This window comes from Nelumbo lutea, chromosome 8, assembly GCF_056320005.1.
Source record: "Nelumbo lutea isolate HS-2025 chromosome 8, American lotus-T2T, whole genome shotgun sequence".
NCBI classification, from domain to species: domain Eukaryota; kingdom Viridiplantae; phylum Streptophyta; class Magnoliopsida; order Proteales; family Nelumbonaceae; genus Nelumbo; species Nelumbo lutea.
In genome coordinates, this window is record NC_142691.1 from 52,800,006 (window position 1) to 52,860,953 (window position 60,948).

Below are 60,948 nucleotides of genomic sequence, written 5' to 3' on the forward strand. Positions count from 1 at the left end.
CGAGGCAGAATACGAAGCGCTAATCGCCGGGCTGGACCTAGCGCGAAAGTTTAAGGCAAAACACTTGGTCATCTGCAGCGATTCTCAGCTCATGGTAAACCAAGTTACCGGCGAGTATGAAGCACGCGATCTCTCCATGATCGCATATTTGGCCAAAGTAAAAGAAGCCCTGCTCAACGAATGACCGAAAAAGCAGCCACGGGAGAAACCTCCTTCAACCTCACCTACGGCACTGAAGCGGTGATCCCGACGGAAATCAAAATACCAACGTTGTGATTAGAAACATACGATGATCGGACGAACGGAGACGAGTTACGCACCAACCTCGACCTACTGGACGAGGTAAGGGACCTCGCGCACATCCGAACAGCGGCATACCAGCAGCAGGTAGCTTGCTACTACAATAGCAGAGTAAAGCGACAAAGCTTCCGAGTCGGTGACCTGGTCCTCCGGAAGATTATGGTGCCCGAACCCGGCGTCGGCAAGCTTGGACCTAATTGGGAAGGGCCCTATAAAGTAAAAATAGCACTCGGGGGCGCATATGAACTCGAAACCTTGGAAGGCAAACGAGTACCCCGAACGTGGAACATCGTGAACTTGAGGCGATACTACCTATCAACCACCTAGCGAAGTGGACGAAATCAGGCCATGTGCCACAAGGCAAGCCGAGGAACTTCATCACATTATCAGCTCGGCAAAAAATCAGTTTGCGACATAAAAGACCACGGAAATTTAAAAACCAGGCAATATAAACAGCTCGGGGAAGATGAGCAAGGGGAAAAAGACACTCCATTGCAAGAAAAAGTACACTGGCAAAAAAAAAAATTACATGCCTGGAGCCACTTCTTCGCCATCGGAAGGCACTTCAACAACACCCGAAGGCCCTGCCTCTCCTTCAGAGTCTGGCTCGCCATTGGCAGCATTGGCCATCTCCTGAGTTATGCGCGAAGTGGTTATGGCACTTACATCGAGGTCGGGGTATGTATTCCGGATCATCCACCGGCTCAACTTGAACCCCCTCCTGTAAGAGTCCACTGTCAGATCGTCAAAACGCGGGGAGGCAATGTAGTCTTCAACTACCTTCTGTTTGGCATCTTCAATGCCTTGGGAGAAAATCTGTGTTCTCTCCCTAATGTCCTCCTGAAGATACTCGACTTGATGCTGCAAATCCAACTTCAAGTCCGCCATGTGCTTGACAACTACCCCCATGGCCTCGGCGTCACGCTGAGACCTCGCCTGTCTGGCCATCGCGACGCGAGCAGCCTTTTCAGCAGCCCGGGTATTTGCCTCTACAGCACGGAAGACTTCTTCAGCAGCATGAGCTGCAGCCTCAGCAGCTCGCGCCTGTCGCGAGCTCCTCTCCACTTGGGCCGCCAAGGCATGAATCGAAGAATTCACCTACCAAAAGAAACAAGTGAGCAAAAAGACAACAGAAGCAACGGAATTAAAAAAAAAAAAGACAATCTCACTTACCACCATGGCATGTGTTACGGCGCGGCAAGCGACCTGATTCAAGGGAAGATCGGTCCACGCCGCGACCTCCTCGGGGAAAGTAGCATCCCTACTCTTTTGAAGAGCGTAGTTCGGCATCAACACGCTCCTAAACTCCCCTTGAGCTCCCGAGCCTGAGGGCCCAGCCCGCGTATGAGCAGACCCGGAGTGAGGAGCACTTGAGTACGCAGGAGCGCCCGTATGAGTGGTTTCAGTGAAAGGCGCCCCGGCAGTCTCGTGCACCAGTGGAGTCACTTCGGGCTCCCTGGGCAGATCCTCTGTCATATAGTATGGGGCTTGGGGCTCCTCATCCAGGGGCAGCTCGTTACGAGTTCGCTTGGCGACCCGCTTCCTCCTCTTCATACCTTGGAACAAACGCCCGCCGCGAGTTCTCTCCGCATCCATCACACATGCAGAACGAGTTCGATATCAGAAAAAATGAAGGAACAGAGCAAGCAAGAAACCGCATAGCCAGAAACCTACCCGAACTCAGGTCGGCTGCAAAAAGCTTAGCCTCCGTTAAGTAGTGGTGGCACTTTAAGCCTTACCGTGCCCACTGCCGGAGACCCTTCACCGTCTCTTTATCAAGAGTTACGCCCGAGTCGGGAGCGGCCTCACCCTACCCGGTCTGAAAGGGCCATCCTTGTGCACTTCGCACGCCGAAGTAGTCCCGCTTCCACGCCGGGACCTTGTTAGGGAGATCGTGAAGAAGCTTAAAACCCTGGCGAGGAGTAAGGTAATACGCCCGTCTCCCCCCAGGAAGAGGACCCGTCTGTCTCTTGAGCATCAAGATAGAGGAGAATATCTCTAAGTCCAAGGGGAAGTTCTGCTCGCAAAAAAGGGATATCATCCCCACCAGGTTCCGAATAGAGTTCGGATGAAGCTGGCCAATGGTGACACCGAAGTGGTTTATGACTTCGACGAGAAGGGGATGGAAAGGAAGTCGCAACCCTGCGGCGAGCTGCTCTCGAAAAATCACGATCTCGTCGGGACCGTGTTCCCAAGGAAAGCTACCCGAAGGAATGAAATATGTGTACCCCCTAGGAAGATTGTAGGATAGAAGTATGGATTGAAGCCCCTCAGGCGTCGTGGTCGAAGGACCAAACCTGTCTTGCATCCAACCTCGGCGGGAGGTAGACGCCAAACTGCCCGAAGCAACTCGGCCCACTAGTTCATAGTCTTCAAGCTCCACCTCAGGATCACTGAGGCAGTCTGGGGACACGGCTCGGTTGGTGGAACCTACGTCGGCCCTACTCGAAGAATTGTCTGAGTTATCAAAGCTAGACATTGGGAAAAAGATAGATTCAAGAAAGTACTCACTGGAAAGTTTGAAGAACAAGCTAAAGAACCGTGAAGACTGTATAACCAGCCTTGACGCGAGCTGGAAGAGACTCAGACGCGAGTTGGAAGGTTGGACGCGTACTCGATAGACAACCGCAGAAGTGACAAACCAACCGGGGTCCCCCACTATTTATAGCTACAGTAACCAAGAATCGACTGTGCAGACTGAAGATGATCCGATGGCCCACGTTCTTACCAACCGCGCAACCCTTAAAGTCGAGATGTGATTGCCGCACGTCTTTCCGAAAAAAGCGAAACGTCAGCACGTCTTTTTGAAACCGACGTCACTTCGACACGCGTCTTTTCGAATCTGACGCGCCGCAGGTCTCCCTGACAGTCGACGGCGTACGTACAGCAGTGGCGTGCCTTTTTGAAATGACCCGCTGTCACGTCCCAGCAGCGCGAGTTGGTTTGAAATTTAAAACGCACGGTCACAACCACCAGCGTTCTTGAGTAAGGCACGTTTCCAGCCTTCTCGAAAACCGAAAAAACCCTAGCAAGAGCGTCTCATACAGTGAAGGTTTGAAGGACGGAACAAATCTACAACCACCTCGTGAAAACTCCCTGCACCATGGCAAGGCCCTCGGCGCAAGGAGTGGGTGGCAATTGATGAAGGAAGATTTAGCCCGACCTCTTTATTATGAGACACGTGGCAGAAACGACAATTCGGCAAAAGGGGTCAAGCCTAGGCGGGAACAAGGGGACACACTTCGCCGAACTAACCCACCTTGTAACAGCTCGGGATAGACTTCGCCGAACTGCACCTTGTAACAGCTCGGGATAGACTTCGCCGAACTGACCACCTTGTAACAGCTCGGGATAGACTTCGCCGAACTGCACCTTGTAACAGCTCGGGATAGACTTCGCCGAACTGACCACCTTGTAACAGCTCGGGATAGACTTCGCCGAACTAACCCACCTTGTAATAGCTCGGGATAGACTTCGCCGAGCTGACCTTGTAACAGCTCGGGATAGACTTCGCCGAACTGACCACCTTGTAACAGCTCGGGATAGACTTCGCCGAACTGACCACCTTGTAACAGCTCGGGATAGACTTCGCCGAACTGACCACCTTGTAACAGCTCGGGATAGACTTCGCCGAACTAACCCACCTTGTAATAGCTCGGGATAGACTTCGCCGAGCTGACCTTGTAACAGCTCGGGATAGACTTCGCCGAACTGACCACCTTGTAACAGCTCGGGATAGACTTCGCCGAACTGACCACCTTGTAATAGCTCGGGGTAGACTTCGCCGAACTGCCTTGTAACAGCTCGGGACACACTTCGCCGAACTGACCCACCTTGTTACAGTTCGGGATACCTCCGAGCTCAAGACCGCCTCGCTCAGCACTTCGCATCATCTTCTAGGCACCAAAGCCAAACAAGTCGTACCATGCCTGACACCAGGGAAGTCCGTGCCCGAGGGCGCCAGGCCTGGATGACTTGGGATCTGACGTTTTGACAGCAGCACTCTAAACAGCCACCTGCCACCGCCACTGACGCCGCCATCTCCAGTTAGACGGTTAGGCAGTGACGGTTCTGTCTCAGCAGAAGGGACGACGGCCGAGTTGACAAGCGCAAAGATAATCATACCCGATCTGACAAGGGCCTCGGGACGAGTACGCGAAGTGACTATAAGAGCCCCCTGCCCCCCGACAACGGAGGTATGCAAACTTTGCGCTACCTGGTATTACCTTGCTTTTGAAGGATTCTAACTTGAGCTTCGGAGCATCTACACCGGGTTCCCCCCGAAGCTTTCCCATCTCTTTCGTTTCAGGTTCCCTGCTACCCCGAATTCAGAAGCAAGGCAGCAGACAGTTAAGACCAGCCGGATCGCGCTTCATCAGAAGAGGAGGAAGATAAACTCATTTGGGCTTATTCAAAGGATGGTCAGTACTCGGCGAAATCTGGTTACCAAATTGCTTGTAAGTTAAATGAAGAAACAAGAAGGGCAACCAATAATCGTATCGCAACACAAGCACCTCTATCTCTATGGAAGAAAGTTTGGCAGCTGAAAGTTCCTCTTAAAATAAAAAATTTCATTTGGCAGGTGTGCTAGCCGGCCATTGGTGTTGGTAAGGGGTTGAAGCAGAGGTGAATTAAGGTTGATGGGATATGCCTAAGGTGTGGGCAAGAGGAGAATGTGAAACACCTCCTTATAAGTTGTTCATTTGCGAAGGCAGTTTGGTTCCAATCCTCATTACACTTTATTTTTGAGAGTGTGGAATCCAGGAGCATAGGTATTTGGATCATGTCTTGGTTTCAAAAGACCAACTACCCTGGTGAAGACCCAAATACTTGGGCATCTCTGCAAGCGATCCTGACAAAACCCGCTATCAATAGTAAGGAAGAGCACTAGTATGTGGAATGAACTCTTACAACTTACAGAACATTTGGAGCAAAAAACCAAAGCAAATAATGGATGAAGGTGAATTGTGATGCTAGCTTAGACGCATCCTATGGGTGGAAGGGATTCCCTTATGTCATAAGAAATGAGGAAGGGAAAGTCGTTGGTGCTCGAGGAGATTGAGTTTGTTGCCAATCAATTGTTGATGCTGAAGGAAGAGCCATTCCGGTTGGGTTGCTGGGAAGCTCTAAAAAAAGGGATAGATGAAATTTTGGTGAATCTAATTCTCTAAAAACTATTTTAGTGTCAACTCTAATAAATAATCTGACTTTAACCCCTCAAAAAATGTATGACCAGATATTTGTACCGTCTCAAGGCGTTTTACCCAATTTAAAGTCCTCCACGGTGGAAAGAAGACGAATAGGGTAGCTCACCGTTTGTGCAGCCCTTGCCACCGGTTTTAATCTTTTGATGGCAAACCACTACTCTACTTGGTTTGGTCCATCTGAGTTCCTCTGTTTTGAAGATTTGTACCCGCTTAATGTTATTTTAATAAAAATTTTTCAATCTCGTGGAGAACTGGAGACCTCTCTTCTGTCCTGTCGCAGAAAAATCCATTTGTTTGTTTAGAAAGCTCTGTTGTCGCACCTCACCTCAATCCTTCCCAAGTCCCAAGTTCAGAACTCATCCAAAGCGGAGTCCTTGGAGTGTCTCGTCCAGACCTACTATCAAGGCCCCTGTTCACCGTGGACCCTTTTGATATCCGATAATAACAAGGAAAGAACGAGCTCCCATCTCTGCTCTTGCTTCAGCAAATCCCACAGAGAGAATTTCAACGTTGGTAAGTTCAAAGCTCTTTGCTTCTTCTGGGTTGTTTAGTTTTTTTGGTGGCCATTGTTTTACTGGTTGTGAATTCAATTGATTCCACAAATTGCATTAACAAGAATATTTGCCCCCATTATACTCTCTCTATATGTGCGTTTACCTGTGCAGATATGCGCAAGTATCATGTCTTTCGGGTTATTCTGCTTACGGTCAGACACTATTCTAGGGTATCGCCGCCCTCTCCTGCCCGTGCTACTTCAGTGATACGAGTGTCCAATAACATTGCACATTTGGGATGCCCGAAGGAGGACCCAAAGCCCCGTCAACTCCTTTCCTTGCCTCCGTTCCCCGGTCATCCCTTGCCTGGGAAGAGCTCAGTCAGTATTGCTGGGCAATCTGCTGCTCATGTCACCGCCATTAGTTGGGTCAAATACTACTTTGATGATATCCCTGGCCCTGTAATCCAGTCACATTTTAACAAAGGTCTGGTGAGTATTTGTATTTTTGGATGTTTTGTGTATCAAGATTTCTTCCTAACATTACTTGGATATCATTCTGGATTAAATAGGATGTATTAGATCAGCAGAAATAAAGATTAATATCTAAGTTTCTATGAGAATAGCAAAGAATGGTGTAAACTCTATCTTACTTGGTTACTTGAGGCATTTTATTGTCTTTTTTTTTTGAGTTCATTACATATCTGGTGCTTGCTTTCTTGGTTCTTGAAGAAGTTATAATTTGGCATGCTTTTTATTTAATCATAAATATACTTCATAGATAAACGCATAACCATGCCAATACAGATAGCCATCAAACAATAGACACATAAGAAAACATCCTAATGTGTTTGCACACAGAACAAATGTATTTTTACATTTGGGGGAGACGGGGAATTAAATGGTAAAAGAAAGCGGGAGAGATGAAACTCTTAGCACTATGCTTTGGACTTCATTTTTTATCTGATTTATTATGATTTTTACTGAGCCCTCTTTGAAGTGCCAAGTGTCATCATTATAAACCATTCTCCATGTTTTTAAGTTAATAACACCATTTTTATTTTGGATGCTGCTCTTTCTGAAACTCAATCATCTTTGGTCAATATTTTTGATTTGATTACTTAGTTGTTTCTTAACTCGTATTTAGTATTATCCATAAAAAATGTTTCTTATTTAATATCCTGTATATTTCCCCATGATTTACTTTTAAAAGCCTTAATTTTTAGGAGTTTTTCCTTAAGGAAAAGTGTATATCCTACTAGGGGAACATTTGAAAGATTTTTTTTTTTCAACTATGTTCATCTTTTAGGTTAAGATGGCATGCCCAAATCCAGGTGATTTATTGATGGAAGAGCAAGGCCAAATGCAATCCTTGAAAAAGGTACTCATACTTGTGTTTGGTATTTTGGAGCCTTAGTTTTAAGACTCATTGAACAAATCAATCAATCAATCAATATATTTGGTTTTCCTTATCCTCTTTGTCCATTCATATTGTGTTCAATTGTACTTCGGGTGATTTGTCTACAGTATTCCAGGCTTTTTGCAGATTAGTCCTAATAAGGTCATGGAAGTTGGTTCAAGAATATTTGTACCTGTTTCGGTTATTGAGACTAAAATTTCCAAGAGATTTGACACTATACCAAGTGGAACTCTTTATCCAAATGCTGATGAAATAGAGTACTTGCAAAGGCTTGTGATGTACAAGGCATGTTTTTCTTTGTATCCCCATTTAGACCATTTTTTTGTTGTCTTTGTGTTAATAAAGTTATCTGTGGGTGTGTTCTAGATGTTGGACTTGTGTTTTTTTGATCGGCAACTTAAAGAGATTTATTAGAACGTAAAAAGAGAATAGTACAACAAGAATTGTTAGAGATAACACCCAATACAGCAGAGAGCCCCACTACCCAACTAACATTGAGCCCAAAACAAATAATGTCTATTCACTCCTTGTTTAGCTAAGCCATCCACCAAACCATTAGCAAACCTCCTAACCCATCTTCACTGGATTTGCATATGTCTTGACAGCATCTTGAACCGCCTGAGATCATTTCTCAATTGCCATCACACCCATTTCTTTCAGCCAGCCAATGACTATTTTAGAATCTCCTTCTACTATTAATCTTGTAATCCCCATTTCTTTGGCTTTTTGCACGCCAACAATAGCTGCCAAGAGCTCAGCTCTCACTAAATCACACTGCCCAATAGGCACCGAAAACAAACCACAAATGATCCCACTTCCATCCCTAATTACTCCAATTCCGGAGGGACCTGGATTACCAAAGCTACTTCCATTGAAGTTATGTTTCATCCAACCTTCACTTGAGGGAGACCAAATCTGCAAGACCTTTTGATTCCTAGAGGAAGAAAAGGCAATTGATCTCCAGTTTCGGAGAAAGTCCTCTGTTGAAAAATCAGAGAATAGTTTCAAAGTCCTCATCCAATGAGCAACTCTAACAATAATAGTCTCCAAGATAACTTCCTTGTTTCTTTCTTTATCCTAAAAATTTCTTAACTTCCTTTCTTCCCACACAGTCCATACGACCACTGCTCTCACACACTTCCACAAAATTCTGCCTCTTCTTTTTGTGCATCTCAAGAAGGATGGGCTAAAGAGACTTTCCAAACTAATAGGAGGGCTCCACCTACAACCAAAGAGAGAGTAGAACCATTCCCAAAAACATAAAGCAAAAGGGCAGGAAATAAAGAGATTGAAAACAATCTCACCATTCAACTTACACAAAATGTACCAATAGGGAGACAAACACCAATTTGGCCTTTTCTTTTGCAACAGATCACCTGTATTGATGCTCTCATGATAAGCTTCCCAACAAAAGGCACTAACTTTTGCAACAGATCACCCAGTTGCTGTTCACTCCACCATTCCTTCACTCTTTGAATATAGGAAGGGTCAGCTACAAGTTCTCAAACCTAAAAGGGGTAGGGCCACCAACGACTCCTTGTTGGAAGGCACAGATTGGCCAATGGTTAGAGGAAAGTCTCGGCAAAGCTCTCCCTAATAAACCACTCCAGTGCTCTTCCCAATGAACTAAAACCAAGAACCTGTCCAATTTAGAGAAGATCGGATTGGCTTGAAGGTTGGACCAAGTAAATCTAGATTGCTCCAGAGGTATGTCTCTCAAGTCATAGGAATCAATAAAAGCACTGAAATTCCTCATGCTGGTTGTTACTCTCTACCTGGTATTGCCCATTTCTTCTACAAATCTTACCACATTAAAGTCTCCGCCAATAAACCAAGGCCCTTCCCATAAACCCCTGATATCAGCCAACTCTTCCCACATTAGGTTTCTTTCTTTATATGAATTGGGACCATAAACATTTGTTAACACCCATTCAAGCCCATCATGGACATTTTTCAATTTAACCGACACAGTGAAGTTCCCTATTAGTTCTTCAGAGCACTGAACTAATCCTTCCAAACAGTTATTATACCTCCGGAGGCACTAGCTTAATTTTCCTTCACCCTAAAAGCTTCTAACCCAACTCCTATCCAGCTCATGAATCTTAGACTCTTGGATTAGAAGAATATCCGACTTTTCTTTTCTTAGAAGTTCCTTAATTGTTCTCTTTGTGGCACTCCCTAACCCCCTTACATTCCTGTGAACTAAATTCAGAGCAAGAAGAAAACAGATCTAGGGTGGTCATTGTTTAACCTGGCGGGGAAATGGGAGAGGAGAGGAAGTTCAAGCTGGCGGGGAAATGGAGACTGGATTTGTCCATTGAAGCAAAATCTTTCCTCTTTGAGCAGGGAAGGACAAAGGGGAAGGCTTTATTGAAAATCAGAGAAGGGAGCAGGGCGTCGGTTCTCCTACCAGAGGAGGCCTGTGTGTGGCTGAAAGGTTTTGTAGATGGAGTTGTAAATTTCTTTCGAGAAGAAGGTTGGAGAAACTCGTTGACCTGTGAGAACAAGAGGTTCGAAGCTGTGCTAAAAAGGAATGGAAAAGGGTGGTTCATTATGGTCACCGAATTCTTTGGTTTTAACAAAAAGCAAGTGTTGTGTATTCCAGAAGGTCTAAAGCGAAGAGGGTGGGCTTCTTTCGCTTCTAATCTTCAGGCTTTTCTCTTGGAGGTCGAAGGTAGAGTAGAAGAAGCCCTTGGCTCTAAGGATTGTTCTGTGCTCCGCCCAAAGCTTTACCTTGAAGTTTTGGTGTCCAGCTCGTCTGTCCTTCGACGAGTAGCAGTGGAAGAAGGGAGAGGGAGCTGGGAGAAGAGGGTGGTTTTAGTGGCAGAAAGGGTGATAGAAGACTGGACGAAAGTTATAGAAGTTTTAACAGAGAGATTGGGATTAGAGGAAGATGTATTGTTGCTACCTTTTGCTGAAAAGAAAGCCCTACTAGATATTGGAAATAAGACTTTGTTCTTCAATTCTTTCCTTGTAGAAGGAAGCCTGATTAAGGTCCTGAATTGGGCTCCAAATTGCAACGAAGTTGAACCCAGAGCCGGCAGTTTTTGGATTAAACTTCTCGGTCTTCCCTTCAACCTTTGGAATGACCTTATTCTGTGGAAAATTACTAGAGCGATGGGTGGAGTTTTGTTGGAGGCTAACTTAAGTAACTTGAGAGCGGTGGAACTCAAGGTTGCTGGGATCAATTCGGAGAACTTTCCGAGGATCTTCGAAGTTCTCTCAGAAGAAGCTTGGCACAAGGTCTGGTTAGTTTTAGAAGTTAAAGCTTTGCTTTGGGGAAGACGACCAGAGGTTGAAGAATCTGACAAGCTCGCAGGGGGGTGTACACGTGGCCTTCAGGGGCTGGTGGGTAAGTCTGTTGAGTGTGGGTGTTTTATAGAGGAAGGGGAATAGTGGCAGGGGTGTCCCAAGTCTTGAAGCCTTCCTATTTTGGCTTCTTTTTCAATTTTTTTTGAAGAAGGGTTGTGTAAAGAAGGTGGCCTGTCCTATGCTGACGTGGCTAAGTTGGGAAAGAACGGTTTGCGCGCTAAGTCTCTCTCCTAACCGGCTCCAAGAATGGTCGAGCCGGTCGGGCCAGTGGGTGAACTTCCTATCGGTTTTAAAAGCCCACGTGACAACTTAAGTCATCACGTGGGGCGGGGCAGGCATGGGACGATGATAGATGACTTCTTTCATCTATCATCGTCTAAGTCTCGCCCTCTCGACTGTGGAGGGGCGAAGTCTGCAAACAAAGCTGGAGAGCGCCGGCCTCTGTGCTGGGTTCGACAGGCAGCCGGCGACGAGCTAAATCTCAGCCTTTCTGATCGCCTGAACCCGTGCTATTCGAGAGGCAGACCAGAAGAGAAAGAAGAGGCTGATCAAGGCTGGTTGAGCTGCGGTTTAGATTCTGATCATGTTGATAGTTCAGATGATTGTGAGAGTTTAGGCAGTGTGGCAGTTGAAGCTCTTTCTAAAGGTCAGAACAACGATTATTTTAGCCTAGACTGTTTGTTCTTAGGGGATTCAATGGGGGAAGGAAAGGTGGAGGGGGAGGAGCGGGTGTTTGAATTTAACCCATTACTGGCTGAGCCACCCCTCAGTTCTAGTGCTTTGCAAGAGGCCGAAAAGGAGGTTGCTCGGGTTTTCTCAGAGCAGAACAAGGGTATCACAGAGAGGTACATACTTGGGTACAGAAAGGGGTCTTTGTGTTGATACAACGACAAGGATTTCCTTCCCCCATCTCTGGGAGACAGAGTACTCTGTTTTCCCAAAAAAGGGTCTAAATAGTTCTTGGAGGACTTAGGGTTAAAGCCTTTAGTTTTCAATGAGAATCCTAAGTTGGAATGTGAGGGGGTTAGGTAGCTTTAGGAAGAGAGCAACAATCAAAGAGGTGATTAAGAAGTTCAATCCGGATGTGGTTATGCTTCAGGAGTCCAAAAGAATGGGTTTTGATTGCAGCTGGGCAAGGAGTGTGTGGAGTTCTAGAGGTATTAAGTGGGTGGCTGCTCTTTCTTGGGGTTCCTTGGGAGGGATTGTGACCCTGTGGAAAGAAGAGATTCTCTTAGGTGTGGAGGAGCTAATTGGAGATCACTCTGTCTCCCTGAAGTTCAAACAGGTGGCCGATGGGTATGAGTGGGTACTAACAAATGTGTATGGTCCCAATGACTATAGGTAAAGGGAGAAATTATGGGAAGAATTGAGTGACATTAGAGGCCTTTGGGATGGACCCTGGTGTGTGGGAGGGGACTTTAATGTAGTGAGATTTATGGAGGAAACCAACAACTCCAGACAGAGAGTGACAACAAGTATGAGGAAGTTCAACCAATTTGTGGACTCTTTTAATCTCAAAGAACTTCCTTTCCTAAATAATAACTTCACTTGGTCTAACCTTCAATCTCAGCCAATTTGCTCTAAGTTGGACAGATTTTTGTTCTCAACAGATTGGGAGGATCATTGGGGCAACCGTACTTCTAGGGCTCTCCCTAGACTCACTTCAGACCACTGGCCAATAGTTTTGGTAAAAGAGGAATTAAGAGGAGTAGGGCCTACCCCTTTCAAGTTTGAAAATATGTGGTTGTCTCATTCGGGTTTCACTGAGAAAATCAGAGAGTGGTGGGAGCAAGCGAATCTGGTAATTGATTGGGAGGGAATGAGGTTCCACAAGAAACTCCAATACCTAAAATCTCAATTAAAGGAGTGGAATAGGCTGGAATTTGGAAGATTAGAAGAGACAAAGCAAGTTCTGGTGGAGCAATTTGAGGATTTGGATCTGAAGGAAGAGAGAGGCCACTTTGGAGAGGAAGGAAGTTGAGATGGGTTTTAAGGAGGAAGTTGGAGGACATCCTGATCAAGGATGAAATCAGTTGGAGGCAAAAATCTAGGTGTAAGTGGCTAAGGGAGGGAGACATAAACACAAGGTTTTTCTATTCAGTGGCAAATGGAAGGAGAAAGAAGAATTACATCTCTAACTTGGAAGTTGATGGAACAGTTTTGTCTCACCCGGCTGAAATTGCAGAGGCCCTAATAAATCACTTCAAATCTATTTTTAGAAAGCCTATGAATGAGAGAGTGTGGTTGGAGGGTTTGGATTGGCCGACTCTAAGTGCAGAGAAGAGAAAGTGGCTAGAAAAAAGATTTGATATGGAGGAGGTAAATGAAGCAGTTTTCTCTATGGATAGGACAAAAGCTCCGGGTCCAGATGGGTTCACAATGGCTTTTTACCAGGATTGCTGGGATATCTTGGAGAATGATCTTGCTTCGGTCTTTGAGGAGTTCCACAGGAGGGGTGTAATAAACCCGGCTTTGAACTCAACTTTCATTGCCTTAGTCCCAAAGAAGAAAGATGCCTCCCAACCAAAAGATTTTAGACCTGTTAGTCTGGTGACTAGCTTGTACAAAATCATTGCTAAGGTGCTGTCTCACATGATAAAGAAGGTGCACCCCTCTATTATTGCACCCAACCAAAGTGCTTTTGTGGAGGGAAGACAGATCACCGATCGGATCCTCATGGCAAATGAGAGCTCGGAGAGCTTTAGAAAGTCAAAGAAGAAGGGATTGGTCTGCAAATTGGATCTAGAGAAGGCTTTCGACTTGGTTGATTGGTCATTCTTGATGGAGGTGTTGAGGAGTTTTGGTTTTGGTGACAGGTGGTGCAAGTGGATCTGCGGCTGTGTTAGGACTTGCCATTATTCTATCCTGGTGAACGGGACTGTGGTTGACATCTTTCCGGCGTTGAGAGATCTAGGGCAAGGAGATCCTCTTTCCCCTTTTCTTTTCACCCTTATTGTTGATGTGTTTGGGCATTTGATCCATAGAGCAGACTCGAGGAATCTGATAAGAGGGTGGAGAGTAGGAAGGGAGGAGGTTCCCTTAACTCTTCTACAGTTTGCAGATGATACTATCATTTTCTGTGAAGGAGGGAACCTCAGTTGGATCCGGAATCTAAAGTTGATAATACAACTTTTTGAGCAGATATCTAACCTCAAGGTAAAATTCGACAAGAGTTGTGTGGCGGGAGTGAATGTGAATGAAAGAGACCTAAGGGAATCTGCAGATGAGCTAGGTTGTGCTATTACGGACTGGCCCCTGACTTACTTGGGCCTCCCTTTAGAAGATAATCCTAAAAGTGTAAGCTTTTGGGCTTTGGTAGTGGAGAAGTTTGAGAAGAGGCTAGCGGCTTGGAAGAGGAGTTATCTTTCTTTAGGTGGAAGAGTCTCTCTCATTAGATCTACCCTAGCTAACCTTCTTGTTTACTTTCTTTCAGTGTTTAAAATCCCCTCAAAGGTTTCAAATCTTTTGGAAAAATTAATAAGGAACTTTCTCTGGGAGCCTGGAGAGGAGAAGAGAGATCATAGGGTGAGTTGGGAGGTGGTGTCTAGGTGTAAAACAATAGGAGGTATAGGGATTGGTAATTTCAAGAAAAGTAACATGGCTCTTCTGGGGAAGTGGTTGTGGAGGTTCTTTTTGGAAAGGTATAAATTGTGGACTAAAATTGTGGCTAACATTCATGGGCTGGAAGACAATGGCTGGGATCCTGGAATCTTGGCAAGGGCTTCAGCTGCTTCTCCTTGGAAATCCATCCACGATCTGCTTCTAGTTTTCTCCCCTTGGATCAGGTATGGTCTAAACTTTGGTAACCGAATAATTTTCTGGGAACATCTTTGGGTCGGGGATTCTCCTCTGAAAGACAAGTTTCCTTCCTTGTATGCTCTTTCAGACTTGAAAAATGAATCAATTTCTTCTTTCTTAGTCCCTTCAGCTTCCACTTCGGGCTTTGGTTGGAACCTTGGCCTACGTAGGGCAATTAGGGATATGGACTTGGATAGTCTGGTAGCTCTGCTAGCCTCCCTTGAGGGTGTCTTCCTAAACCCTGCTAAGGAAGACACCAGATTTTGGACCATTTCTTGCTCTGGTACCTTTTCTTGTGCTTCTTTCTTTGAAACTTTAACTCAGCCTCCTACCCCCCTAGGGTTGTCCTTTCCAGTTAAGGAAATTTGGAGCAGACCTATTTCCCCTCGGGTGGGGTTTTTTTGTTGGAAAATTTTCCTGGAAAGATTCAACACTTTAGACTTACTCCAAAGAAAGAGACCCAACTATTGTCTACTTCCTAATAGACGTGCTCTTTGTAAAGCTGATGGGGAATCTGGCTACCACCTCATGGTCTCTTGTAAGGTTGCTAAATCTGTTTGGGAGTGGGTTTTCTCCCGTTTTGGGTGTTCTTGGTATCCTTCGGAGACTGTCCAAGGTTTGTTTTCCCCATCTTTTTTCAGTTGGCGTAAGAAGTGAGGGAAGACTATGTGGAGGTGTATTAGGGCAGCGGCTTGCTGGTCTTTATGGGAAGAAAAAAACTCACGCATATTTTCTGACAAGGAAAAAACTTTGGAAGATTTGTTAGATCGAATACTTATAAGAGCGGTCCACTGGCTAAAATCTTTGGAGTTGTTTTCAGATTGTCCTATGGATGACTTGCTAAGAAACTGGAAAGAGATTGCTTTCACTGCAAGATGCAAGAGGACTCTTTGTCCGTTCTGGTCCCCTCCCCCCTCGGGCTTTTTAAAGCTGAATTTTGATGGTAGCAGTGTAAGGAATCCAGGGCCCTCTGGGATTGGAGGAGTCTTCAGGAATGAGGAAGGGATTGTTACTGCTTTATTCTCTGGCCCTATTGGAGAAGGTGGCTCTCTTAGGGTTGAGATCCTTGCAGCGCTTGAAGGAATTCGAAGAGCAAAAGATCTAATATTAGCCGTTTGATTCTGGAAGGTGACTCGAAGGTGGTGATTAATTGGTTGAAGACAGAGGACAGTGGTTTGTGGAACTTTAACAATGAGAAAAAATAGTTCTTATGGCTGGGTAGGGACATAGAGATTCAATACAATTGGGTGAAGAGGAGTGCCAACTCATTTGCGGATGGGTTGGTCAAGCAAGGAGTGAATAGGGAGGCTGTTTTCTGGGCTAGTTTTTAATTTTCTTTGCTTTCCCTGAGTTTTCTGATTTTTGGGGAGCTAAGTTATTTTATCTCCCTTTGTATTCCTTTCCCTCTATTCTCTTAATATAATGAAATTAATGTTATTGATAAAAAAAAAGAAAACAGATCTAGGGGTGTCTAGAATAGTCGACCCCCACCCCAAAGAGTCTTTTATATTAAAGAGATAAAAGATATGTATAGTTACAAGAATGCCCTTACAAGGCTGAAATATAAAAAGAACAAATAAAATAATAAGAATACGATACTGTACAACAAGGACTACTCTAATAGTGTACATCAAAATATATCTTCACACTCCCCCTCAAACTAATGCATAGACATCAGCATCAGTTTGCCCACAAGAATTAGATGTTGACTTTTAGTCATGGCCTTGGTGAAGATGTCAGCAATCTGCATGTGAGAGGCTACATGAGGAAGAGATATAGAGCTTGCAACAAGGAGGTTTCTAATAAAGTGACAATCCACCTCGATATGTTTAGTCCTCTCATGAAAGATTGGATTAGATGCGATCTTGATAGCACTGGTGTTGTCGGCATACAGAGGGATAGGAGTAGGAAGAGAAATACCAGGATCCATGAAAAGTGACTTCAGCCAAACAATCTTTCTACATGCAGAAGACATAGCTCTATACTCGGCTTTAGTGGAAGACTTAGAGATAGTTTGCTGTTTCTTGCACTTCCAAGGGATGAGAGAGTCACCCATGAAGACGCACCAACTAGTAGTGGATCGACGAGTGTCAGGGCAACCGGCCCAATCAACATCTGCATAAACCCTTAACTGTATGGATGATGAGGAAGATTGTGTCTCTAGCATAACGGATAATGCGTCGAACAACAGTCATATGAGGTTGTTTCGGGGCAGAGACAAATTGACTGACGACCTGAACAACATGTGAAATATCAGGCCTGGTCATAGTAAGATAGATCAAAGAGCCAACAAGCTGACGGTATAAGGTAGCATCGGGAAGGATGAGGCCTTCGGATTTAGATAGATTGACGTTCAGCTCCAGGGGGGTATCAACATGTTTCTCATTAGTGATTCCAGCTAGTTTGACGAGATCAGAGGCGTATTTTTGTTGACAACTAAAATACCCTTAATTGCTACGGTGAACCTCCAAACCCAAGAAGTAAGTGAGAGGACCCAGGTCCTTCATGTGAAATGAGTTATGAAGTAAGGACTTTAACTAACAAATGCTGTCATGATTATCCCCCGTTCGAAGCATGTCGTCAACATACAGTCGAAGAATAGTAATACCTTGGGGTCTTCTCTTAACAAAGAGGAAGTAGTCAGAGGAACTCTAATTATACCCAGTTGTAACAACAACATCCCGGAAGCGCTCAAACCAAGCCTTGGGTGCTTGCTTCAGGCCATATAAAGACTTCTTCAGGCGACAGACACGTGAAGGATCACTGCAATATCCTAGCGGAGGTTTCATGTAGACTGTCTCCTTTAGTTCACCATGAAGGAAAGCATTCTTCACATCTAATTGGTAAATAGTCCAGGAATAAACAACATATATGGCCATAAGAGTCCGAACTATGGTGATCTTAGCAACCGAGGCAAATGTTTTTTCATAATCAATCCCATATTCTTGACTGTATCCTTGGGCAACTAACCGGGCCTTATATCGATAAAGAGAACCATCTAATTTTAGTTTGATCGTATAGACCCAACGACTTCCAACAATAGAAGCATCTTGAGGAGCTGACACAAGATCCCAAGTATCATTCTCATGGAGGGCTTGAATTTCGGCATCCATAGCTTCTTTCCACTAAGAACTTCTAATGGCTTGCTGATAAGATCTAGGGATATCTGTGGAAGAAAGTACAACGAAAAAGGAACTATGGTTTGAAGGAAAACCATAGCGGTCAGGAGGCCGAGAGATACAGGTAGAACGACGAAGTGGAATAACCGAACTACTATCTGAAATAGGAGGATCCTGGGTCAAGGTATCACTTACAGAGGATATCTGAGATGAGTGCTCTGGACCGGGTGGAAGGGGGGTTGTAGGCGCAGGAGCTGGGACATGTAGCCACTTGCGGGTGAAGACAAGAAGATCTGTTTCGATTGAGGGAGTAGTAGTGTCATTTGAATCAAAGTCTTGCAAAACAGAGATGGATGGAGCATACAATTTAGCAACCCCAACAAAGAAGGAGATATGTTCAAGAAACACAACATTCCGAGACATCCAAATACGACGAATAGCAGGATCATAACACAAAAATCCTTTGTGGTCAGGACTATATCCCACAAAGGCACACATTGCAGACTGAGCAGTTAATCTAGATCGTTCACGAATAGGAAGATGAACAAAACAAAGACAACCAAAAACATGAAGGCTAGAGAAATCTGAGGGATAACCAAAATGTTTTTGGAAGGGAGAAGTGTTGCCTAGAACAAAGGATGGAAGAAAATTGATCAAATACATGGCTGTACTGGCTGCTTCTACCCAAAACGAAGTTGGAGTATGAGACTCTTGTAGTAATGTCTGCACAACACTGAGAATATGCCCGTTCTTTGTTTAGCTACACCATTCTATTGTGGAGTGTCTGGGCAGCTGCGCTGAGACTGAATTCCATAACTCGTCAAGTATGCCAGGAAATCTCCATCTCTATATTCTCCCCCTAAATCTGAGCGGAGGATAGTCACGTTGCACTTGAATCGATTTTGCACCATAGTATGAAACAATTTAAATGCACCAAAGACTTCTGATTTGTGTCGCAAAAAATAAATTCAAGTATATCTAGTACAATCATCTATAAATAATACGAGATCTGTACCCCAATCGTGAAGTAATAGAAGCAGACCAAACATCACTATGTATTATCTCAAAAGGTTTAGTGGCATGTTCAGATGTATGAAGAAATGGTAAAACATGACTTTTACTCAAACAACATGTAGTGCAAGAAGCATCAAAAGTATTAACAGGGGGAATTTTATTCTTGATCAAACCAGAGTCAAAGAAAAATTTTAATTTTTGGAAATATGGATGACCTAATCGTTTATGCCATAAATCCCAAACATTATTTCTATAACTCAACAGAGAATCAGACAAAGAAGAACTAAGTAAAGCTGAGGATGCCCCCAATTGAGATTTCTCGAACTCCAACGCAAATAGACGGCCCAGTCTACACCCCTTCTCTTTCACCTTCCCAGTGTACCGGTCCTATATCAAGCAACCATCACGAGAAAAAGGTGAGAACATTTCCTTCATCAACAAGTTGACCAACGGAAATTAAATTAGTAATAAGGTTGGATACTAAGAGGGTTTTGGAGAGAGGAAATGATCTGGTTGGTGACAATTGGAGGGACAAATCATTACTACCAATGATGTCTAACTTTTCACCATTAGCAGTAATAATATGTTTATGGTGAGTTTTAGTGGAAGGGATTGGGTGATTGAGGTAGCCTCCTGTCATATGGTTGGTGGCACTTGAATCTATAATCCAAGCATGTGAAGGTGAAGAACAATATGTAGAGAAAGCAGAGGAAATAGCAGAAGATACCAGCTGCTGAACCCTTTCTTCATCCATGACACCCGTTGAATCACCTTTCACTGAAGACTCACCCTTGGTAGATATAGTGTCTGTTGCTGGTCCATTTGTTGCCTGATAGGCCTGGGGCTGAGTCTTTTTTTGAGAGCCCTTAGTTGGTCAGACTAGACAATCTGGAATGATGTGACCATGTTGCTTGCAATAGGTACACACATTCTTCTTCTTACAGTGAGATGCAACATGTCCAAAACCCTTACACTCATAGCACTGGGTTTTGTAGAAATCCTTGGAGGTTGGCTTCTTACCCCCATGAGCAACAAAGGCTGTTTCAGCCCCAACTTCAGCCATTTTCCCATCAAACCCGGCTGTAGTGAGAAGTCTAGTCTCTTCCCTTAGAAGTTCCCCTAAAACAGAATCCATATCTGGAAGTGTTCTCCCCTATTCAGAATGTTGGACCTTATTATCTCATATTCAGGTCTAAGTCTCATCAAGAACCGGGTCACCTTTCTCTTCTCAAAGTGATTCTGAAGATATTTCACACACTCCACTGGATCCGGGGGTTCAATGTGAACAATCTCATATTCAGCCCATAAATAAAGAAAACCAGAATAATACTCTTGTATCCTTCTATCTCCTTGGCTGTAAGAAAATATTTCTGATTCTATCTGATATTGTTTAGATACGTTGGATTATCGATAAATTTTTTTTCTAGATACATGTACATCTCATATGCTGTTTTCATTATCCTCATGGGTACAAATATATGATAGTCAATAGAACTCAGAATCCGAGAAACAAGTATACCGTTATCCAACTTCCATTGTTGTAGAGCTTTGGCCTCGGTCTCAACTGGTTTGGTGACTGTTCCATTCAGATATCCTTCTAAACCCTTTCCCTCAACATAAAAGTTGAAGTGGAACTTCCACATCCCATATTTCTGTTCATTCATCTTTACAGGAATGATATCACCTCTATCTGAAGCCATTACAGCAAGAAATTAGCACAAAATAGGGTTCCGCTGAAGTTTAAAGAGACTAAACTGAAGTAAAACTTGATCCAAAGACGAGTAAAATAGGCTGTAATCAATCCAAGAGAGTAAAAAAACCGAGATAGAAACCCTTACTTTTGCCGGAGATTGTTCAAGATCCAAAACAAAGAAAAGCTGAACACAGTCTAGAAAAGGAAAGTCTGGGCGCAGCTGCCAAGAAGAAGAGTCTAGATCTCTCTCAAAACTTCATGGACCTTCGTAAAAATTTCAGAATATGTTGAGAAGGGATAGGTGACAGCTCCTTTCAATTCTTGCTGCAAACGGAGGTCAAACGAGAGAGATCCAATAAAATCTCTCTCTCTAGATGCGCAGAAAACAGAAAAGGGGTTCCTGGAGAGATCAAAACAGTCCACGACCACTCGGCAGAGATGTAGGTTCTCAATAGGTCACGAAAACAAGGTGGATCAGAGAGAAGGAAGATCAAAGAGCAACCTGCTCTGATACCATGTGAACTGAATTCAGAGCAAGAAGAAAACAGATCTAGGGGTGGTCCAGAACATAGTTTCCAAGGCGCCTAGGCAAGGCTAGGCGACCACAGGGCGCCCAGGCGCCTAGGTGTTGGAATTTTAAAATGCTTGTTTTATTGAGTTTTTACTTTATATATGCTTTTCAGACATGTATATCAGCCATAAAAAAACATTTGATTCAATTCAGCCATACAACCACTGAATTAGCCATAAAAAAATCTGTCTTAAAAAATTTGAATGAGAAGAAGAATCAGCCATAAACATTTGATTCAAGTTTCAGATTCAAGACATTTAATTCAGCCATAAAAAAATCAGCCACATAATCATATATACTAATGATATAAAAAAATTTGAATGAGAAGAAGAAGAATTAAAGAAGAGATAAAAACTGAGATGATTCAAGACTAAAAGTGTGAAACTGTGAATGACTGAAGGGAGGGGAAGAGTAGGGCGGAGCCCCTGTTTTTTTCAAAAAAAAAAAAAAGGACTCATGGGGCGGACTGACGACTGAGAGTGAGAGTGACCGATTGAGAACACTAATGGGGTGGGTGGAAGAAGAAGAAGAAGAAGAAGAAGAAGAAGAAGAAGAAGAAGAAGAAGAAAAAGAAGAAGAAGAAGAAGCTGCTCGAACTAAGGTGCGACTGTGACTGCGATGGAGCTGGGCTGCTCGAGCTTGCAGAGTTCGCCTGTTCGGTTCTCCTCCTTCTCCAGTCGAACCAAAACCCTTGTCTTAGTTTAGTTGTATACACTATTCTATAGTTGTCTTAATACTAAACTGATACAGTGTAACAAGGCTTATTTTAAAAGAATGCAACAACCAATGAATATTAAACTAATAAATTTAAAAAAATATTTTAGATACATTAGGCACCCACCTTGTATGTAGGCGCCTGCCTAAGTCTCTGGGCGGGTGCCTAGTGCACAAAACATCTGGCGTTTGGGCGAGGCGACCTTCAAAAACCGCCTAGTCGCCTTGACAACTGTGGTCCAAAATAGTCAACCCCCACCCCAAAGAGTCTCTTTTATATTAAAGAGATAAAAGATATCTACAGTTACAAGAATGCCCTTACAGGGCTGAAAGATAAAAAGAACAAATAAAATAATAAGAATACGATACTGTACAACAAGGACTACTCTAATAGTGTACATCAAGATATATCTTCACAATTCCAACTGATAAATTTCATTTCAGCACTTGAAAAAGATACCCTGACCTCTTTTCTTTCCATAAACCCCCTTTCCTTCTACCTCCCCTTGCACTGAATTCCTTATCCCCTTCCACATCATTAATTAACTTCTCCACTTCATTCATCTTTTTCCTTCTTTTTCCCTCTTTACCCTTCCCTATCCTTGGACAATCCTGTGTTTCCTTGGGTGGTTTGACTTCTAAGCCTATTTTAGTGGCTAACACTCCCATTGGATCCTTTCCAAAGTTCTCCACATTACTTGCTTTATCCTCTCTCCCCTTCTCTAAAACCTTTCTGGTTCTTTTCCTATGTATATAGTCTTCTTCCCCAACTTTCTTTTCTCTAGTTTCTGCAATCTCCTCAATCTTCTCACCCTCCAACTCCTTTCTGTTTTGCTTTTCCTTCACAAAAGGTTCCTCCCTAATCTCTATTCACTTCCTTCTTCTTGCTTACTTAAAGCTTTCTTTTGTGGCTTCCCTTTTAGGATTACAAGATCCTTCTAATCTATCCTCCTGATTCTCTTCATTAGATCTTTGGTTTTGGTTGGGCTTAGTTAGGTCCCTGGTGGGGTGCTGGACGATTTGCACAAGTTTCACACCACAATTAGCAACAAAACTAAAACGATAGGAGTGACTGGGTTACCTGAAGAAGAGAAACTTTTGAGTGAGACTTGCGGAGACCCCTGGATAGGTTCCTTATCCTATTCAATCTCGCGAGTCCTTTCCCCCCATGTAGCCAGTCTGAGCATCTTGGGCAGAGCAGATATGTGCATCTGTCTGGGCCAGGATTGAGCTTGCCTCCGAGATCAATCGTCTGCGCAGTTGTACTGGTTCGACTACTTATCTGGCCTCCTTACCTCCTGTCTTTGCCGTTGACAAGTTAAAGTTACTTCTCTTTGATTTTGGTGTACCCCCTGTATAATTTGGTCAGTACTCTCTTTGATTTCATACTCTCCGAGTTGCACTTCAGTGTCTTTGTCTGAGGCTACACTCTTCTCTTTCTTAGCCTCCATCTCTTTCATAGTCTGGCAAAAAGTAGGAGCAACCTCTTCCTCTGAGAGACGTGTACAACTAACTCTGTCTGCGTCAAAGAGACCCAAAAGGTGGAAACCGTCTTCTAGATCCATCAACACTTGCATTGTTCCCTCCACACTACCGATACTAGATTCATCTTCAGAACAATTGTCTTCCTCTTCGTTTTCCTCACAGTTGATCCAACCACTGTCATCGGAAACGTCTTTCTGCTCATCATTAAGTCTTGAATACCTTGGATTGGGTTGGTCAGAAGGGGACTGAACCTTAACCCAATAAATTGTACAAGAGGAATCTTTTCTGATAGCCATCGATGAAGACAATGATATACAGTTTTTTTCATCCTCCATCGATTTCAAAGAAGTACCCTGACATGTGACTTTTAAAATGTCACCTGTGCATGGTCGAACCACAGGCTCATCCCACCAGTTCAGACCAGTTTCTCCAATTTTTAACTCCGGCTCGCCCCCTTTCTTAAGCGCCTCCCTATTGGATTGAAAATTAGATTCAAATCCATTTAAAATTATCTCAGAATTAGGAAGTTGGATCGTCTCTTTCTCCCCATTTGATGATAACCCTCTCAAATTCAATGCTCTTGTTGCTTCCCGTTCATTAGAGGCCTTTTCTCTGCCATGTGGCCACCAACTTGCCACGTCATCTTCTTCTTCAACCTCTTGCTTCAATCTCCACAGAGACGCTTTGACTTCCAACGTGATCCAGAGAGTACACCATTCACCTTTGGTAAACAACTTCAGAGTGCATGGGATCATCTCTGGTTTTGCTCCCACAATCTTCATTCTCTCGGCTCTCAGGTCGGAGAAATTGAAATCAATTATAACACCCCCACAAACTACAACTATTTTATCCAGAACTCGGACCTTCCACAGATTAAAGGGAAGTCTGATCTGATCTCTATTTGTCTTCCATCCAACACCCTTTTGTTGCAGGCAGGAAACCACCTTTTAAGCATCACCCAGCCCTCTCTGGTCGACATCTCCATAGTTTCAATGATGACTCCTCTGAAGTTAATTACAACTTTCTTCTCTTCAAACGACATTACCCAGGGAGAGTATTCAAAGTGGAAAATGGCTTTGAGGCCTGCCCAAAACACCATCCAAATCCTCTATTTTCTTCCTGCAGATATTACCTCCTTTTCTTCCAATCTTTCATTGTCATCTCCACCATGACCTTTGGTAGGGTTAAACCACCATCAAGTCTTTTTTTTTAGTTTGCTGATAAAAAAAAGTCTTCCTTTATCAGTTCATCATGTCCCCCCATCAGTTTGGGTGTTTTCACAGTCAACACCCCACGCCCTGGCCTGTTCTGCCATTTTCTTTGAGCTAAGTCCTCCAAAGCCTCTGCAATCTTGATCCAGCCAAACTTTTCCCTTCCCTCTAGAAGGCAGATGAGTTGCTTTCGATTGTTTCCAAGGTTTCAATTAACATGATGAAGGAGCCCCTTTCATTGTGTTTCACAGATGCAGAGTACTCCCTTACTAATCTCGCTCCCCCACCTTGGTGAAGTGGAAGATAACACTGCACCATCAATGAATCCCTTGAAGCAGTTCAGGGATTCCTTAACCAGCATCACCGTCACTCCCCTATTCTCTCTGATTTTCACCAAGGATCCTCTGTTCATCTTCTCAAAAAAGAAGTTTTTCTTTTCCACTGTCACCTCCTTCCTCCACTTTGCCGCCAGAGTAAAGCTCGCATCTCCCTGGTTCTAACCTACCATCTCTCTTCTATATGGCACTACGGATGTTGGACTTGCTTGAAGCCCACATCTCAGGATATATGATTAAACTTAAAGCCTGCAGACATACATATCTTTATACATTTGCATGAAATTTTTTAGCTTAAGTATTTTCTTTTCTTTTTTTTTTAAATAAATTGTTTGGATTTGTTTTCGCTAGGTTTTGTATAGTAAATCCATAGTTGCCAAGGCGACGCCTAGGCAACAAGGTGCCCTTGGAGGCTTGCCTCGCCCAGTCGCGTAGCAGTTTTGTATACTGTCTTATAAAATACTTTTATGCTGTTACGTTTTTGAGATTATAATTATAAAATAGACATTATTAAACAAAAATATTCATTTTTTGTGTTTATAAACTAATTTCTTTTTATTCTTTTCTTATTTGTTAGGGTTTAATCAACACAAACATTGCTAACTGCTGTATTGAACCCTCGAAGACTTTAGAGTTTAAACCAATAAGTAAGGGAAAAACTTAAAGTTTTGTCTAATCAACACATTTCTACTTCTTCTTCTTCTTCCACCTTTTCTTTTCTTCTTTTTCTATAACAAAAATAGGGGTTTGATCCCCATATTTTTTGAAATTTCTTTTCTTTCTTCTTTTTCTTCTCATAAATATGTTGATTTTCTAGACATAAACATGAAGTTTATAATTTTCTTATGAAATTTATGGTTAGTTATTAAGGAAAGATGGTTATGGAACCTAGGGAACTACCTAGGATATGTATTTTTCACTTAAATCGCCTAGGCGACTAGGCATCAAGGTGCCTCCCTGTTGCCTAGCCTCGCCTTGGTGCCTTGAAAACTATGAGTAAATCAGAGATTCATTGTCATCATCATCATAATCATTTAAGCCTTGTCCCAACTCCCAATTATAAGGAGTCAGCTATATGAATCCTATTTCACCATTCTGTTCCGTTCAGTGCCATATCCATTGTTTAATTATGGTGCTTAAATCATTTCTTATTACTTCCACCCAAGTTCTTTTCAGTCTGCCTTTAGCTTTTCTAGCCCCTTCAACTTGTAACATATTGCTTTTTTTCTAACAAGTGTTGTAGATGGTCTTCTATGCACATGAATAAATTATCTCAATCTACTTTCTCTCATTTTATCACCTATTGGTGCTGGGTCCCTTCATATGACTTCATTTCTAACCTTGTCCTTTCTAGTTTTACCATGCATCCATCTAAGCATTTGCATTTTACCTATTTTTTTGGACATGTTGTTTCTTAACTGCCCAATACTCCATTCCATACAATATAGCTGCTCTTAGAATTTTCCTTTTAGCCAAAGTGGTATTCTCCTCTCACGTAAGACTAATCCCCCGCCCCCCGCCCCCAATTTTGCCTAATCCTATGGGCAACATCAGCCTCAGTCTCTCTCTTGTTATGATTTTTTAAAGTAAAGGGACTATCAATGTTTTAAAAGAGCAAAAGGCACAGGGGCCAATAATTTGTGCCCGAGGCGGCACCTTTTTGAAGCAAGGCACAGAAATACAAAAACAAAAGCTAAAATTAAAAAGTCAAAAAATTCAAGAAAATGCAAAAAAATATTAAACATAATATTAATAAAAAGTATAAACTTAAGTTTTAAAATAAATGTTTTAGAAAACTTATTATCTAAAATTAAAATACATAAACAAAACAATTAAAGTGAATTCAAATGAAAATTTAGAAATAAAATAAAACATATAAAACATTTTCAAGCATGTAAAAACCACAATTTCTTTTTTTCCTCAATTGCATTACTTCAAGTAGCTAATGTGATGTAAAACATATTACATTCCTAATTCTACAAGCTGCCTTTGTGCCATGCCCCTCGAGGCAAGCTCAAACAAGTCCATGTTAGGGTCTTTAATCCTTATTTCTCACACAAAAAATAATGATTTTATAATTTTAATTGTTGTTTAGGAAAATATTTTATTAGGATGAATGAATGAACAACATTAGCAAATAGGGGATTCTCGAAGCTTCAGTGGGCTTGCCTCGAGGGGCGTGGTATGGGGGTTCAGGGGTGGAGCCCTCAGCCCAGCGGCTAGGTTAAAAAAAAAGCAAAAAGGCGTGAAATTTTCAAAAGGCACACACCTAGGCTGAGGCAAACGCCTAGGTGCACTAGCGTGTACCTTTTGAAAGGGCTGTGCCTAGGACCTATGTGAGGCGCATCCCCTAAAATGCACCTCACCTGTGTGCCTAGGCACACCTTTTAAATCATTGGGGGCTATACAACTTTACATTATCAAATAAAACATCCCTATAAAAAAATCTGCTATTAATCAAACAATTAAAATTGCTATGTACTCCCAACCAAGAACACGTTTTTTCCTTTGATTTTTGCAAGTACCACCTGTTCACTAGAACTGATGTTCTAAAAAATTGCAGCAATCTTCTCTTCCCATACACAGTAAACACTGCAATAGGCATCAACCCCCACCACAACCTTTCCTTTTTTGTGCAAACCTTGCATCTACCAACCAACCAAAAAACTCCATAATAGTTTGTGGGATGCATCCAATCCATTCGAAAGTTTCCAAAACTATAGCCTAGATTTTGGATGTAAAAGTACAATTCCAAAATAAATGATTAGCAGTTTCCAAGTCACTAGGAAAGAGTACACAACCCACATTGTCCAGAATCATGCTTCTTCTACTCAATTTGTCTCTAGTCAAACACTTTTCAAGAGCTATAGTGCAAACCAAAAGTTTCACCTTGGAAGGGGCAACAAAATTCCAAATCCTACTAGCATGCTAACTTGTCTCTTGGTCTCCAATCCTAAGTGTACCCTAGTTTGGACTCCTATTATTAAATTTACATTGCATATATTTTATTTTTGTCCTACTTATTTTAAAACATCTTGTTTCTAATGCTAGTGTCCATAAACCTAATTTTGCATTTAATCCTTTGCTAGTTGTAAGTTTGGACATCATGGGAATTGCAATGGAGGCCATGTAAGCACATCACCATAGTGCATCCACATCACATTATAGACTTAAATCCACATCGTGATTTCGCATTGCAATAACCACAAAATTGCAACAATCACTTTTATCGTTATGATACGAAATAATGACCTGTTATCGCAACGCAAGCATAATATTCTTAACTAAAGAATCCCACCACTACAATCTTGCCCCATGACTTGGTACAACATTGTAGTGGTCTCTTGCGCTACAATACATCCTGCCTTAACACCATATCACAACACCATATCACAACACCATATCACAACTCCTCCACAACTAGGGGTGATCATCAAAAACCGGAAAACTGAAAAATTGAATCAAACCAATGAAACCGAACAAAAAATTCTGGTTAACCGAACCGATCGGTTCAATTTCAACTAACCAATATGAAAAGCAGATGATTAACCAAACTATATAATACTATATTTATAATATAATACTTCGGTGTTCTCGAGAAATCTCTAAGGCATAATCAAGCTAGCTTCTAGAAGGGGGTAGTATTTGTATTGTACTCATGTATGAATCCTGAGGAGAAGGGTGGGAACCCATACCACGGGATCTCTATGTAGACATGTGGCAACACCCCACTCAACTTGCCCGTTTTAGGTCTAATAGAATAACAAACTTTCCTACTTGGGATAGCTTTCCTCCTTTTATGTACCTCTTGTCTATAAATAGAGGAGGCCCGAAGCTCTCCTCACCCTAGTCTAGAGATCCCTATGTAAGCTCTGCCACATTGAAACCCTAGCCTCCCTCAAGCTTTCTACAATTCCCCATCCTCCCTCTTCCTCTCCTAAAGCCATCTACTGTCTTTTAGTTAGATCTCTCTATTGTCTTACCCTAACCTGCCTGCATAGTAACTAGTTTAATAACTTAATACTGTGTCATCAGCAAACATCAGATACCATGGGACCTACTCTTGAATATGTTTAGTCAATTCATCTGTGACTAGTGCAAATAAATAAGGGCCAAGTGCTGAACCTTGGTGAAGAACTGAAGATCCATTGTAGCTGTAAAATCTAATGTCTCTCATAGGTGTTCTAACATTGGTTTATGCACCCCCATACATATCCTTATTTAGGTCTGCATACCTATTTGGGACTCCTTTCTTTTACAACACCCACCATATTACCTCTTTAAAGACTATCATATGCTTTCTCTAAATCAACAACCATATGAAATCTCTCTTCTTCACGTGGTCGATCTCCTTGGCATAAACCCAAATTGGTTTTCTAAAATATTTGTTTCATGTCGTAATCTTTGTTCGATTATTCTCTGCCAAAGTTTCATAGTGTTTTATGGGTTCGATTCAACGATAATTATTAGAACTTTGTATATCACTCTTCTTTTTAAATATAGACACCAATCACTGAGGGTATGGAATTCTTATTAAACAGTTCCCAAAGCCTAGAATCACTTTGAAGTACTGAACTTATAGAGAATTATTGGGCACATTGTAATGACACGCTTGGTATATTAAAGTAATTGAAGAACCCTATGTTTTTAAGAATTGTAGGTTGTCAAGACTGCTATTCAGTCTTGATCACTAAGAGATTTCAGGTTCGATGAGAAGAGAATGTGAAGAAGATGTAGAGGAAAGAGTGGTGGAAGAGCAATAGAACACAAAATTTTAGGAGAAGAACAGAATGTCAATATTCTGCCGTCGCCACTTTAAGTTAATATATATAGGTTATGCTAGTTACATGAAAGGACATATCTGCCCTTATCATAACTGCTAACAAATAACAAACAATATAAAACTGAAACCAGAAATAACAGAACAGAAAAATAACCACAGTTGTGACTAGATACATTCTACCCTACGGACAGAGTGTGACCATAGCTATGGGGCCCACATCACTGTTCTCTACACTCCCCCTCAAGTTGGGAGTATATGTTCATCATTCCCAACTTGGATAGATCCGCCTCTAGCTTCTTTCTTGATATGGCTTTAGCAAGAATGTCTGCTAGTTGCATACTGGATGTGATGTAAGGGAGGCATACTTCTTGAGATGAGACCCTCTCTCGCACAAAATGACGGTCAACTTCAATGTGTTTGGTTCTGTCATGCTGTACTAGGTTATGTGCTATATTAATGGCGGCTTGATTATCACAGTACAACATCAGGGGCTTCTCATACTCAATACCCAACTCCTCAAGTAGAGATCTTAGCCATAGGATTTCAGCCACTCCATTGGCCATGGACCTGTATTTTGCTTCAACACTTGACCGGGAGACAACACTTTGTTTCTTACTTCTCTAGGAGACAAGGTTTCCTCCCACAAGGGCACAATATCCCAAGGTAGACCTTCTGTCATCAACACTCCCAGCCCAATCTGCATCAGTATAAACCTCCACCTTCATGTGATTGTTGTTCTTGAAAAGTATACCCCTACCTGGGCATCTCTTCAAGTAAGCTAAGATTCTTTCTGCCGCAAGAAGATGTGTGGTTCTAGGAGAATGCATGTACTGGTTGACAACACTAACAACATAGGTAATATCTGGCCGAGTGAGGCAGAGATATAGGAGCTTTCCTACCAGTTGCTGGAACATAACTTTGTCTTCCAGAGGCTCCCCACTCTCGGCACTAATCTTGTGATTCTATTCAATTGGTGTATCTGCAGGCTTGACACCTAAGTTTCCAGTTTCTGCCAATAGGTCTAGGACATATTTCCTCTGAGATATAAAGATCCCCTGTTTGGATCTAGCAACCTCAATATCCAAAAAATACCGAAGTACACCAAGGTCCTTCACCTCAAATTCTTGGTGAAGAAGCTGTTTAAGAAACTCAATCTCATGGCTATCATTCCCTGTGACCACAATATCATCAACATATACTGTCAACAGTGTCAAAGAGGACTCCACCCTCTTGATGAATAGGGTATGATCTGATTGGGCCTGTACATATCCAAACTTCACAAGTGCTAGTCTGAATCTATCGAACCAAGCCCTAGGTGACTGTTTGAAACCATACAAAGCCTCGTTGAGCCGGCAGACCTTCTTACCTACTTCTGCATCATAGAATCCAGGAGGCAAACGCATGTAAACTTCTTCCTGCAGATCTCCATTCAGAAAGGCATTTTTCATGTCTATTTGGTATAAAGGCCAGGTGTGACTTGCTGCAAGAGACAAGAGAACTCGAATAGTAGTCATCTTGGCTACTGGTGCAAATGTCTCCAAGTAATCTATGCCATAAGTCTGTGTAAACCCTCTTGCAACTAACCGAGCTTTGTGCCTCTCAATAGATCCATCTGCATTATGCTTCACCGTAAATACCCATCTGCATCCAACTGGTTTCTTTCCTTTTGGCAAATCAACTACCTCCCAGGTGTTGTTCTTCAACAGAGCATCCATCTCAACTTGCATTGCATCTTTCCATTCAGGGACGGATAGGGCTTCTTGCACTGTTCTTGGAATAGGGACATTGGAAATGGAGCTAAGGTAGGACCTGTAGGTAGGAGATAGACGATCATAGGATAAAAAATGGGAAATACAATGGGTTGTGGATGTGGTACAATGTCGTTTCCCTTTACGGACTGCAATTGGAAGGTCAAGATCATTTGTAGGGGAAGTCTCTGTGGGCTCTGGGACTGAAGTATCTGGACCTGGAGCTGCAGATGAGATTGGAGCTGGTCTAGACTGCTGATGATCAGGATCAACCTGCCTGCACCGCCTGTGATAAACCCTCAACTCTTGATCCCGCTGACCACCCTCACCATTGCAGCTTTCCCTCAACTCCTGATCCCTCTAACCACCCTCATCATTGCGGTTCTCATCACCCAATGGAATAGGTAAAGGAACTGTCCCACTCTCATTGCTCTCCCCTTGAAGACAATAACTCAAACCCCCACTCTCACTACTCTCCCCCTGAGGGGCTACCCGAGGATAATAGGGTGTCCCCTCAAAGAAAGTGACATCCATGGAGACAAACTTCCCCCCGGAGACAGGATCATAACAGCAATAACCCTTTTGAGTTTGTGCATAACCAAGGAAGATGCATTTGGAGGCTTTGGGTTCAAACTTGGAGGGATGGGGTCCGAGAAGCTGAACAGAGCAAGTGCAACCGAATGTCTTAAGGGGAATAGAAAACAAGTCCTTATGTGGGTGTAGAAGTGAAAAAGGAGATCGCATATCAAGGACCCTGGAAGGGACCCGATTAATAAGGTATACCGCTGTGAGGATAGCATCCCCCCAGAAGCGAATGGGGACATTGGAAGTAAACATGAGGCTTCTAGCCACTTCCAAAATGTGCCTATTTATCCTCTCGACAACTCCATTCTGCTGAGGTGTATGAGGGCAAGAGCTCTGGTGGATAACCCCATGATGAAGAAGATAAGATGTCAATGATTTGGCAAAGTATTCCTTTGCGTTATCAGATCGAAGAGCTTTGATCTTGGCATCAAACTGGGTTAGAATCATTTGGTGAAAATTTTGGGTCAGGGAAGGTACCTCATCTCGTGAACGCATGAGATAAACCCAAGAAAAACGGGTATGGTCATCAACAAATAACAAAAAATATCTGTATCCACCCATGGAAGGGATATAATAAGGCCCCCAAACGTCAGTATGCACAATATCAAAAGAATTATCACTCTTTTTATTACTCAATAAATAAGGCTTTCTACAATGCTTAGCAAACTCACAACCCTCACATTGTAGTTGAGACAACTCAATAGACTCAAATAAAGTAGGAAACAGACTCTGTAAAGATCGAAAAGGCAAATGACCTAATCGGTTATGCCAAAGCATAACGGGACTCACACTCTGAGAAACAAAAGACAACTTCTCTACTGACTCTCCCTGACAGAACCGCTCCCCGAGTAGATAGATCCCATTCGTCTCACAGCCAGTCCCAATCACCTTCTGCGTCTCCAAGTCCTGAAAAACACATCGGTCAGGGAAGAAGGTTACTGAGCAGTTCATATGCTTGGTAATACTACTGACTGAAAGAAGGTTAGTATCAAGCTTAGGCACATGCAAAACAAATGATAGGGACATAGTGTCTGAAAGCTTGATGCCACCCTTCCCAAAAATAGGAACCAGGGAGCCATCAGCAATAGATACCTTATCTCTACCAGAAGACAAATGGTAAGTAGTAAACAATGAAGGCAAGCTAGTCATGTGATCAGATGCACCTGAGTCTATTAACCAACAAGGCTCAGTAGTACCTGGAGCTGAGGCATGACAGGGTGAAGCTCGAGTACCTGAATGGGCGAAGGCAGATGTGATAGGGGCTGATGGAGGCTGTGGTGGCTGAGCTGAATTTTTAACCTCCTTTTCTAGCTGTATTAGGGCAGCCCGAACTGCAGCTAAGGTCTCCAAAGATGTTCCTTTTGTGCCAGATGAGGATGCTGAATCAGTGTTCATGGCTACATGAGCAGTGCCCTTCTTGTTTCTTAACTTCGCAGGAACCAAGTGAGGATGCGGTTTCCAACATGTCTTTTTTGTATGTTTGGGTTTCTTACAATGTTCACATACTACATCTTTCTTGTCTTCCTTCCTCTTGTCCTTCTCTGAATCACCCCCTGATTTGGGTGTAGCCGCTACAAATGCTGATACGGGTTGCATCATAACCTTCCTTCTGGTTTCTTCACTGTATACAAATGAGTAGGCCTGAGAGAGAGTCACACTGTCTCTAGTCAAAATTTGCTGCCTCACAATATCATATTCTGGGTTCAGTCCCGCCAGGAACTCAAACACTCTGTTTGTCTCGATGTGCTTTCTATGGGTCTGAGCATCTTTGGGACTCTCCCACTCAAGAGTCTCTAAGTGATCAATCTCATGCCACAGGGACTTCAAGGTAGAGAAGTAGACTGATACCGGTTTCTCTCCTTGTTTAAGGGTGTTCACTTCACATTTCAATTCATATGCTCTGACAACATTAAGGGGTTGGGAGTAAGTTTCTTTCATAACATCCCATATCTCCTTGGCTGTCTTTGCCCACAAATAGTTCCGGCTAATTTGAGACTGCATAGAATTACACAGCCATGTCATAACCAAGTAGTTTTCTTGCATCCACTTGGTATATGTCGGGTCTCCCTTGGAAGGTTCTTTCATATCTCCCAAGAGGTACCCTAATTTACCTCTTCCACCAATAGCCATCATGGCTGATTGGGCCCATTCCAAATAGTTTGATCCATCAAACTTTACGGTCGTAATCTGACCACTCATCTCAGAAACACCACCATAACTGATGTTCCCAAGACTGCCTTCTGCCTGAATCTTAGACTCCATTTCTGTCAAGTCTCAAAAACAATACTTGAGTCACCAATCACAATCAAAACAGTATAGGCCTGATCTGTATTGTCAGTGTATGTGCACAAAACCGAAGTAATTCTGATCTGAAACCAACTAGCCAACACAACAGTAGCTGTCCGTAGATCTCTAACCCCCTTAGAACTCTGAGAACAGCTTTAAAACAAAACTGATATGCTAGGGAAAGTTAGGGTTTTAATCAGTTCTGAAAGGAAGCAATTCAGTCACACAGTCCAAACTGTATAGATGAGCTTACAGTAATAAGAAACCCTAGAATCTGATCGGACCTACCAATCAACTTAAGAGTAGCTCTAGGTAGATCACATGGTTCAGTCAACCACTAGGGTTTGCCGCAGATCACTTTCAAACCCTAGAGTAGAGAGAAACACAGTTCGGTTCAGGGTTTGCTGTAAAACCCTAGGAAATCGAAGAGAGAAAGAGCTAGAATGGTTCGGCCTTCCCATCCAGATAGGTCCAACCTACCTTCTCTGAAAGAACTTCTGTTAAAAAAGTAACAACTTACAAGGAAAAATAGTTCGCTGCCTTCTAGGGTTACCTGAACCCTAGTCTTCTCTGATCCTTCCTGACCACCAACACTCTGCAACCCTAGCAAGTTTCCAACAGCTGCTAGTACCTCTGGCGATCTCCAAGAATCAGTCTGCGAACTCCTCATCTTCATCTTTCAGTCCTAGGAGATTCTCATGTGGTCGGCTGGTATTAGACTCACATGAAAAACCCTAACTTGGCTCTGATACCATGTAGGTTGTCAAGATTGCTATTCAGTCTTGATCACTAAGGGATTTCAAGTTCGATGAGAAGAGAATGTGAAGAAGATGTAGAGGAAAGAGTGGTGGAAGAGCAATAGAACACAGAATTTTAGGAGAAGAACAGAATGTCAATATTCTGCCACCGCCACTTTAAGTTAATATATATAGGTTATGCTAGTTACATGAAAGGACATATCTGCCCTTATCATAACTGCTAACAAATAACAAATAATATAAAACTGAAACCAGAAATAACAGAACAGAAAAATAACCACAGCTGTGACTAGATACATTCTACCCTATGGACAGAGTGAGACCATAGCTGTGGGGCCCACATCACTGTTCTCTACAAGAACTTCTCAAGCCTAAGGACTATAGTTGCTTTTGCATTTGAGTGATTTATGCAATCAATAGTTATCTATTATTCGGTGAAGCACTCAGTTTGGTGATCACATCGATGTGTATCTTTTACACACCCACATGTAAGTCTAAAGTCTCATTCAAGTGCTTGAGATTTTACCACCACATCCAATGACAACCATAGATACCATTTTAGTGAATCCTCCAGAATAATTCTTAGTTGGTATGTTCAGGTCTATAAAGAACCAGGTTATTGAGTTTTCTACTTACTCATTGTCTAATGCCCTACAATATTACTTGAGCACCTTCCAAAAAAGTGAGTACATCCATATGATAGAATGCCTCATAAAAAAAGGTCTCATTATTGGTAATTTGCTTAAAAAAGTACAAGAGAGCATATTTAAATGAGAACATGGAATGATGGAAATTACATGTTCTAACAGAGGCAATTCAGCCATTAAATAGTTCATCCGCTACTTAATGTCTTATTCACTAATGACAAAGCAACAAGTCCTTCAGAACTGCTAATTCAGCCATTGTCAAATGACCCCCGAGTCATCCACAAACTTTAGCAGTAATATGTAAGGACTTCCATTTGCAACTTTGAAACCATGAAACCAACCTCTCCTTTCTCTGTTTGAAGTCTTGGAAAATAGTCACATAACCTGCCCCCATTAGCTCACATGGGCTGATGGGCATGATATCTATCACACATGTCCTACACACGTGGATGGGTCTATGGGTGTCCATGGTTTCCTCCACCCACTATCATAAAGTGATGCTTTAGGATTATGTTCTTTGTTGTCGTTCTTCAGTCTGATTCTACAGTTGCATTGTCAATTATAAATACAATTACACTGTTCTGAACCATGGAATTTCTGATTACTTCATGGGTTAGCAATTTTCAGGACTCTGCTATAATTGTGCTAAATAAACCCCCAAAGTTACCAGTTAAGGTAAGACTTTTATAAGCTCATACTTTTGATGTTCAATCTGACCAGCAACCTATTTTCATATCCATAACTTTGCATCTTTTTGATGTTTCTAGGGAAACCTGCCAGTTCATAATAGCATGGATGCCTTGGCAGAAGCTGCACTGTCTTATGGTTATGAGGAAGGTCCCAAATTGGTGAGCTCCTGTACCTCATCTTTTGTTTTGAGATAAGAAATGTAAATAATTCTATAAATTTTGGTGAATGCACCTGTTTTAAATGCCTTTTATTTTGGCTATACTATTATTTAATGCGTAGGGAGGAGAAATTTATTTTGGAAGGCCTCCCCCAAAGCCATGGGGGGCTTCTCCAAGGTTCCATGTTTGAGGATGCTTTGGTGTATTTGCTTCAGTAATATTTTGTTTTAGTTCTGGCATCTTTTAGAGGTTTCATGAACTCGTATATAGGAAAGCTGATTGTTGTTTATTATCTTCTTCAACATATTTCTGGTTTTCAATAAATTCATTTATGGAGATGTTGTGGCCAGATTCACATTCTCCTTTCTGAAAGGATGGTTGTAGAGCTTTATAGCTGCTATCATCATAGTCAGAAAAACTATATATTACTGAATTGTGCCCACTTAGGAAATATAACTTGAAGAAGTATTTCTAGAACAAGAGTGTTTTAGGGGATAAGAAGCCCTACAGAACTTCATTGTTGACCTATGAATAGACTAATTAGTTTAGGGGACTCAAAGGCTAAACTTTGAATAATTCTCTCTAGGCTACATGGACTATCCTGGGAAGGAGTTTTTAGGGATGTCTAAACTGATGTTATCCTAGAATACTTTGGTCTAGTGGGTAGTGGGCACAAGTCATTCTAAGAGAACTGATTTCATCTAACTTGGAAGTTTAGAGCATCACTCTCTATGGGCTATCAGATGATACTTATCAAGGAAAACTTGGTGCCATCGGCTAGGGAACAACATATGTAGTGGTCCTTGGAAATTGGAATTATGCTATCAGGTTAGGGAAGCGAGATCATTGATGTCCAGAGTAAGACATTGTTCCCTGGAATCTTAGATCAGCCAATTTGATTGCTGATAGTTTGGCAAGAATCTGCATCAATTAGTTATACTCAGTTTCCCTGGGATTAGATCAGTCAGTTTGATTACTGATCATTTGACCAGAATCTATGCATCAAAGAGTTAGTTGTACTTGGTAATCTTGTTGATGTAGGGATCTTTGTAATATAAAATTGATGAAAAAGCTATTCTAAGCAAGTGGTTGTGGTGATGTCAGATAATGCCAAACTTTATGTAGGAAGCTAGTGGTGGACAAATATGGTTTGATCTGATCTATTTGCAGCCATATCAACTGATTGAACTAATGTTTCAACAATAAGAGTGAAAATTCAACCAGTCTCTTCTTTTGAAATCTTCTTATGAATCACTTGGTTTGAATTTGAAAAAATAGCATTTCTGATTGTAGATGGAGCTCACAATCTTCCCTGCTCCCTTGCCAGCATATATGACTCAAAAGCTATGCTTTTACAGTTGCACCACGGAGCTACCTAGAGGCAGAAGAGTTATATAAAATGGAAGCAGAGACAACTTTCTCACTGGAAACCAAGTGGAAGAGATTTCTTACAATTGAAGCAAAGAAATTTATCTTTGAGGAAATTACAAGAAAAAGAGTTCCAATGCTAAAGATTAGAGAAGGACAAAAAAGATCAGTATTTCTAGTTGAGTTTGAAAAGGATCAGTGTTTCTAGTTGGAGATGTTTCACTTTGGTTCAAAGGATTTCTGGATGGAGTTCGTTTCAGCTTGGGGATTGGGTGTGTGTTTAGGAATGAGAATGGGTTTGTTTCAGCCCTGTTCTCAGGCCCAATTGGAGTGGGTGACTCTCTCAGGACCAAGATCTATGCAGTTATGGAAGGTGTCCAAAGAGCAAAGGAGATGAATATAAGAAAACTCATAATTGAAGGGGACTAGGAGGTGGTGGTAGGGTGGCTGAATAAAGGCAACAGCGGGTTATGGATGTATAGTAATGAGATGAGGAAATTTAGGTGTCTGGTTCAAGAGATGGAAGTCAGGATCAGCTGGGTGAAATGATCAGATAATTGTTTTGCTGATGGGTTACCAAAGCAAGGGGTTGAGAGGGAGTCAATGTTTTGGGCACAAGTGTAACTTTTTCCTTTTTCTTTTTATTTTCTCGGGGGCTCAAGCTTCAGATGGAAGATAAGAAAGTTTATCTTCCTCCTTGTAATTACTTTTGTGATTAATTAATGAAATGTTGTTATTGATCAAAAAAACAATTCTGGATGGAGTTGTTTAGATAGAACGAAAATTGAAATGGAAAAGCACCATCTTGAAGGTTCCCATCACTTTTCCTACACTCGTATTTTGGACATTGTTCCTTGACTTCTCACCATTGTTCCATGGCATTCACCTATCACACAACTCCGGATGCTCCCCTCCATTTTGCCATCCTACTCTTAATTCTATGGACAACATCCTCTTCAACCTCTCCTTTGTTATGGATTATTGAACCAAAGTAAAGGAAGAGGCCACATTGAATTATCTCTTAGTCTCCAATCCTGAGTATACCCTGATTTGCACTCTATTATTGTTTATAAATTTATATTGCATATATTCTATTCTAATTTTGCTTATTTTAAAATCTCTTGTTTCTAAGGCATTTGTCCATGAACCTAGTTTTGAATTAATCCTTTATTTCATCAATTAATACCATGTCATTAGCAAACTTTTTTGTTATGCCACTTATCCAAGGAATTATTTAAATTATCCAAATCTTGCAATCTGTGGTTCATAAACCATTATTTACAGGCACATATTGACATAGAAAGTGATGTGGTCAATAAAATAACAAGATTGTGACCCCACTGGCCACCACATACATAACATGTGGTCTCCCAGTTTTCAGCCCTTGGCAATCCATTTGAGCCCCAGTATAACACTTGTCTAGTATTTTAGTCATTCCTTTGGAAATTGTTTCATCCTTATAATGACTAGCAAAAGGGCACATCGGGTGAAAACATTAAAGTTATCTGCTGATTTCAAGACAGAAGACTTCTTCAGATATAGGGGAGCAATTTCTAACACTGCATCTTGAAGATCTATAGCAAATGAGGTCTGGTCCCCTCCAGCTGCTGGGTGGAAGAAATTAAATTTTGATAGTAGCTGTTTGGGAAATAAGGGAAAAGAATGGAAATATTTTAGCCATGTACTGAGGTCCAAGGTTCAAAATATTGATACGCCCGATGCGCCGGTAGGGGCGTATCGGGCGAATTGGTACTGCTTTTTGCTGCTTTTTTTCTTTTTTCGCAACCAGTTCAGGGGGGCTGGTTTAGGGCTCCACCTGGATGATACGTATCGGCCGGTATGTGTCGATACGAACCTTGCTGAGGTCCTATTCAGCATGGTGATGTGGTTAGATCAGAACTGATGGCAGCAGTGTACGGTGTTGAAAAAGCTAAAGAAATGGGGATTAACAGGCTGGTTAAGGGACTCAAAAATTGTTGTAAGCTGGCTGAAGAAGCGGGAAGGGGTAATATGGAAGCTAAGGAATGAGCTCAGGCACTTCAAGTAGATATCTAAAGACATATTGGTTCAAATAAGATGGATTAGGAGATCAGCTAACAGCATGGCTGATGGTCTAGAAAAACAAGGAATTCAAAGACAATCTATGTTCTGGGCTGTTTTGTAATTAGTGGGATATTTCTTTTTGACTTCTTTTTCTGCCCACAACTTCTTGTTGTATATGCTTTTTTAATCTAATGAATAAATTCTGTGTTTCTGATCCAAAAATAAAAAGACTAGCAAAAGGGCGTGTGCTTCGCACATGTAAGCTGACTACTAAAGAATAGGGAATATCGATATATCTGAATGGTTAAAGTTGATAGTATTGAATCATGGACATTCTTGGCAGTTTATTCTTTGCAGAGCACTTATGATTACAAAAGTTTAGCAGATCACTGCTTCATGAAGAGATTTTGGTCATCATATGTTTTACCTAGAAAATTTTCTTTGTCCTACAAGAGAATCTGATCCTTGTATGTTTTACCTAGAGGTTCTGGTTCTGGCCCTCATATTGTTTTACCTGAAATTTCTTATTGTGTAGATGACAGATCACCAGCATCCAATTATTAATTTGCATATGCTCTTATGAGTTATCAGGATTGATGAATATACTTGAGATAGGTAGAACTATACTTGAGGTCTTTAGCTAGTGTGACTTGATATAAGATAATAAGAGTATAATCTTTTTGGACTAAGCTTTCCAGTCTATTAGATTAGGCTTGCATGGAATCAGAAAATAATAAATATAGAACCTAAAAGATGATATCTAAGAGCTACGCTACATGGCCCTGTTCCTGTACTGGTCTGCCCAAGTTGCACCCTTGGCAGGTGAACATAAATCAATTCCATTACAACTGGTACCAGGCAAGGGCCCCTGTTACGCAGATGATATATATAATATATCTTGATTCATTGCCTTCATTTTCTCTTCCTTCCTGATCCAAGTGAACTCATACAACAATCACTATTACATCATTCAATAAATTGATCAAGAAAAAATATTAAAATAAAAGCAAATGAAAGAGAATGAAGATCAAGAACTTTACATGCAGATTATGAGGAGATGATGGTAATCTTTGAAAATATGGAGAACTCAAAACCGGGACAGAATATATGAAGAGAAACAAGAAGAAATATTGGACAATTCTTTTTTTTTTTCAACCATAATTTCCATATTTTTAAGGTTTCTCTAAATTTTTGGCCTTTCCACCAGCTCTCCCAATGATGTACCTGAACTTTGTCAAGTAGAAATTTGATATATGTTTGTGAAAGTCAAAAGTACAGTTATATATTTCTCTATAAAATATAAGAAGATAACAAAAATTATACCGGTCCCCTCATTCTTTAATTTAAATTTCTATCTGGTTATTCGAGGGTGGGTCTTGGTGCAATGGTTGGGTTGCTCCATTGCGACCTGGGTGACCAGGGTTCAAATCTTGGAAACAGCTTCTCTTTATGTGCAGGGGTAAGGTTGTGTACAAAAAATCACGAAAATGAAACAACACGATTACAATGAAAGGATAGAGAAATTTTATCAGACATGGAAAAAATCTAACAGAGCCTATGCTGTAGTTAAAAATTTTCCTGATTTTTGTGGGGGCAGGATGACGTCAAGTTCTCAGTCTTAGTCCTTTTATCCATTTTCACCCAATTGGAGCTTCTGAGGTTGAGTTCAAGTTAGGAGAGTCAATTCTGGAGCTGACCTTTTCGTTTTTTCTGCTCAATCCTTACTTCACGAGTATCAGGTTTTTGGAAAGAGAAGAATAAGAATATCTTCTAAGGGCAACACTGCACCCTTATCATTTCTCATCTTAAGATCAAACCAAGAGTCAATTTTAACTCTCTTGCTTATCATTTAACTTCAACAAGCTACTGCTATTATTAATGGAAGAAGCAGAGGAAGAATCACTAGTGGTGATTCCAGATTTGAGATTTCCAAGCAACCACCCCCTGATCAGAAAACCCTTTGTCCCCAAGCAACGTCTTTGTCTTCAATGATTGAATGAGTGAGAACACTTGCCTGCAAATTATTTTGGCATGTGAGCATAGATGATCCACACGTGAGTTAGAGACTCAAAGGAGAGAGAGGGGAAATCCTCAAAACAGTAAATAAGTCTGGAACTCGAAAGCACAACTAAAGAAAAGTAAAAAAACAATGGTGAGAATCTAGAATAGGTATTAATGAGTTCAGAATGACTGAATGACTATTACTGGGAACCAAAGTTTGATCATCGACTGAACATGATTGTGAAATTCTCTTTTATATATAGGTTATAGGTAAGCCGTTCTATAAAAAGATATGAATATATGATACTTGATAGGGGTGATCATGGGCAGGGCCAGGCCAGGCTTAGCACCTATGGTAAAGGCTATAGCCTGGGCCTGGGCCTGGAACATAAGCTTGAACGCAGGCTTGATTCTAAGCATATGACTTTTATGTATAAAATATTATATATATATATCTATATATATATGTATATATATATATATATTACTTTATATTATATGTCATATAACATGTGTATAAAATTTATTTCACACATTTTATATGTAGGGTAAAAGACTTATGTTAAACCTCCCTTCACTTTTATCCTAAATACTGAAACATGCCCTCCTTTTTTATATTGGACTAAGAACTCCCATGTCTTGTGACGTCATAAGACAAAAGCCTCCCCTATGTTAACATTCCATCCACATCTGTTAGCATGTGACATCATGTGGGAGTTGTTTTTTCCTAAAACCCAATTCTGCCCTTTATTGCCCATTTCTCTATTCTCAGTTCACATATGCAGAAACATGATAGAGGTATGCACTCCCCGTACCACCCAACCACTAACATCTCCGATCCACAAATGGCTGCCTCTCACCAGCAACACCAATACACTATTTATTTTGGTATTGCCACTTAGGTCATTTGGGTCGAGTTTTGGCTATTGGTTAGACATGGTTACTTCTGGATTGTTGATAGAGTGGTTGAAGAACATTGAGGTTGCTTGGACTGATTTCTTAATTGTAGTGCTTCATTTTGTGGGCTATTTGGATTGTTAGAAACAGGGTGGCATTCCATGAGGGGTTCTCCTAATGCTACTCACAGAATCCAGAGGATTTATATGTTAGTGGGATTACCCAAAATAAATGTTTTCTTGGTAAAAGTTTGTCAAAAAGCCAAGGAAGAGGAGATAAGAGGGGATTTGGAGTCAAAAACTTAGGCTGGCGGTGCCAGCTTTAGTCTTTATAACGGCGATCCAAGCCAATAAAAAGTAAAGATAAAATTACAATATGCCCTTGTGGCACTATAAGTATAGATTTATGGCAGTTTTAACACTCCCCCTCAAGTTGGGACATAGATATCAATCATGCCTAACTTTTCATAAAGTCACTGTGCCACAAGTGATGTAGACCCTTTATAAAAATGTCCACAAGTTGCTCCTTGGAACTAACATATGAAGTACACACATCCAATTAACAAGTTTCTCCCTAATAAAGTGTTTGCCCACCTCAATATGTTTAGTTCTATCATGAAGAACTGGGTTGGTTGCAATATTAATAGCAGCCTTGTTATCACAATTCAAGGACATGGGACTATCAACTAGAAAACCTAGCTCACTCAACAGATTCTTTATCCACATAACCTTAGCCACTCCATGGGACATTGCTTTATACTCAACTTTTGCACTGGACCTAGCCACTACATTTTGTTTCTTGCTTCTCCATGTGACTAGGTTCCCTCCCACAAAGGTACAATACCCACTAGTGGACTTTCTATCATCAATTGATCTAACCCAATTAGCATCTGTATACACCTCAACCTTCAACTGCCCATGCTTCTAGAATAGTAACACCCACAACATCTAAGTGTGTGGTCTTAGGGGCATGCATGAATTAACTAAGAACACCCACAACATAAGCAATGTTTGGCCGGGTCATGGACAAGTACAAGAGCCTTCCCACAAATCTCTAGAATTGCTTTACATCTTTGATAGTCTCACGACAACAATCACCCAGTCTATGATTTGGATCAATGGAAGAGTCAATTGGCTTCATCTCTAGTTTTCCTAAATCCTGTAACAATTCTAAGATGTATTTCCTTTGTGAAATGAAGATCCCTTTTTGTAAGTGGGCCACTTCAATTCCAAGGAAATATTGCAAGAGACCTAGATCCTTCACTTCAAATTGAATGGCTAAGAACTCCTTTAGCTTATGAATTTCAACTTTCCTATCACCCATGATTAGTCTAGCACTGTTTGTAGCCAATCTTCTGCACAACTAGATGAAACTTGCTAAATGAAGCTCTTGGTGTGTTTTAATCCATAGGAGGACTTCTTTAACCTACACACATTATGTTCTTTGCCTTGAGCACAAAAGCCAGGGGTGTACCATGTACACCTCTTCTTCAAGATTACCATTCAGGAAGGAACTTTTTATATCTAACTAATGAAGATCCCAATCAAGGTTAACAACTAGGGAGAAAAAGGACTCTAATGGAATTCATCTTAGCTACTAGAGCAAATGTCTTTGCATAATCTACTCCATACATCAACGTAAAACCTTTTGCCACCAATCGGCTTTATACCTTTCCATTGTGCAATCAACCTTGTGCTTTACTGTGAAGACCCACTTACACCCTACCGGTTCTTTACCTTCAGGAAGATCCACTAACTCCCATTTGATCTCTTCTTTCATTGCATCTATCCATTCAGTTACTAAGAGAGCCTTTGCAACATTCTTAGGGATAGGGACACTATTAATGGAAGAAAGGAAAACACGAAAAAAAGGTGATATGTTCTCATAGGAAACAAAATGGGAGATAAGATGCTTAGTGGTACAAGACCTAACTCCCTCCTTTGTACAATAGGAATGTCTAGATAATTAGCAATATAAGAATCAATAGAGTATGGTTAGGAACATCAATGGGAATAAGAGTACCTGGATTTGCCCCTTGTGAATTTGATGATGTTGGTGGTGTTGAAGATTAATTAGTTTTATGATGTTTTTCTGAGTAGATGTTTTATGTTGGTTGTTAGATAGGAGGTGGGGACCATAGTAGTTATGTGAGTCCAAATTCTATTATGGTTTTGAGTGTTATATATGCTGTTTTATGTTTTGCTGCCCTATAAGGGCATAGTTGTCTTTGTATTGTTCTATTATTTTAGTATAAATAATAAGTGAAGGGGGCGGACAGATTGTTGCTCTCTTTTTTTTTCAACTTCTCTTCTTCTCTTATTCTCCTTCTCTCTTTAAGAAACTACTTTCTTTCATATTTTTTAATTCAGCAGATTCCTACTTGGTATCAGAGCATCGGCTAGGGTTTCTTGAAGCATTCTCATGCAGCCCTAGATCATCCGATTGCATGAAGTAGTATAGGGCTGATCGATCTACTATAGATTGCCTAGTTCTTGGAGTTTTTGGTGGGATCTAGACATTTGGAAAGTGATCTACTGTTCAACATCAAAATTAGGAAGAACTGGAGTACGGGGAAGAGTCCCAGAAAAGTTAGACTCTTTGTTTTTGATATGATCTTGCCCAGGTATTGTTAGTTTTCTTTTGATTTTCTGAGGGCGGTTTGGTTTCTGGAATTTTCTAGGCCTCCCGAAGTAATCGATTCACTTTTCTCTCTATTGGGAGGCGTGGGGAGGAGAGAGATTTCCCTCCAGTTAGGGTTTTCTTCTTCTGAAAGGGTTGTTTTCTGTATGTGTGATATTAAATTATTTTTTGAAGGTCTCCAATCTATTTTTTTTCTTACTGTTGAACTGTTTGAAGTAAAATGGAGAGTTGGAATACCGAGATGAAATCTACTGGTACTGTGGGACTGGGTGTTGGAGGTAGTAGTGATATTTTTGGGCTTGGGATCATTACTACAGTAAAACTTGATGGTACAAAATTATTTGGAGTTGGCACAATCAGCTAAGATGGCTATTGGTGCCCGTGGAAAATTAGGGTATCTCACTTGGGAGGAGAAGAAACCTGATACAGACTCTTCCCGATGGGTGCAAGAGAATTACATGGTAATGTCCTGACTGTATAATTCTATGTTACCTCATATTGCAAAAAATTTCTTATGGGCTAAAACTGCTAAGGAGATTTGGGATGGAGTGACTGAAACCTACTCTCAGAAGCAAAATGTAGCCAGAGTCTATCAGTTGAGAAATCAGGTGATAAGTATGAAATAGGGAGGAAAACCTCTTGCTGTGTATTTCTCCATGCTGAAAACCCTATGGCAGGAAATAGATCACTTAGAAATTGTGGTATGAGAAAGTGTAAATGATGCAACAACTTATCACAAACTGGTAGAGAGGAATAGGGTTTTCGAGTTCTTGGCAGGGCTGAACCCTGAACTTGACATTGCTAGGCAACATATTCTTTCTAGGGAGGGTGTGACACTCTCTCAGGCCTATGCTTTTGTCTCTGGAGAGGAGAGTAGGAGGAATGTAATGCTGAGACAGCCTAGGATTGACCAATCGACAATGGTTGGTACAACAAAACCTAAGTCGAATGGAGACAAGGGGAGTAGTGAGACTAGAAGGGAATTGTGTTTTCTAGGATCTGGAGTCAAAGAAGATGATTGGGAGTGGTCGTGAGGTGAATGGAGTATACCTTCTGGATGAGATTTCGAGACATCAGGGCCATCATGTTAGCAGCAACAGTAGTAGTGGGTTCGAGTCAATGAGCTAGATTATGCTTTAGCACAATCACTTGGGACATCTTTCTTTTAGTTATTTGAAATGTTTTTTCCCAAAGTTGTTTGAGTCTGTTCAATTATCTACTTTGGAGTGTGAGAGTTGTCAGTTAGGAAAGCATTGTACACAGTCTTTTAAACCAAGTAATAAAAGAAGTACTGCTTTAAATATTGTTCAGACTGATGTATGGGAGCCAATATCAAATCCCTTCCATGGGAGGATTCCATTACTTTCTCTTGTTTGTGGATGATTATACACGATATTCTTGGATATATTTGATAAGATCACGTGATGAGGTTCCTAACTTAGTACGACAATTCCACCAGATGGTTCTCACACAATTTGGAGTGAGCACTAAGGCTTTTAGATTAGATAATGCCAGAGAGTACTTTGAGAAGGACCTGACCACGTATCTCTTAGAACATGGTGTAGTTCATCAGAGTAGTTGTGCATATACACCGCAATAGAATGGAGTTGCTGAGAGGAAAAACAGACACATTGTGGAGGTGGCAAGGAGTCTTATTGTGTGTGCTTCAGTTCCTGTCAGTTCTGGGGAGATGCAGTTCTTACAGCTGTGCATTTAATTAACTGTGTTACTTCACAGACTTTGGGGTTTAAGGTGCCATTTAGCCTTCTTTTTCTAGATGGAGAGATATTTTATATACCTCTGGGGGTTTTTGGTTGTGTTTCTTTTGTTCACATTCTTGGCCCTCATCGCAAGAAATTGGATCCCAAGTCCAAGAAATGTGTTTTTCTTGGGAATGCTCAGAACCAAAAGGGGTATTGCTGTTATGACCCAGTGTCGAGGAGCAGATTTGTCACTATGGATTTTACCTTTTTTGAATCCATATTCTTCTTCTCGAGTGGTTCTCCTCAGGGGGAGAGTTTTGGGGAGAAGAACTCACAATCTGTTCCTCTTCCTGTTTCTGTGGTGCCTCCATCAGTTCAGCCAGCACTTGCACCATCAGTTCAGCCAGCATCTACATCAGTTCAGCCAGCACCTATACCTCCAGTTTCATTACCTGATCCACTACGGGCAGCCTCACTGCAATATCAGCTCCGATAGATGATGGTTGACTCCACACATCCTCAACCCACACTACTCTCTGGCAGTCCTTCTGAAACTCTAGATTCGGCAGATATAGTTCTAGGTATTCCTCTTGAGCCTGAGCTTGTTATGTTTTCTGATGTTAATGTTCATGTCCCTAACACCATTGTTGCAGCTGATCCCACTGACCTTGATCTTCCCATTGCACTTCGTAAGGGGAAGAGAAAGTGTACAGCCCATTGCATTTCACACCATCTTTCTTACAGTGCCTTATCACTCTCCTATAGTGCCTTATCTCCCCCCAGACAAGGAGACAGTCGGATGTCGATGGGTATTCATAGTGAAGTATAAGGCCAATGGCAAGATGGAGAGGTACAAGGCAAGGTTGGTAGCAAAAGGGTATACTCAGACCTATGGTGTTAATTATCTGGAAACCTTTTCACCAGTAGCTAAGATGAGTTCAGTTCGTATCCTTTTATCTCTAGCAGCCATCTATTCATGGCCCTTGTTCCAACTTGATGTCAGAAATGCTTTACTCAATGGTGACTTACAGGAGGAGGTATATATGAATATTCCAACATGCTTTTATGAAAATGTTGGTAAAGGAAAGGTGTGCAGACTCAGAAAATCTCTCTATGGACTGAAACAGTCACCTAGGGCTTGGTTTGATAGGTTCAAAGGGGCACTCATCCGTTTTGGATACACACAGACACAGTCTGATCACACCCTCTTTCTGAAGAGGAGAGATGCTCTGGTGTCAATTCTGATTGTGCATGTGGATGATATAGTGGTGACAGGAAATGATCTGGGGAGATTGATGATCTCAAAAAATCATTATAGCAAGAATTTGAGATCAAAGATCTTGGTGAGCTCAAATACTTCTTAGGGATTGAAGTTGCAAGATCCAATAATGGGATCTTCATTTCACAGAGAAAGTATGTACTTGACCTACTGCGAGAGACTAGGAAGCTGGGGACCAAACCACCAGACACTCCTATTGATCCAAATCACAGAATTAATGGTGTGGATGGTGAATTGTTTAAGGATGTGGGGAGATATCAAAGAATGGTGGGCCAATTGTTGTATTTGTGTATGACACAACCAGATATTTCTTATTCTGTTAGTGTTGTGAGTCAATACATGCATGCATCTTGGGTTCAACACTAGGAAGCTATTGAGAGAATACTTGCATATATGAAAAAGCACCTTGGCAGAGGCATTCTTTTCTCAAATCATGAGAATCTGAAGCTAGAATCCTATACAGATGCAGATTGGGCAAATTGCTTAGATGACAGGAGGTCTACATCAGGAGTGTGCACCTTTGTAGGTGGAAACTTGATCTCCTGGAAGAGTAAGAAGCAAGCAGTTGTGGCAAGGTCAAGTGTAGAGGCTGAGTATAGATCCATGGCTCATGGTGTCTCTTGAAGATTAATTAGTTTTATGATGTTTTTCTAAGTAGATGTTTTATGTTAGTTTTTAGATAGGAGGTGGGGACCACAGTAGTTATGTGAGTCCAAATTTTATTATGTTTTTTGAGTGTTATATACGTTGTTTTATGTTTTTCCACCCTATAAGGGCATAGTTGTCTTTGTACGGTTCTATTATTTTAGTATAAATAATAAGTGAAGGGGGCGGCCAGATCATTGCTCTCTTTTCTTTCAACTTCTCTTCTCTTCTTCTCCTTCTCTCTTCCTTCTCTCTTCAAGAAACTAATTTCTTTCATATTTTTTAATTCAGCAGATTTCTACTGTCTCAGAACTTCTTTGGGTTAGATCACTTTTGAGTGAGATTGGGGTGAAAGTAGAGGAACCTATGATGTTATACTGTGACAATCAGGCTGCAATCAATATTACCCACAATCCAATTCAGCATGATAGGACAAAACACATTGAAGTTGATAGACACTTTATAAGAGAAAGGGTAAGAACCGGAGAAGTTTGTTTGCCTTATGTCTCTTCAGAGTTGCAGCTGACTGATGTTCTCACTAAAGGGGTAGCAAAAAACAAGCTTGAACATGATCTACGCAAGTTGGGAATGTGTGACATTTACTCCTAACTTGAAGGGGAGTGTTGAAGATTAATTAGTTTTATTATGTTTTTCTGAGTAGATGTTTTATGTTAGTTGTTAGATAGGAAGTGGGGACCACAGTAGTTATGTGAGTCCAAATTCTATTATGTTTTTGAGTGCTATATATGTTTTATGTTTTGCCACCCTATAAGGGCATAGTTGTCTTTGTACTGTTTTATTATTTTTGTATAAATAATAAGTGAAGGGGGCGGCCAGATTATTGCTCTCTTTTCTTTTCAACTTCTCTTCTTCTCCTTCTCTTTTCCTTCTCTCTTCAAGAAACTACTTTCTTTCATATTTTTTAATTCAGCAGATTCCTATTGGTGGTATAGCTTCAAGTTGCTCCACGACTCTTGAACTTGGCTGGCCCTTGTGACAACGAAGGAACACGCATAACGGAAGAGGAAGAATCTAGACCTGTTTTTCCTCTCCCCTACTCTCCCCTTGAGGAGAAATTGGAAAAAAATGATCACTCTTAAAGAAAGACACATCCATAGAGACAATATTTTTTGAAAATGGGCTCAAAACACTTGTAACCCTTTTGAGAAGGAGGGTAGCCCAAGAATATATATAGGGAATAATACGAGGGTCAAGTTTACTACGAGTAGGAGACAAGTCTTGAACAAAACAATGACAACCAAGCACACAGATAGGAATAGAAAATAGGGGAGCTTTGGGGAACTAGAGCTAATGAGGGACCTTGTACTCTAACAAACAAGATGGCATATGGTTGATGAGGTAGGCAGCACATAAAACAACATCCAACCAAAAACCTTTGGAACATTCATATGTATAAGTAATCCATGAGCAACTTCAAGGAGATGGCAGTTTTTCATTTTTGCAACACCGTTACGTTGGGGTGTTTTGGCACAAGAACTACGATGAATGGGCCCAAACAAAGCAAAAAAATTTCGTGAGGTCACTATGGAAATACTCTTTGGCATTGTCAAATTGGTAATTTTGTCTAAAATTGAGTGAATATTATGCATTGGAAATCTTTTACAATCCTTGGCACTTTATCTTTGGATCGCATTGATACACCCATGTATATATGGAGTAGTCATTAATAAGTCTAATAAAGTATTTATAGTCAGTTCTAGAGGGTAAAGTAAAATGGCCCCAAACATAATAATAAACAATATGGAAAGGAAAGTTATATTTATTATTTCTTGAAGCAAAATGATTTCTACAATGTTTAATTATAAACAAAAAGAAGATTTCTATAATGTTTGCTCAAGTGACAAATTTGACATGTAAATTCAGACACTAACACCGACTTGAACAATTTTGGGAACAAAAATTTAATGACTCAAAAGATAAGTGACCAAAATGACCATGCCATAAATAAATTTCTCTCTTACTAGACTAACTCTTAGACTCAGTAACTGCAAGACTAGCTTTACTCTCCAGCATGTAGAGACCATTACTCTCCAGCATGTAGAGACCATCCTCCATACGACCTCTAACAATCATCCTTCCTAAGGCCAAATCTTGTATCATACAAGAAGGAAAAAAAAGTTACTGAGCAGTTTAATGAGTTTGCAATTCTACTAACAGAGAACAAGTTTATAGGCAATTTTGGAACATGTAACACATTAGAAAGGGTAAGTCCAAAGGGAAGGGAGATGGTTCCTTGACCAGCTATGGTGGAAAAGAAGCCATCATCTAGTCTCAGCTTGTTCGTTGCAGACAAGAGATGATAGGATTGGAAACAATTTGACTTACTAGTCATGTAGTTCGAGGCTTCAAAATCTATTATCCGAGGGGAGTTTGAGGGATGAGAGGTCGTGTGGAAAGCTATGGCAGAATTACCATTACTTGATGTAGATGCAAAGGAAGTCAAGGGAGGAGGAGCAAAATCCATCTGACGGATTGCCCTACCGTACAACTCCAAATGGTCATTGAAGGAATTAATGATATCTTCCTTGTGGTTAGTCACAAAAGAGCATTCTTGGCTCAAGGTGGTGATAGAGGGTTGAGACTCCTAAGAAGCCATATTTGTTACATAATATTTCATTAGACTTTGCGGTCCTGGTTTCTTATTCTGATTTGACTTCGTACTCAACTCTTGGGCCCACTTTGGCTTCCAATGAATATCCCAATATGTATCACGAGTATGTCTAGACTTTTGACAATGAGTACACCATAGTTTATCCTTGTCATCAACTTTCTTCTGGAAGTCACCCTTCTTGAAAGAATTCCCACCCCTTGCAACTACATTTCCCTTAGATACCAAGCCAATTTGATCCCCCTCAGAATTATTCATTGCATTCCGTTTGCTCTCTTTTGACTGTACTAGAGCATGCACTTCTTGCATTGATGGGAGATCTTTACTTCCCAATATCTGAACCCCAATAGACTCATATATAGGGTTCAACCCCAAGAGAAAGGCAAAAACCCGTTGTTGAGGAACCAAGGACTTCTAAACCTTATCATCTACATCACATTTCCAGTCCATGTTCTGATAGTGGTTCAACTCTTTCCAAATTGAGGTTAAATCTAAATAGTATACAGAGAGACTTCTCTCCCCCTGCTTACAAGTTGAGGATGCGACTTGCAAATGATAGATTTTTGCATAATGTTGTTATTCTGAATAGGTGGATTAGCCTACTCTCAAATCTCATAAGCTGTTTCTGCCGACATGAAGGTCGTCCTCACTTGTAGCAGCATAGACAGTAACAGCTATGACATCACCATGTTGTTTTCCTAGTCCCACTTATCATGTTCTACACCCTAGACCTCAGTTCTTTTATTTTTCCATTAATATAACCTACTTTTCCACTTGCAGTTTTGTAAAGTTTAATTCCCCTTGACCATTCTAGGTAATTGAGTCCATCAAAAGGAATCACAGCCATAGGAAAATTCATTTTAGATCCTCCACTCACTCCTCTTTTACTATAGGACACACCAGACACACTAGAATCCTCAGAAGACATGATAGGGTTTCACAGTTCAGTCAATTCAGTCACAAGGATACTTGTTCTCACAAAACAGCACTTTGCAACCATTTCCTTCCATCCACACATACGGAACACACAGTACAACACTACTGAACCAATTCCAGAAGCAAAAATGGTCAATATCAGATCTGAACAGCCCTTATGAATAACACTTCTCATATTTTAGGCCACTCAATTACTGTAATCTTCAAAATAAAAGTAGAAAACTGCAGATACAGCAGTCACAGATCATTCAGACCTACACAACCCACTTACTTGGGCACAAAGGGATCACATGATCCACAAAAAAATAGAGAAAATTACAGATATGCCCCTGTGGCACTAAAGTACAAATTTATGACAATTTTAACAATTAAATAAAGAAAGAAATAAGTTTGTTGTCGAATCATGAATAGGTTGAGCGTACCAGGATTGAGAATTTGAATGATTCTAACAAAAGGTTAAGAGATGAGTTTGTACATCATACTGATATAGTGATATAACAGTTTACTATGATGGTTCAGTGAAGGGGCTACAACTGCATGGGCGATCATCAGATTGTTATCAGGTTCATACAGAACAAGCTGGATATTCATATTTGTGGTCGTCGAATTGTGCTTTTTTGTGAATTTTATATCTATTATTACTCGGTTCTTTAGCATTTCATCATATTAGTCGTGATACAAATAAACTGGCTCATATGTTCTTTTTTTTTTGGTAAAAAGCTGGGTGATATGTTGGTGTCTTAGTTAGAGAGTTAAGCTTTTGTCTTGAATAGGTTTTAGTCCCTCTTCATGTAATTTCCTTTGTGTGTTATGTATATTTTTATCCTTCACAGAAAAGAAAAAAAAAAACAGTGGTAATCCTTTATTTCCCAGTTTGGGTGGTTCTTAAATTTAAAGAATAATGGACAAAAGAGTCTTTTTATTGTATCTGCCAAATTTAGTGGAATCTTATTCTGAAAGAGGAGGTTTAAGTCCTATTAGAAATTAGAAGGGAGGTATTTGTATCTATCTTAAACTTTTGGGGAGACTGTACATCTGTCCCTCCTCAGACCCCGTTTTGGCAGGAGAGTCGTGCACTGGGCTGCCGTATGTATTATGGGTGTCATATTCTAATACTTGTATATAAATTATAAAATATGACATACTTTTATATATATATAATTAACCTAGGCCGAAGCCTGGAATTTCTGGGCGAGGCTGAAAATGATTTTTTTAAGATAAATAAAGAAAAAAATTTATTGCTAAAAGGAAAACAGTACAAACATAACTAGGTGACAAGATGTTACCACCACCAAATACAAATGGCACATTACAACACCATTTCAAAACAAAACAGCTCTTCAAAACAAAACAACAGTCATCAGCAATCCTTTTATGAATTCAGAGAATCCCAGAAATCAACACAAAAATGTTCCTTCCTCGGCCCTTGAAACTCCGGAAGCAGCAGCAGCCAACCAATAACTGTCAAACTGATAACGGCTACCATCTCTTCCATACTTCTCTTTTTCTCCTCCGAGAGTCTTCTGTTTCTTTCCTTCCAGATCTTCCAGCACACAGCAAAGGGAATACAGGTCCATAAAATCTTAGATTTAACACCACCATGGATCCTTGGCCAGCAACTAAAAATTTCAGCTGGATCTGCCATAGAGTCCTGTCCAGCTTGAACGACTTGAAGAAATAGGACCAAACTGATATGTGAATTTGCAGTGAAGTAAATGTGAGAAACATCTTCCTCTTCAGTAAAACACAGCAGACACCTACTTGGAAACAGAAGACCTCTAAGTTTTAGGTTATCCTGGGTTAGAATGCAACCTCTCACAACCAACCAAGCAAAAGCTTTCAGCCCATGGTGGCACTGGTTTCCCCCAAACACCCCTAACTGGATCAGCCTCCACCTGATTTCTGATCAAAGGCTGAAAATGATCACCCCTAATAATTGGCACTTACAATGGAGTGCGTTTCCTGTGTTCAATGACACAAGTAATATACATACATGCCTTCTATGTAATGGCTACACCTAGGAGGTATACTAGGTTAAGTTTGTCTCAATTGAATTCTTAACCATAATTTTCATTTAGATAGGGCTGGTAGAACGGTGGAACAGGATTCCTGTAGCTGGCCCCGTATAGTTGGGGCAAGGCTTAGTTGAGTTTTTAGTTACATTGTATAGGTTTGCTACCATATTGCCTGTGTTACAGTTATTTCATTTAAAATTTTAGGTTTTCTGTTTTTCTCATGCTTCATCAGGTGCATCGCTTGGATAGAGAGAGCAGTGGCCTTCTTTTAATGGGAAGAACAAAGGAAAGCATTGCTCGGCTTCACTGGTTATTCAGTGATGTAAATAAAGCAAAATCTCCACTAAAGGTACTTGTTTGCAGCATCGCATTGTGCTTTAATTTTAATGGATGAACATTTTTTGCATAGTAAAAGACTTGAAAATTTAATGGTAGGTATGGATTACAACAATGCTTTTAGTAATATTTTTAACAGTACGTGTACTAATGGATCATATAGACTTGGAATGATGCTTGTGAAACAACAACACAGAGGTACTGGGCACTGGTTATAGGTTCTCCCAGAGAAAAACAAGGTCGTATTTGTGCACCTCTTTCAAAGGTTTGCTTCTATTACCTTGTTGAATGGAGATTTTGGAATTTAGTGATTTCTGTTGAACTCATATTTGTATATTTTGGTTTTAATTTTCCAAATACCAACTATCAATTACCTTCATTTAGGTTCTTTTGAATGATGGAAAGACAGAAAGAGTCATTTTGGCTAACCCTTCAGGTGTAGAAGCTTCTCAGGAGGCTATAACTGATTATTGGGTGCTGGGTCCTATGATAAATGGATGCACATGGATTGAGCTGTGTCCACTCACTGGAAGGAAGCATCAGGTATGTCGTTGTCATCATCGTCATCCAAGCCTTATCCCAACTATATGGGGTCGGCTACATGAATTCTGTTTTGCCATTCCGCTGTGTTCAATTAATCAGGTAATTATGGAAGGAAGCATCAGGTATGTAGAAGCTGATTATTGGTTTTTCTGAATTACTTTGTGACAAGAACACTAGTTGTGACTCGTGTTCCAGAGGTAATTTAATGCTGAGTTACTTGGTCCAGTTGGTATGGAAATTCATTAAGAGCTGAAGTGGTGGCCTTAATTCAAGGACTAAAAATTGACCTTGCAACAGGTCTTCATGCCTGTAGATGTAGAGGGGGACTGTCAGACAATCATTTAGTGGATGAATTCTCAAGATTTGATCCCATGGCCAGTTCAGATATTTGGTGAGATTAGCTCACTCTTTAGGTGCCTCTTTGAATGCCTCATTCAACTGGGTCCCAATGAGTGCTAGTTCGTTAGCTGATTTGTTGCCAAGAAGTGGGGTAGGTAGAGATAGTTTGGACTAGGGATGCCCAGGGTCGGCTTATAATTTGCAAGCTTTTTTCTAGCTGTTGTTTTTTGGGTTTGTTGGTGTTTTTGGCTTATGGGACAAAGCAATTTGTATTGTGCTCATTGCTTTTAACCTTATTTTACACCTCATGTTTGCCATTGCTTATCAATAGAAAGAACACTAGTTGTAACCCTCTTATAGTGCACTTGAATGGATGGAAGAGGGCCTTTTTCTTCGGAAGCCTTATAATTTGTAAGCTTTTTTCTAGCTGTTGTTTTTTGGGTTTGTTGGTGTTTTTGGCTTATGGGACAAAGCAATTTGTATTGTGCTCATTGCTTTTAACCTTATTTTACACCTCATGTTTGTCATTGCTCATCAATAGAAAGAACACTAGTTGTAACTCTCTTATAGTGCACTCGAATGGATGGAAGAGGGCCTTTTTCTTCGGAAGCCTTGAAAGGAAATTATGACTATAAAGGAAGCCTCTGGCAATGAGATTTGACCCACCTGCTCTCTAAAAGTTTACACACTGGCCATAAACAATGTTGTAGTGAATTCAATCAGCCTTATGGGATCCCTTGACAGCTCAAGCACATAGGTGTTTTATATCTGTCCATCATTATATTGTTTTATTTTTATTCATATCTGAGAGAGGGTATTCCTTTCCGTTTTATAACTTAAATAAGGTATTTTAGGGATTTGGATTATTTTATAAACAGGGGTACTTATGTAAAATCTCTCAGAATTAGATGTTGAATATAAATATAGGGTTGGCCGGGAGAGGTAGAGGATAGACTAATCTCTTTAATTGAAAAGACTTTACCTATTCTCTTTTCCTTATATTTTTTTTCCATTTCTCCCCTTTGAAACCAGACTTGTTTACATGGTATCAGAGCATGGATTGTAGTAACCCAGTCCTCCATTCATTCTTCTCTCTCTTTTCCCATTGATTTTTTCTTTTTATTTACTGTGATCTATATTGCTTGCTATAGATATTTGAGAATTCAGTCTGATCAGGTGTTTGAGTCATCCCAATACATATGGTGATTATCTGGTAATGTGATACCCTCTATGTGGAAAATAGACCAAGAGGGTTTATTTTATTTTTTGACCAATAACACTTTCATTAACTCATCAAAAGAAGATTTACAATAGGAAGACAAAAATGCTTATCTTCCAAGAGCAACAAAGAACCTCAAGAAAAGAAAAAAATAAAGAAAACACACTATAGTTACAGCTTAGTCCAAAAAAGTGAATCCCTTTCTTCCCCTTGTTTAGCTAAACCGTCTGCTAGGGAATTAGCCGATCTTTTAACCCAAAGTATCTTAACTTCCATCTCCCGCACCAGCCACTTGAATTTCCTCCTCTCATTATTGTACTTCCATAAGTCATTGTGATCTTTAATCAGCCACCCTATCACCACCTCTGAATCCCCTTCAATTAAGAGTTTCTTGATGTTCAACTCCTTAGCTTTCTGTACTCCTTCCATAACTGCAAAGATCTCAGATCTAAGGGAGTCACCCACTCCAATTGGGCCAGAGAACATAGCAGAAATGACCCCATTTTCATCCCTAAAAACACCCCCAATCCCCGATTGTCCCGGATTTCCCCTGCTACACCCATCAAATTTTAGTTTCACGAATCCACTAGGTGGAGGGGTCCAAACCACACTCATTACTTAGTCTATGTGCAATTTCCAATTTTATCCCACTTCCTCAACATGTCATCCACATTGTAATCTGTGAATAACTCCAAAGATTTCAGCCACTGTACCGCCCTAATATGAATGATAGCCCTCAGATCTGCTGCTCCTCTCTGAGCTTCTGAGAATATCCTGGAGTTTCTTTCTTCTCAAAGTGTCCAACATACTGCAGCCCTTAGTCCTCTCCACATTGTCCTTCCCCTTTTTATCCGCCACCTGAAAAGAGAAGGGGAAAAAAGGCCTTACAAGTCTGATGGGGTATTCCAACTACATCCAAATAGGGACAAAGCCCATTCCCAAATTGACCTCACAAAATGGCAAGACACCAGTAGGTGAAAACCAGTCTCCCCATCCGCTTTACAAAGAACACACCACTGAGGTGACAAACAAGTATTGGGTCTCTTCTTTTGGAGTAGATCACCAGTGTTGATTCTTTCCAGATAGGCTTCCCAACAAAAACTACCAACCCTAGGAGGTATTGCTCTGCACCAAACCTCATCAATAGGAAAAGGAGGGAATGTAGGACTGATGGACTGACTTAAAACTTTGAAGAAAGAAGCACAAGAAAAAATGCCGTTGGGAGGTGTCCAAATTCTAGAATCCGCCCTAGTGGGGTTTAAGACAACGTTATCAAGAATTGCAATAAGGCTCAAAATATTGTCAAAGTCTGAATCCCTCAAATCCCTTCTTAGAACCAAGTTCCACCCAATTCCAGAAGTGGAAGAGGATGGGGTGGTAAAAGACCAAGAGTTTATTGTGCGATTCTGTTTGTGATGTGAGAAATATGGAAATCCTTTTGCAGGCTGATTGACTCTGAGAAGTGACTGTTACAAGTTGAAGGGTCTAGAAGAACTGGAGGCAGACCAAAATGAACATGGGTTGTAATGAATAGAAATGATTGAGAGGTCACAAGTTTACAATGAATATGGAACTGAACGGAATGGTGGAACAGGAATCATGTAGCTGACCTATATAACTGGGACAAGGCTTAGTTGAGTTGAGTTTAGTGCCCATGTCAGATTAGGGCAAATCTTCTGTGACCAAATATCAAATGCCTTTAGTGTTGGCCAAGTTACCCTTGTCAGCATGGAGGACTACTCCTAATTAGGGCCCATGCCAAATTAGGGCAAATCTTCAGTGACCAAATATCAAATGCCTTGAGTGTTGGCCAAGTTACCCTTGTCAGCATGGATGACTACTGATTAGGATCGCATTGGCTGACACAAGACCGTAGTGGATCCCTGCTCAAACATTTTTTATCTTATAAAGCACTGAAACCGTCTAGATTCGGCCATGTCTAATACCAACTTTATTTTTTTTTGCAGCTCAGGGTCCATTGTGCAGAAGCTCTAGGCACACCAATTGTAGGGGATTACAAGTATGGTTGGTATGTGCACAAAAAGTGGAAGCAGATGCCCCGGGTTGACATTGAGCCAACAACAGGGAAGCCATACAAATTGCGGAGGCCAGAAGGTTTGGACGTTCAGAAGGGAAGTGTCTTATCTAAGGTCCCTTTGCTACATCTCCATTGTAGAGAACTTATTCTTCCAAACATTGCAAAGTTCCTTGACATTTTGGACAGGAAATCTCAGAATTTGCCAAACTTTAATTCTAAACCAGATGTGCTTCGGTTTGTTGCACCAATGCCTTCACACATGAAGATTAGTTGGAACCTTATGTCCTCCTACTTGGTATAACGGTTTTTTTTTTTAATTCAGAATAAATTGAGGTTACTAAAAGAAAGGTGTTTCTGACTACGGAGATGTCCCCAATGCACAGCTGCAAGTGTTGTGAGGAGGAAATCTAGATTGGGATAAGGTTGCCTCAGGCATTATAAATGATTGTCAGTTAGCTGAAGTGGTTCTGAATGCTGGACCAGCCAGAAATTTGAGAAGCTACTGTCAAGCTCTTCCTTTACTATCCAGAAGCGCTAGGTCATCCAAGACTAGATGCCGGTCCAGGTTCTTGACACAAGCTGCTCAAAGACTCAGGGCCAAGTTAGCACTGCCTTTAGAGTTTACTGCAGCCTACTTCCAGCCAAATGTAGGATGGGGCAGATACAGTATTCAGATAATTCTCTGTAACATTGAGTAATGTATTCAGTCTACGCCTCCCAAGACCCCAAGCCATCTGGGACCAACCAACATTGAGTAATGGCCTTCTTTTTGGTGCCCGTTTGGGAGGGTTTTCATGCAGCGGCTTCTGGGTTTGTAAGGTAAGCCTCACATCACACGGGAAGCTTAGAAGATACATTTGATGAAAAACCCAAAAATCCCGAATACACTTAATTCAGCTGATAAATCAACTTTTCAGTGAAGTTATTAATAGCTTCTTCAACATTTTATTTCGTTAGTTTTCTCTGTATCATTTTATTTTATTTTTTATTTTTTATTTTTCCTTTGAGGAACTTCTCTGTAACGTTTCATGCATCAGCGATCAACATGATTAAGCGATATAATCCAAATTATTCATCAGATAGACTATGGACCTTATATGTTGACATTTTTATGTAATACTAGCTGATGAAGTTTTGAAAGTTTGAAGATTAAGATGTATTAAATATTCCCCTATCACTAATTTGATTGGCTGAACGCAGATACATTAGTGTCTGTATGTTTAATTAAGTAATGCGCTAATGTTCATTTTTCTTGGTCCATTTTCAAGCCACAGAAAAGATGGGCCACATGACTATCAGAAAAGATGGGGACTGTTTGATAACAGCTGAATATATTGAACTGAAAAGCTTATTGCTTTGTTTTTTAGTGAATAAGATTTTAAGGAGGTCGTAGACTGTTCAATGGCTGAAAGCCTGAAACTGAAGTTGGGTATATCATCATACACTTGGAAATTTTATTATTTAATAATTTTAACAACTAAAAAAATAAATAATAAATCTTTCAGTTCAGCAACTTAAGCTACTATCAAACGGCCTATGGCCCCTTACATGATAATTGATAAATATTCGACTGTGCGCTTTAGTTCTCTGATTCAGCCTATCTGCAAATGGAAGCTCCAGTTCCAAGAAAAACATCTTGTTCCTCGATTCCTGCCTCCTCCAAATTGGTGCCAACAACAACACAGCTCTTCCCAAATTTACTTCTAAATTGGATAATCTTTCAACTCAACAATTAATGGAATATAATAAGTTCCTAATACACTTAACTGCAGCATCTTGACAAGAGGAAAAATGTGTCCTCAATTGCACATTTTATAGCATAAAATCATTTTGTCCTGTCATTATTTTACAATTGCAGTGCAGGGATCAAAGATATTCTGTAATCGGAGATGTTAAAAACTTAAAATTACTACTATGCCCTTGTTATGAATTTGCACAGTGAAAACCATTGCCCACTCTTTAGATTGTTTGTGGCGTTTCTGAATGGTGA

General features: G+C 40.9%; 1 protein-coding gene across 4 annotated transcripts; it reads left to right on the forward strand.

Moving 5' to 3' along the window:
* The first annotated feature begins 5,601 nt into the window (after positions 1-5,601).
* Positions 5,602-60,186, forward strand: LOC148844194 (Pseudouridine synthase family protein). Of its 4 annotated transcripts, XM_088959984.1 has the most exons (11): positions 5,602-6,020; positions 6,173-6,492; positions 7,310-7,381; positions 7,547-7,705; positions 36,107-36,154; positions 36,247-36,327; positions 54,716-54,832; positions 54,983-55,084; positions 55,204-55,362; positions 58,888-59,253; positions 59,342-60,186. In XM_088959984.1, exons 2-11 carry the CDS (start codon positions 6,175-6,177, stop codon positions 59,354-59,356), a joined length of 1,437 nt encoding a protein of 478 aa, XP_088816110.1. In that variant the 5' UTR covers positions 5,602-6,020; positions 6,173-6,174; the 3' UTR covers positions 59,357-60,186. The 4 variants fall into 4 exon arrangements, with proteins under 4 accessions (XP_088816110.1, XP_088816112.1, XP_088816111.1 ...); XM_088959986.1 differs by lacking the exon at positions 7,547-7,705; XM_088959985.1 differs by having other exon boundaries at positions 58,888-59,396.
* Positions 60,187-60,948: the final 762 nt, after the last annotated feature.

Bases quoted from the DNA above. Each gene is read 5' to 3' on its own strand.
- LOC148844194 (XM_088959984.1), top strand. From the start codon at position 6,175: ATGCGCAAGTATCATGTCTTTCGGGTTATTCTGCTTACGGTCAGACAC. The intron at 7,382-7,546 runs GTACTCATACTT...GGCTTTTTGCAG, and splicing joins AAATGCAATCCTTGAAAAAG to ATTAGTCCTAATAAGGTCAT. The intron at 36,155-36,246 runs GTAAGACTTTTA...TGATGTTTCTAG, and splicing joins CCCCAAAGTTACCAGTTAAG to GGAAACCTGCCAGTTCATAA.